Genomic DNA, 72,089 nt, shown 5'->3' with positions numbered 1-72,089 from the left:
GTTGTCCGAGCTAATCGCGTCTTTCGGTTATCATGTAGCTCCTCCGCAATCGTTCACCACGATCGTTGCAAAAAAAAAATCGAAAGGGTAAAAAATATAAAAGACAGAGTTAACAAAATCCCCCCCCCCCCTCTTTTTTTTAGATGCAAAAGGAGTAAAAGGATATAGAAATGATAATGGATATAAAGAGGTAGAATTGAGTTCACGAACTGAAGATTTCAAAGGATACTTCAAAAAAGATTGCGTCCCTGATGAATTTGAATTGCATGATTGCGCAGGGACTGCCCACTTCTTCTTTAGTCGGAATTCCTTAGGTACACGGAGGTGTTCTCATGATGCAAGTCTTCTCCGTGATATATTTTGACTCTTTGCCTGTTGACTTTGAATGTTGGTCCTGTCCTCATTGGATAACTCAACTGCTCCATGCGGGGATACCTCTTTGAATATAAAAGACCAGACCATCGTGATTTTAACTTGCCGAAAAAAAGTCGTAGCCGAGAATTGTACAACAAGACCTTCTGTCCGACTTGAAGATTCTTCTCGCATAGTTGTTTGTCATGCCAACGTTTTGCACGCTTCTTGTAGATTTTGGCGTTCTCATATGCGTGAGTTCTCCATTCATCAAGCTCAACCAATCGAAGTTTCCTTGCTTCCCCTGCGGCCTTTAAGTCGAAATTGAGCTTTTTCACTACCCACATTGCCTTATGCTCTAGCTCAAGCGGTAAATGGCATGCCTTTCCAAACACCAGCGCATACGGGGACATGCCTGTAGGTGTCTTATAGGCGGTTCTGCATGCCCACAAGGCGTCGTCCAGCTTCATTGCCCAATCTTTGTGTGAAAGCTTTACCACCTTCTCTAATATCAGCTTGATTTCCCTGTTGGATGCTTCAGCTTGACCATTTGTTTATGGATGGTATGTGGTGGCTATCTTATGACGGATATTATACTTGTGCAGCAATTTGTTGATGATGTTATTAAGAAAGTGAGAGCCTTCACCACTTATTATGGCACGTGGAGTGCCAAAACGAGTGAAAATATTTTTCCTCAAGAACTTGGAGACTACCACTACATCGCTTGATACCGCTTCTGCCCATTTGGAAACGTAGTCGATGGCCAATAAAATGTATTTATGACCATTTGATAGAGGAAATGGTCCCATAAAGTCTATGCCCCAGACGTCGAATAGTTCCAATTCTAAGATGATATTCATGGGCATCGCATGCTTCCATGAAATATTTCCCGTGCGTTGGCACCGGTCGCATTTCTTTGCATAGTCTCTTGCATCCTTGAATAAAGTTGGCCAAAAATATCCACTTTGTAACACCTTTGTTGCTATGCATTGCCCCCAAAGTGTCCTCTATATGGCGCGTCATGGCATTGCGATAGTATGCGCTGGTGAGCAGCGTCTGGTACGCATAGGCGCAAAATCTGGTCTGATCCCCTCTTATAAAGGTTTGGCTCGTCCCAATAATATAATTTACATTCATGTCTGAGCCGCCTCTTTTGGTGGGCTGTGTAGTTCTCAGGAAATTGTTCACAAACCAGAAAATTGACCACGTTCGCATACAATAGTAACTCGTCAATTTTGAATAGCTGCTCACTTGGAAAAGTTGTGTTCACCTCCAACTGGTTGCGATCGACTTCTGGATATTCTAATCTTGATAAATGGTCCCCAACCTGGTTCTCCATCCCCTTGCGATCAATGATTTCCATGTTGAATTCTTGAAGGAGGAGAATCCATCGAATCAACCTCGGCTTCGCATCTTTCTTTATCATTAAATACTTGATTGCCGAGTGGTCAGTATGAACGATCACTTTGGATCCCAGTAGGTAAGCTCTGAATTTCTCCAATGTAAAGATCACCGCAAGCAGTTCTTTTTCTGTGGTAGTGTAATTTGTTTGGGCAGGGTTCAAGGTTCTACTCGCATATGTGATGGGGTGTAGCATTGTTTTCTTCTTTTGCGCCAGCACCGCCCCCATCGCATAACCGCTTGCATCGCACATTAGTTCAAAGGGTTGTGTCCAGTCCGGTGCGATCAACATAGATGCAGTTATTAATGCGTTCTTCAGTATCTTGAATGCGTTGAGGCATTGTTCATCAAAGTCAAACGTTCTTTCTGCCTCCAGCAATGCACTCAATGGTCGTGCAATCTTTGAAAAATCCTTCACAAAATGTCGATAAAAACATGCATGTCCTAAGAAACTCCTGACAGCCTTCACATTTGCTAGAGGTGGGAGCTTTTCAATCGCCTCAATCTTCGTTTTATCCACCTCCAGCCCGTCCTTGGAGACTTTGTGCCCGAGCACAATTCCTTCACCTTAAAGTGGCATTTCTTCCAGTTCAGCACAAGGTTCGTCTCTTCACATCTCCTCGGTATCTTCTCTAGTTTATTGAGATAGACTTCGTATGTTTTCCCGTACACCAAGAAGTCGTCCATGAAAATTTCTACAGAATCTTCAACATACTCAGAAAAGATGGCCATCATACACCTCTGGAATGTGCTCGGCACATTGCATAAGCCGAACGGCATGCGTCGAAACGTAAATGTTCCATAGGGGCAGATGAATGTGGTTTTCTCTTGATCTTCAGAAGCAATCATGAGTTGCTTGTAGCCTGCATATCCATCCAAAAAGCAAAGTAATCATTTCTTACTAGGCGGTCTATCATCTGGTCAATAAAAGGCAAGGGGAAATGATCTTTCTTCGTCGCCGCATTCAGTTTGCGGTAGTCCATGCAGAACCGCCAGCCAGTGACGGTCCTCGTCAATATTAGTTCATTATTTGCATTTGGGACTACCGTCATCCCTTCTTTCTTTGGCACACATTGCACGGGGCTGACCCACGTGCTGTCGGCGATTGGATACATAATCTCTGCGTCCAACCATTTGATTATCTCCTTCTTAACGACCTCTTTCATCGCAGGGTTTAGTCTGCTTTGATGTTTGATCGATCCTTTTTTATTCTCCTCGAGACGTATCCTGTGCATGCAATATGCGAGGATGATTCCTCTAATGTCTGCTAGCGACCAGCCAATTACTTTTATGTACTTTTTTAGATGGTCAGCAGAGCATGCTCTTGATCTTCTTGAAGTGCAGAGGAAATTATTACTAGTAGCGTTTCATCTTGCCCCAAAAAAGCATACTTCAGATGGTTTGGCAAGGTTTTCAACTCTACTATCGGTGGTTGTTCCAATGATGGTTTTGGTGTTTTTCTCTCATCATTCATCGTCAGCTTTTCTTCTTTGGTTGTTGTTTCTCCGATCGAATTGCAGGTTACAATGGATGCGGTCGCATCCTCTCTTTCTTCTTCATCTTCAGACTTTTCTTCTTCATACAAACTGGGTTCAACATCGGAATCTGTGAGGTCTTCTTCTTCCGGATATTTCATAGCTCTGATAATATCAAACCTGATCTTCTGTCCGTTCACGTCAGTATGATCTCTCCTTTGTAAACATCAATCTGAGCGCGACCAGTGGATAAAAATGGTCGTCTCAGAATGATGGGTACATCCTTGTCCGCTTCAACATCAAAGGGATGAAGTCTGCTGGTAAGATAAATTTGTCAATCGTGACTAGGACATCCTTCACCTTCCCTTCTGGATGAACAAGGGATCTGTCAGCTAGCTGGAGAGTCACCGTCGTGGGCACCAGCTGCCCTACATGTAGCTGCTTAAAAATTGAAAGGGGAATTAAGTTGATACTGGCCCCGATATCGCAAAGCGCGTGACCAATATATAACCCTCCAATTGAGTAGGGTATTGTGAAGCTTCCAGGGTCACGCATTTTCGATGGAATTATGGTTTTTGAACTTTGGTCAATGCCACCGTTGCGAACTTACCTGTGCTTCTTGTCTTCGTCACCAAGTCCTTCAGAAACTTCACATACTTTGGCATTTGTTCGATCGCTTTAGTGAAAGGGATGTTGATATGTAATTGTTTCAGCATATCCATGAAGCGATGATATTGCATTTCATCATTTTTCTTCTTCTTAAGTCTTTGGGGAAATGGTGGCAGCTGTATTTTCACGGTTTCCTACTCTATCAGCTTAGAAGTGGACGCAATTTTCGGTTCCATCATCTTCTGTTCTTCTGGCTCCTCTTGAGTCAACAGGGTCTGTGGTTCCATCGCAACTGGAGCAATCCGGCGTAGCTCCTTCTTCTCCTCCGTCACTGTCTTTCCACTTCGCAACGTCACAACTTGACATTGCTCCTTTCTCGTACTCTCTGGGTTGCGCGGGAGCTCTGTTGAACTCGACAGTGCCCCTTACGGTCTACTTTTAAGTTCGCCCGTAATCTGTCCTATCTGAATTATAAGATTGCGGATAGACGTCGTTTGATTCTAGAGAACTATTTCATTCTTCTCAATATACTGCTTCAGTAAGCTCTCCAGAGATGAAGATTGCGACGCCTGCGAACTACTAGCTTGATTTTGTGGTTGACCGTTTGTTCACGGAAAAAATCCTTGCGGCCCGCCTTTTTGCGCCATCGGTTGAAAAATTTTGTTGTTGGTTTTCCATGCAAAGTTAGGGTGGTTTCTCCATCCAAGGATGTAAGTATTAGAAAAAGAATTATTCTTCACGAAATAAACAAACTGTGGGTTCCTCTGACATTCCTCCATTGGATGGCCTTCTCCGTAAGTGGCACAACTTGTGCTCGTTTGATCGATTGTGTTGACCTACCCCCTATGCGTTCCTGGGCTGCTGATTGTGATTCCTTGTATTAAATTCATCATCGCATTCATTTGGTTTTGTAGGGATGCGGTGGTCCCATTGCTTGCGTCACTGTCTTTAATTCTCAATCGTTGATCACTTTCTCTCCAGTCTTCTTGATTTTTCGAAATGCGATCAAGTATATTCTTAGCCTCGTCGTATGTTTTGTCGAGCAGACCTCCAACTGCTGCCGCATTGGCAGCCGTCTGCGATGTACGATTCAAACCGTGGTAGAAAGTTTCCATTTGGAGACAATCGGGTAAGCCATTGTGTGGACAATCTCGCACCAGTCTTTTAAACCACTCCCAGGCGCCACTGAGCGATTCATCAATATCTTGTTCAAAATTAGTGATCAGCTTCCTCTGTCTTGCGTTTTCTGTCGGGGGGAAGTACTTCTTCATGAACTTTTCAACTACCTGTTCCCACAATGTGATCTCCCCTGGTTCGAATGAATAAACTCATTTCCGTGCTTAGTCACACAACAAAAATGGGAACAGCGTTAGTCGAACCTCCTCAGCGGAGATGTTTGGAAACACAAACGTATTACATATTTCAATAAAACTCTGGAGGTGGGCGTGCAGATCCTCCCCACACCTACCATCAAACTGTCCGACAGTTTGAATCATCTGCAGCATCACCGGCTTCATCTCAAACCTCGATCCGTCCAAAGCTGGCCTTATGATTATTAGCGAGAAATCATAAAGGTTGGGCGACGCATAGTCCCGGATGGGCCCATTGCGGTCGTTCACCAAGAGGATGGGGTTCGCCATGATATTATTTGCATTTCTTGCTCTGTTTTCCGATTGCTCCGCCATTTTGGGATTTCTCTCTTGTTGTTGATGTAGGCGGTTATCACTTCTTCTTCTTCGAAAAGTTCTCTAAATCTCTGGGTCGTAATCGGGCTCAGGAACTTGTCCTTCGCTCATACAATGCCCTTCCCTTACCAAAGGAGAGGCAGTGCACAGAGATGGAAAGCAACAAAGAAAATAAAAAAGTTACCGTTAGCACAATGTGTATTGTCGTAGTCCCCGACAACAGCACCAAAAACTTGATAAGTTGTGAATATGATGAAATAATGGTGTATATTGTGATGTTGGTGTATGCGTTGTACATGCAAGTTTTCCTAGCAAAATTCAAGTATAAATCCTACTAGGTTGACTGTTAAGCCCAGGGTCGAACACAAGGACTATGGAGACAGTATGCGACGGTGATTTCTGATTCCTTTGCAGTGGCAAATAAAACAATGAGTTGGTCGGTATGTTTGTTTAAGGTATAGATTCTATGCGGCGGAATTGAGAAAATAATTAATAACAACCAAAGTTACAATGAATATGCGCGGAACGGGTTGAGAAGGGATTTAGCTAACACTTCCAAAGATTGCGTTCAAGTTATGCGATCATGCTACACACATACAACAGCAGGTCATCTCTCAATGCTAATGCTATAGCTCCTAGTTTTAAGACGCATGCGATGTATACGATGATGTCTATAGGACTTACGTCTAAGCCTCTATTCTTATCTATGCAATGATGAATGACACACACATACACAAAGCGACCGCATGCTACCATAACCTATTTCTAGGGTGCATGCGATGCATGTTAACAAACATAATTTATCTCTAAGTTTCAATTACTTGCTTATGCGGTTCTTATCTAACTTTCTCAAGCCTAGATTCTAACCTAGCTCTCTCAAGTCTAGGTTCTTTCTTTAGACTCTCTCTCGAATAGCTTTAAAGTGGTAATGGACGCGTATATAAGACAAGATGATCGGGTAAAATGAAGATCTTAGGTCATGCTAGCTAAGTGCTTCTCAACCCATTCAGAAGTTTAGTTACTCATGTGTAATGCAAAGAGAGTGAACAGATGTAGAGATGTAAATTCCATTTTATAAATGAAATCATAATACAGAATGACAATGGAAAGTAGGGATAGTGAGCCTGGTAGCAATGTCTTGCTTCCCAAGGCTTTTACACTGTGTCTTTCTCTACTCTGCCCAAAAGAATATTCTTGCTTTCGCAAGAGTCGACCCTCTCTCTGTTCTCAATGCTTCCCGGCACTCTCTCGATCTAACCAGGAACGATCTTCCGACGTCGTCTCTCTTCCCTCTCCTCCGCCTTCTAAGTATATAGAAATTACAGACTACGGCTATCTATGTATATAGTGGACAAGAACTCTAAAATTCTAAAACTGCTAAACTCGAACAGAACTCCTTTAACGAAGATGGTCTTTGGTATTTATAGAGCTTTAGTATGCCGATTAATTGTCACCGAAAAGTTGAGTGTACTTGCTACAGTATGTTGTTAACGGCTTGTCAACTAAATTCAGATACGAGCGTCATCAGCTTCTATCCCATCATGATTTATTAAGCTTTCACCTTGATGCGCCATCTCTATGCGGCCACCTTCTTTAGCAAATCTTCGCGAACGCATACGATCGCATAACTTTACGGTCACAATCTTCTAATGCACTCAAACCTTGAATTCCTTGGATCGCAATTCTGCCTTTTGCCAACGCATTTTCCTGAACAAAATACGTAAATTAGCTACTTTAATGCGATGGGTGCATGCGATCGCAAAGTTCTCAACTTAATGCTTTTGGACACGCTTTTACATATTTTTACCGTCGTAATCCTACATTCTTTTATATCTTTGCATTGTAATAACATGCATTTCTGCCCGTTATCAATAGTCAACAAGTCTGTAGCATTCTTAGTTTTTATGTTGATGATATCTTGCTCATTGGAATTGAGACAAGTTTCCTTGCTGACATAAAGAGATGGTTAGCAACACAATTTCAAATGAAAGATTTGGATGATGCTCAATACGTTCTAGTAATATAGATCTTTCAGAATTGAAAGAATAGAACTCTAGCACTATCTCAGACATCTTATATTGACAAGATGTTGTCAAAATATAATATGCAAAATTCCAAAAAAGGTATGTTACCTTTTAGACATGGAATTCATTTATCAAAAGAACGTTGTCCTAAGACACCTCAAGATGTTGAGGAAATGACAAGAATTCCATACGCATCTGCATTTGGGAATTTGACGTACGCAATGTTATGTACACGTCCTGACATATGCTTTTCAGTTGGAATTGTCAGCAAATTCCATTCCAATCCGGCGCCATAAACTTGTTTGTTTGAAAACGCTAATGTGTATGATTGATGATGTTCTATGCGATACTACTGCTAGATATGCGTTAATTATGGATGTTCACGTAGTATGCCATGCATTGTCATAAGTTTTCTTACGATGGAACCAAGTGTAATTCCACCGCAAGTTTCTCGGTGTAATCCGAGGTCGAACACAGGGACTATTTTAGGTTATTGTGGTATATTCGTGATATATGCGACCAATTTTTCAATCTTTAAAAAGGATGTTTTGTGTACAAGTATATAAAATTGTGGTAAAGTAAATGAAAGCAGTAAAAATGCGATAGTAAAATGAAATACAATAAACCTAAGCTAGATGATACAAGATACAGGCTCATGATACATGATGCTAGGGTCGAGGTTGGCTATGAAGGTTATGCACAGAACATGGGATGCGGCGGGAAGTCTTATGAACAAAATAGAAAGATAAAGATAAATAATATAAACAACGCAAGTCCTCAATTGCACAGAAACTATAAATACGATTCTGCTCTTCCCTTGGCGTACACCTTTTAGTGATTGGTCGTGCTCCCATATATCTATGGTGAGACAGAGACTAGCGTAATGAACTCAAGGTTGCTTCCATATCTGGAAGTAATACTCGCTTTAGTTAACACATTCTTCTAATCTTCTCTCGATAGATCAGAATGGCATCTTCACTTATGCTCTCGCAAGTGAGGATGTCGTCTAGCATGCCTTAGCTAAACGCATTTTATACCTTTAACACAGACTAATTACTTGTTTGATTCATATTAACTATCAGAGGATTAAAAAGATATCATGGAGAAAGTGATTAATGGAGGAATGGAAATAGATAGAGAATGGTATATGAAAGCTATCGAAACATTTAATATGTCTATTAAGCGTTTGATACATGGTGTGTGAATGAAGAGATAAAGAGAAAGTGAAATACAACGATGAAAGAAATAGAACAGATACAAACAAGCACCAACGTCTTGGCACCGATTCGATGGAGATCTGCTTGTCAGATTTGATGGATATGATGATAGGAAGAGCTTCCCTCTCAGGCTTGCTCAATCGGTAGCAGGGATCTTTACATAGAGCTTCAAATCGGGTATTTAACAGAATAGATCTGAGACTCACCTCTCGGCCTTGTCTCGTTTTCTCCCCAGATTTCTTCAATTAAGCATTCAGCTCAGCCTTTTCTCTCAATACTTTAGTAGCAATTCACCCCGTATCAAGTAGCATAAGTTTTCTCTGAAATCTATGGGGTATTTATAGGTGCAGGTCTTTGACTCCAGCCTTGTGGTCCCCACTGATTGTTATGCTAATTCCGAAGATGAAGGGATATTATTCCTTCTGTTATGCAATCAAACCGTCAATTCTACACAACCATAGTTGTACACGTGTCTCAATCCTCCACTTTTGTGTTGCTCAGTTGCATCTTTCGATCATGAGTTCGCATGCAATGTTGTTTTTATTACCGCATGCGGTTGAAAGTCAGCTCTAGATCGACTGTCGCATTGCACCATAATTGCGATAATCGTCTCTTCATTGTTGATTAACGGGCGCAATGTGACAGAGATGCGTTGATCAGATTCTCGTGAGTCTTGAGTGCAAGCGGTGACTTGGTTTCCTGCAAAATAGAGTAAAACTCAGCTTGTCTTCCATCTTTATGGTGTTAGTGGGTGTAATTGCGATTATTTATAATTATGTAATTTTAAGCTAATTTTCATACAAGCATATTCACTAATTTTTGGCCGCAATATCTAGATAAGGTGACATAAATAACTTGTATTTCTACAAGTTATCACACCCCCAAATTTAGATATATGCTTGTCCTCAAGCATATCTTCTACTAAGGCAATCATGCTCAATTCCTATCCTATATTTTTGCTACGATTGGTTGCTCTGAATGTTACATTTAGGCACATTACTTGACATCGCAATTTCCTTCTATCCTTGCTAATTCTTAGCAAGCCCTACTTTATTCTTCTACATGACAAAATTCTGCTAAAAAATGCTTTTCTAGTTTTCAAAATAGAATGAAATAGAATGTTTATCTCTTCTTTGTCAAAACAACTTGATGTATTTATATGCGGTGAGCAAAACTTTGCGTCATTTATTTATTTAGAGACTGTTGGTCATGGTTACACTCTTCGTTTTGGCATATCCCCACGGGTGTCATGCGGACATCCAACTACGGTTGTGTGCCAATTTCAACTTTAACTCATGACATTCAGAGGAGTTGTCTCTTGCATTCTATTATTTTTTTTCTTTCCGTACTGCATTGTTCTTGGAAACACACCTTCGTTTTGGCTTGCTCCTACGGGTGTCATACGAACATCCAACTACGAGTAGGCTCCTTTCACAACTAAACTCTTATCAGGTTGGGACAGTTTTGAGGTTTTCCCTTGCGCTGACATTGGAGTTTTGCAATTTTTTTTTTAAATGAAAAATGGACGCATTTTCTTTAATACTGCATAATCTTGATCTCATCTGCTCAGACTTTACCCACCCTCAAATTTAAAGATGAGCAAGGTCCTCATTGCGTTGTTTGGATAGATTAGACAAACACTTAGAAGAAAATTTCAAAAAGAAGGTTTGAGCAGAACTTTGAAAGATAAAAAGTAAAGTACTGCTAGACGAAGAATTAACTAAGTGTTAGTCAGAATTTGCTAAGTATGGGAAATGTTTCTAAGTATAAACATACAATACATCATAGCAACGCAATGAAGATCGTAATAATAAAAGATTAAGAACATCACAAAAATTAACAAAGGAAGATAAAGAAAAAGGCATAGGCAAAAAGTAGAGCGAATCATGTATTCCAATTGTATTGAATATTAACAAAGTGTACAAATAAGTATAATTGAACGCAATATAAAATTTTCTGTTGCCTATACAAGAGTCAAAGAATTTGATTAACTTACAAATTTGATTCAGAAGGATGCACGATTAAGATTCGCACCCTGCTTCTAATAAACGCAGATACATTTTTGCCAAGGACGGGCAACACGCATACATCCCCGCAACACACCCCTTAACTAAACATATTTCTGGAGGGTAACTCGACATAGTGCATTTAACTAAGTATGGGCAAAGGACATATACGCGCGCAACACACCCCCCACCGCAATGCATTTGGGTGTATTGGACGCACAGTGTTTCTTGGTACCTCTTGCTACACCCATCTTCTCATTACATACCAGTTTACTTTCCTTTCTCTCTACTTCATCAAAAACGCAAGTCAAAAAGACTTTATGGTGATTCATCCCACATAAATTATACTACCGACACTACTAAATTTAAGGTATGAAAATACATGATAGAAATACATGCGAAATTAAATTGGAAGGAAATAAAAAAAGTATTGAAGACTAATCCTACTAGACAGTAATTAACGTAATTTAGAAAACGGTAAAAGAAAACTGTAAGAAAGCAAGTAAACATAAATAGGGAAGCTGATTGAAAGAAGTTCTTAGAATTACCACAATCACTCCCCCTGTAAGCTGTTTAATCCTGCTTGCCCAAGTCAATGGTGTCCATGCGTCGATCGAAGTTGCCCCCATAGTAGGGCTTAATCCGCTGACCATTGACTTTGAATGCATTGTTCCCCTCTAAAGTTGTTAGTTCCACTGTGCTGTGAGGAAAGATTGTCTTGATTCGGAATGGCCCAAACCAGTGAGACTTCAACTTTCCTGGGAACAATCTCAAATGTGCGTTGAATAGTAATACCTATTGTTTGAAATTCAAAACATCCCTCCGCCTCTTTGCGTTGACAGATGGAGGAAAGAATCTATTCATGAACCTATCAACCAACTACTCCCATCCATTAATTTCGTCTGGCTCTAATGCTTGAGCCCACCTCTTTACTTCATCCCGCAATGTGTACGGGAATAGATATAGTTTAAGACCTTCTTGAGTTACACCAGACGTGGAGAATGTGTTGCACATGTCTACAAAATTCGTCAAATGAACATATGGGTCTTCTCCCTGTAATCCTCTAAATTGTCCCACATTCTGAATCATTTGCAGCATAATAGGTTTTATTTCAAAGCTTGCATTCCCCTCAACAATGGGTCTTGAAATTCCTGGTGAGAAATTATAAAAATAAGGCGCCGCATATTCCCTCATAGGGATATTATGGTCAGCGGCAAGAAAAACTGGATCTTGCGCTAGTAAATTTCCCATTTGGTTTCCTGCGGGTGCCATATCTTCATTAGCCATACTTCTTCACCAATTACTTTGGCCCTAATGAACTCTTGCGCGAATAGTACACTTGATCTCTGGGTCCACTTAGAATCACTAGAACACTCCAGCGCTCGCAAGCCGTCAGACTACTCTCTGCGTTGAACAGCCAGTACAAAGAGATCTGTCCTGCAAAATACCAAAAACACACTCAAACAATAAATCATTAATCAGTTCCTCGGCAACGGCGCCATAAACTTGTTTGTTTGAAAACATTGATGTGTATGATTGATGATGTTCAATGTGATACTATTCCTCGGTGTAATCCGAGGTCGACAGGGACTGTTTTAGGTTATTATGGTATGTTCGTGATATATGCGGCCAATTTTTCAATCTTTAAAAAGAATGTTTTGTGTACAAGTATATAAAATTGTGGTAAAGTAAATGAAAGTAGTAAAAATGTGATAGTAAAATGAAATAAAATAAACCTAAGTTAGATGATACAAGATATAGGCTCATGATACAAGATGCTAGGGTCAAGGCTGGCTATGAAGGTTATGCAAAGAACATGTGATGCGGTGGCAAGTCTTATGAACAGAATAGAAAGAGAAAGATAAATAATATAAACAATGCAAGTCCTCATTTACTCTGAAGCTATAAATACGGTTCCGCTCTTCCTTTGGCATACATCTTTCAATGATTGGCCGCGCTCCCACATGTCTGTGGTGAGACAGAGCTAGCGTAATGAACGCAAGGTTGCTTCCATGTCTGGAAGTACTACTCGCTTTAGTTAATGCATTCTTCTAATCTTCTCTCGATAGATCAGAATGGCATCTTCACTTATGCTCTCGCAGGTGAGGATGCCGTCTAGCATGACTTAGCTAAATGGATTTTATACCTTTAACACAGATTAAGTACTTGTTTGATTCATATTAACTATCAGGGGATTAAAAAGACATCATGGAGAAAATGATTAATGGAGGAACGGAAATAGACAGAGAATGGTATATGAAAGCTATCGAAACATTTAATATGTCTATTAAGCGTTTGATACATGGTGTGTGAATGAAGAGATAAAGAGATAGTGAAATACAATGATGAAATAAATAGAACAGATACAAGCAAGCGCCAATGTCTTGACACCGATTCGATGGAGATCTGCTTGCCGGATTGGATGGATCTGATGATAGGAAGAGCTTCCCTCTCAGGCTTGCTCAACCGGTATCAAGGGTCTTTATACAGAGCTTCAAATCGGGTATTTGGCAGAATAGATCTGAGACTCACCTCTCGGCCTTGTCTTGTCTTCTCCCTGGATTTCTTTAATTAAGAATTCAGCTCAGCCTTTTCTCTCAACACTTTAGCAGCAATTCGCCCCGTATCAAGTAGCATAAGTTTTCTCTGAAATTTATGGGGTATTTATAGGTGCAAGTCTTTGACTCCAGCCTTGTGGTCCCCACTGATTGTTATGCTAATTCCGAAGATAGAGGGATATTATTCCTTCTGTTATGCAATCAGACCGTCAATTCTGCACAACCGTTAGTTGTACACGTGTCTCAATCCTCCACTTTTGCGTTGCTCAATTGCATCTTTCGATCATGAGTTCGCATGCGATGTTGTTTTTATTACCGCATGCGGTTGAAAGTCAGCTCCGAATCGACTGTCACATTGCGCCGTCATTGCGATAATCGTTTCTTCATTGTTGATTGACGGGCGCAATGTGACAGAGATGCATTGATCAGCTTCTCGTGAGCCTTGAGCGCAAGCGGTGACTTGGTTTCCTGCAAAACAGAGTAAAACTCGACTTGTCTTCCATCTTAATGGTGTTAGTGGGTGTAATTGCGATCATTTATAATTATTGTAATTCTAAGCTAATTTTCATACAATCGGCACATATTCACTAACTTTTAGTCGCAATATCTAGATAAGGTGACATAAATAACTTGTATTTCTATAAGTTATCAGGGCCCCTTTGTTCAAGACCAGGATTTAGTGCTTAAGAGAACAACCTATCTACTAACCCTGAGTGGGATAGGAGTGAATTCTATCTTATAGAGCTATGTCCTCAGCTATCTATCCTATCTTATCCTTAAAATGGGAAGCTTATTGAGCAATGGTGATGAACTATTCTCACCTATGCAGATCAAAGGATAATTCCGAATAAATAAGAATTCATAATTAGCTGACGATTAAGATCGAGTTACCAATGGTCATTGAATTTGAAATAGTCTGTTTTAATAATAAACGGTTGTTATAAAAAAAATGACTATTTCGAGGTCTGATCTTATGCAAAATCATTGCATAGGATGTCCCCCCCCCCCAACTCACATGTCTTCACATAAATGATTTTGAGATCACATCATTTGTATCAGTATACAAAATGGGTTGCATCCAATAGTGTCACTAGGATGAGGTACCCAATCTAATCCATATACTTATGACCATTTTGATCATCTTTTATGTCGCCACATAAAGTTAAAGTATTCATATTATAGCCATGGATTCATTTATTGGATTTTTATAATAGAATGCAATATCAATAACAATTTATTGAAAAAAACTCAATAATACAATTATTGATAAATAGAATATGTTAACAATATTTACGAACTGCGAGTATAGGACATTCCCAACAATCTCCCACTTGGACTAAAACTCCAGTGAGATACAAATATACAAATATGTAATGTTTACAAAGTTGAGAAAAATAGGGAGAAAATACAATAAACTACGGCATCAGAATATCCTTGTTATTCTCCCACTTGTCCTAGATTAAGATGTTTGTAGTCCTAGTCCGACCAGGTGGCCCTCGAACACTTTAGCCAAGAAGGCCTTCGTAAAAGGATCAGCAAGGTTGTTTTCTGAGGCTATCTTCGTGACTATCATGTCTTCTCAATATAATATCTTCCTAATGAGATGGTACTTTCTTTCAATATGTTTTCCATGTTTGTGACTTCTTTTGGAATTGCCAACTGCACCACTATTGTCGCAATATAGGGTAATGGGCAGATGCATATTTGGAACTACTTCCAAATCTGTCAGGAACTTGTGCAGCCACACTGCTTCTTTAGCTGCTTTGCATCCAGCTACATATTTTGCTTCCATCATGGAATCATCTATACAACTTTGTTTGATTTTTCTCCATACTATAGCTCCTCTGTTAAGAGTGAAAATTGATCCTGAAGTAGATTTTCTAGAATCTATATCAGTCTGAAAATCAGAATCAGTGTGCTAACGATTTCAACTGCAAAGCATATGTCAGGACGTGTACACAACATAACATACATCAGACTCCCAACCGTCGATGCATATAAAATTATTTTCATTTCTTCAACTTCTTAAAGTGTCTTAGGACACTGCTCCTTCGACAAATGAATTCCACGTCTAAAACGTAACATACATTTTTTGAAATTTTGCATACTATACCTAGACAACATTTTGTCAATATAAGATGCCTGAGATAATGATAGGGTTATGTTCTTGAGATTTCAAAAAATTTGAATCCCAATAACATATTGAGCATCTCCCAAATCTTTCATTTGGAATTGTGATGCAAACCATCTTTTTACGTCAGCAAGAAAACTTGTCTCATTCCCAATGAGCAAGATATCATCAACATAAAGTACCAAAAAAGTTACAGTTTCGTTGACTATTTTCTTGTATACACAAGGTTCATTTTGTTCAAAGCCATAAAACTTGATCGCAGTGTCAAATCTTATATTCTAGGATCCAGAAGCTTGTTTTAACCCATAAATGGATCTTTTAAGTATAGACCTTTTGTTCTTGACTCTGTTCAATGAACCCTTCTGGTTGAGACGTGAAAATACTTTCGTCAAGATGGTCGTTTAAGAAAGTTGTCTTGACATCCATTTGCCATATTTCATAGTCATGATATTCAGTAATGGATAAAAGTATTCTAACTAATTTTATCATGGCAACAGGAGAGAAGGTTCATAGTCAACCCCCTTCTTTTGAGTAAAACCTTTTCCCACAAGTCTAGCTTTATGGGTTTGCACCTTCCCAGTTTGGTCTCGTTTTCTCTTGTAGATCCATTTACGACCTATAGGTTTAACCCTATGTAGTTGATCTACAAGTTCCCAGACATAATTGAAGTACATTGACTCCATTTCTATGTCCATGACTTTTATCCATTATTCCATTCAACATCTTCCATTGCCTTTTTAAAGGTAAGTGGATCCTCTAGACCATCATCAGGTATGATGTCTTGAGTTTCTGTTAAATCCATATAGCGTTCAGGCTATTGAACAACCCTCCCACTACGTTGAGGTATTCTCAACTCTTGAGAAGGATGTGATGGGGCAAGAACGGTTGTTGATGGACCAGCTTGATCAACAAATCAACAACTTTTGTTGATTTGTCTGTAATATCTTTGGTCATTTCATTCAATATCAGTTTATTGCGAGGTTCATGATTTCTAATATGATCTTCTTCCAAGAATGTAGCATTTGTCGATATAAATACTTTATCTTCTTATGGATCATAGAACAATCCACCTTTTGTTTCCTTAGGGTATCCTATAATAGACATAATTTTGAACGTAATTCCAATTTCTCAAGATTTTGCCTCAACACTATGCTAGACATCTCTAGATTCAGAAGTGACGTAAACTACTTTTACGTCCTCTCCATAACTCATGCGGTGTTTCTGAAACACTTTTTAAGGGAATCATGTTCAGAATATATCCAGCAGTTCGTACTGCATATCCCCAAAAGGATTGAGGTAACTGAGCATAAATCATCGTCGAACGGACCATGTCTAACAAGATTCAGTTTCTCCTTTCTGCAACACCATTTTGTTGTCATGTTCCAGGTGCTGTAAGTTGGGATTGAATTCCATGATCTACTAAATAGTTCTGGAATTGTAAATTCATTTACTCACCACCTCAATCTAATCGAAGTGCTTTAATTCTTTTACATAATAAGTTTTCAACTTCTGTTTTAAATTCTCTGAACTTTTCGAGAGTTTCAGACTTGTGACTCATTAAGTAAATATAGCCATATCTTGAATAGTCATCAATAAAATTGATGAAATATTCATATCCTCCTTGAGCTTTTACATTCATCGGACCACAAAGGTCTAAATGTATAAGTTATAGGGGTTCTTTTGCACGAAAACCTTTTCCAGAAAAAGATCTTTTAGTCATTTTTCCTTCAAGACACGATTCACACGGAGGTAAAAAACTATCTTCTAACTGATTTAGATGACCATTTTTAACCAATCTCTCAATCTTGTTGAGATTTATATATCCAAGTCTAAGATGCCAAAGATAGGCGTTAAGAGAACTTTTTCATCTTGTATTTTGAGTTTCTGCCATTTTAAACATCTCTATATTTAAAATGGCTTTTGCTTCAGTTGGTTTTAATATATACAAGTTATTTTCAAGTTTAGCAGAACAAATATGAACACCTCTTGAAAAAACGAACAGTTCATTAATTTCAAAAGATACATTATACATATTTTCTAATAGACAATATATGAAGATCAAGTTTCTTTTCATTTTGGGTACATAATATACATTCTTTAACAAAATAAAAGATTCTCCAAAATATAATTTGATGTCTCCCATTGCTCCAGCTGAAATGACTTCTCCTATTCCCACCCTGAAAGTTATTTCATGTTCAAAGAGTTGGGTCCAAGAACTAGTTTCCTGTAGAAAAGTGCAAACATGGTTAGCGGTGCCTGAATCTAATATCCAGGTTAAATGAGAATTTTCCACTAATCATGTTTCAACTACAAATAAATCTGATTTACCTTGTTTAGCCTTTTCAGCTCTCTTTTTCAACTAAATATTTCGGACAGTTTTGCTTCCAATGCCCGTCCTCTCCATAATGGAAACATTTTCCTTTAGGAGCTTTTGTTTTAGCAGTAGGTTTCTTCTTCCCTTTCTCCTTTTTCTTCATTTAGATACTTTTATCTTTAGAAGATGAAGGGGTAAACTTCTTTTTATTTGAAGGAACTTCTTTTTATTTGAAGGCTTCATTCTCAAAGACGAATCCTTCAGAAATTTTTTCTAATGTGAAACAACATTTGCTTCACTTTGTTTTAATTTCATCATAGATTGGTAAGTCTGTAGTTCATTTAATAAAGTAGTCTGATTGTAATCAATCTTATTCATTACGACATTAGTTAGAAAGGTCAATAAGCTTTTTGGAAGAGACTCCAAGATCATACTAACTTGACTAGTCTCGTTTATGGTAGGCTCGTGAGCTTCTATGATGTTAAAGTGAACCATCATATCTAGGACATGCTCCCTGACATTGGTTTCATCTTTCATACGTGAGTTATAAACATATGTTATAGCCTCATGTCGCATAGAAGATGGCGGTTGCCCGAAAATTTCTTGCAATGATGCCATAATCTCACGAGAAGTGGGCATGGCTTCATGTTTCTTGTTGACCACATCAGATATACTTGCCAAGATATAGGCTCTTGCCTTCTCATTAGCCCTCACCCATCTATCATAAACTTCCCAAATATTTCGGTTAGTATTTGAACTAGAAATAGGAGACATTCCTCCATTAAAACAAACCTCAGGTCGTCAACCACTAATATTGTATTTATATTCAATTTCCAATTAGAGTAGTCTTCTCCGTTGACTTTGTCAGAAGCAAGAAGTTGTATAATCGAGTTTGACATTGCTGACAAATAAACAAAATCTATTAAACTTATGCATTTAAACCCAATTTTAGCAAAAAGTAATAAAGTACCCATGTTTCTTTATTTATTAGCAACGATACTTTAATGAGTTAAAATAGATGCTACCGAGGGACAGTCAAATATTCTTTCATTGAAGCAAGACAATCTTGACCAAATACTATATCCAGAATAAGTCTTATTCCTATAGTTGTTTGGTTACCGTTTTTCGATCAAGAACGTTACTAACATTTAGTAACTCTTGTAAGTGTGACTCGTCATTTTTAGATCTTATAGAACAGTATGAACATGCCCCTAAATTTGAAAACAATGTTCAAGATGGAACTATAAGACCCTATTCATTTCTGAAGCTTGGGTTGTTCTGAATCCTATGTTACAACCCTCCGAAGGGATCGCGGCGATTAACGACTAGTTAGTGCCACCTAAAAGCGAAAGCAGCATAACATAGGAATCTCACTGTTCAAACTATGGAAGAGACCATAGGATATGTTGACATTCCTTCACCCACTTACTATGAACTACTTTCCCCATTCACCTTGTTATTAACCCATGCAAACACTTTCTGTATGGAGTAGTCGCGGTAAAAGCGACACAAAGTCAAGCATGGATCTCATGTGTGAACTCTTGAGGACGTGAGAGCTAAAAACGATATATCGAATATATTGTTAATCTCCCACTGAAGTGTTCTAAATATTTGGGTATTCTTTTACTTAGGAATATTCTGGCTAAATTTTAAACAACCTAAGTCTATATATTTTTATCCAAGTATAACGTTTATATTTGGATTTTATCCTATGATGTCTAGGTGTTAAACAATTTTAAACCTCACACCACTCACGCAAGCTCATAAAACCGGTTTAGAACGCTCAACATTTTGGTCATATTCTCCAGGTAGGAGGTGTTATGTAAACCGTCAACTTAAATACCTCAAGCCTTAGACAAGATTATAAATCGATTGAGTTTGTAACCAAATTTTATAAGATAATGACTTATTTGAACTATTTAAAACAAGTTGTTAACCTAAATGAGCATGTTGATAATCTTTGTTATAGATTTTAATGTCTAATCCAATTTTATAACAACTTATAAAACAATAGACATACTTTCAAACCACAACATATATCAAACGCATTCAAAATTAACATTACACTTATATTAATTTTAAGAAACCCTAAACATGCATACTATATATTATAACTAACTTATAACATAATATTATGCATGTTACTTGCTTTCCTATGGTGGAATTTTAAATCTAAATGGCACACTATATGCACAAACATGTTTAATGCAAATATAATATACATCACATGCATAAAATAGTTAAACAACACTAATATCGTTTAACTTTGGCATCCTAAGTAAGCAAAATGACTAAATTATTACAAAATAAGTACAAAAACAGCTTTCAATTGATGAAGGACCGCTCAAACTGACCAAACAAGACCGAACCGCCTCAACCGAACCACCACAGCTCCAATTGAGTCTGAACCGGACCATAAGTGGTTAAACCAGACCGGATGAGGATTGAACCGGTCAAATTGGTCATTTTCCCGCCCGAACCAATTCGTTGACGCGTGTCGTTCTTGACTGGGATGAACAGCATCGTGACGCTGCATCCCATCATTGCAACGTTGTTCATCAAAATACCCGTGGTGTTGCAATGCTTGATGAATAATGTCGCGACGCTTTCAGACAAAAGCTTCAACCCAGAAACCTGCTGCTCGTCCATGTTTGCTTTTCACTTCAATTACAACCTAATTTGAACTCTATTGACTCTAATAAAATTAAAGACTCTGGAGCACACATATAAGCTCATCAATCAAGAGCCAATTTTAATTTAAACTTCATAATTGAAGAGAAATCTAATGCCAAAGTAGGATTTTTACCATATCAATCACAGAAACATGCGATCTTAGAAATTCACCCACCAAACCTAAATTAACGATAATTGAGTGCTTAAATCATTCTAATTGATAGAGTAAATTAACAGGCAGCAAAAAAAAAACAGAATCAATAAGTACTCTAATTACATTTAATTTGAGTTTAAAAAATTCTTTGAAACACAATCTCAGAAGAGGGTTTTAAGAACATAATATCTTTGTAGAAAATTCTTTAATTCCAACTGAATTCCATGAAGTGATGCTTTAAACTTTCAGTAGACCACCAAGAAATGCTTCTCTACTAATCTCTAACTCAGATTATGTGGTGGAAACACTTAATTTAGAGCAATGGAACTAGGGAAGAAGAAGGTTTTTGGGAAGAAACTTGAGTTTTTTATTTCAGCTTGCATGCCTAAATTCTAAGCCCAAAACATCATTTATAAGTTCTTTCACTATGCAATCAGATTGCTTGCATGAATGTCAGCTTCTTCTTCATTAATTTGAATGGAATTTGGAGTGGAATGGTGATTTTACAAACCCTTAGTGGGTTTTTCCAACTTTTGAAATTACCTTTAATTTTCAAATTCCATTTGAAAATTGATTTCAAAATATGTTTTAATAATTAATAAATAAAAAGATATTTTATTAATTTCATAAAATTAATTTAATTAATTAATTTTTAGATAAAATTAATAAATATTAATTAATTAAACTATTTATTTAATTTAATTAATTTAATATCAAATATTAAATTAATCAAACATCAATCTCACTACAATGAATTTTAATTCATGTAATTAATATTTAAATCACATTTTAAATATTAATCGACTTTCCAATTTTGTTAATTACATCAAATATAATTGACCAAACCCTAAACTGAATTTGAACACTTCAAATTCAAAATTCAAATTTCGATTTGAATATTTCAAATCGGCTCAATTCACTAATCCAAGATTTAATTTACGAGCTAGTAGAGGGACATTATGGACCTACAGATCATGAGCTCCAATAATTTGAGATTAACCGGTTAATCTCTTTAAACCGAATTAATCACCATTCGTTAACTATCGAGACACACCACTATAGCTCGATAGTTGCATTCTCCTCACTGTAAATATATTTTTGTCCACTATAACCATAATTAGTAAGTCGGTCCTTCACAGGTCGTTCATGTTTACAGCTAGGTCAAATTTACCGTTTTACCCTTATAAATACATCTTTGCTCCTTAAGCTCCCACTGATCCTCTATTGAATAATTGGTTTATAATCCGACTCATAAACCATGACCCTCTTGATCAAGAGAGGGCAGAGCCCCTTTGTTCAAGACCTGGATTCAGCACTAAAGAGAATAACCTATCTACTAACCCTAAGTCAGGTAGGAGTGAATTTCATCTTCCAGAGCTATATCCCCAGCTATCTATTTTGTCTTATCCCCAAAATGGGAGTCTTATTGAGCAGTGATTATGGACTACTCTCACCTATGCAGATCAAAAGATAATCCCGAATAAACAGGAGTTCAGAGTTAGCTCAGAATTAAGATCGAGTTACCCTAGGTCATTGAATTTGAAATAGTCAGTTTTAACAGTAAAAGATCGTTATAAAGAAAAATGACATTTCGAGGTCTGATCTTATGCAAACTCATTGCATAGGATGTCCCCACTCACATGTCTTCACATAAATGATTTTGAAATCACATCATTTATATCAGTATACAAAATAGGTCGCATCCAATAGTGTCACAAAGATTAGGTACCCAATCTCATCCATATACTTATAGACCATTTTGGCTATATACTTACAATTTGATCCTTTTTTATGTCATCACATAAAGTTAAAGTATTCAATCATAGCCATGGATTCGTTTATTGGATGTTTATAACAGAATGTAATATCAATAACAATTTATTGAAAAAAACTCAATAATATTTTTATTGATAAATAGAATATGTTAACAATATTTACGAACTACGAGTTTAGGACATTCCCAACACTAAAGTGTTCGAGTGTCACCTAGTCGGAGTAGGACTACGAGATTCAAAAATCTAGGACAAGTGGGAGATAATTCATGGGTATCTGATGCCCTAGTTTATTGTATTAATTTTTCCCTTACTCGACATTGTATGTATATAAACCCATTGGATTTTTAGTCCAAGTGGGAGTTTATTGGGTTGTATGTTCTAAATCTCGCAGTTTGTAATCATTAAACTTATTCTATTGGCAATAAAGTTATTATTGATAATTTCAATAAAATTGCTATTGAATATGTAAATTGCACTTGTTAAAGTCTAAATCCAATAAATTAACGAACCCCTGCTATAGTATGAATATTTGAACTTTATGTTGTAATGCCCCAGGCCTAGGATTCGGACCAGGATTTGGTGTTGATATTTTTTTAAGTAAATCCATAAGAGTGTTATCAAAATCATTTAATTTAAATGTCAAATGAATTCTAGTCAAACAAGATGAGCCTTCATTGCAGTGGGAGAGTTATTGGATAATTCAACCTTTAATATGACTTAGTTGAAGTCAAGGTTGTCATATTAGTTGAAAAATTAAAAGCTTATCATCCTCATGGTGAGGGATGTTGACGAGAATTGCTTAGTCAAAGTCATGAACTTGAGATAAAGTCTATATACTTCATCCCAGTCTGGTTTTGTAGACTTTCTTGATGGGATAAAACCCATAGGATATTAATAGCAAATAGAGACATCCATGTGTAGATAATTAGATATAGATCTTAGAACTAAGGCTCATGACAGAGTGAAATCTATTGAGAGAAATTAGAATGTGGGTCAATTTTCTCACTCATTGTCATAGTAGAGTCTTTAAGCATAGTTCATTGTTGCATATGAGATATGTGAAATGAATAATTAGATTCTTTTTATGAAAAGAATTTAAAGGATGTATCTACAAAAACAAACAAAGGAGTTCAACTTTCAAATATCAAATGCAAAGAGTATGCAAAACTGTATTTGTTCATTTGTGAAATGAATTAAACAATTAGATCTTTGAATATAAGGTTTGATAAGAGTTACATAAACTATGATTTTGAACAAATATTAATGATCTTATATAGACAAGAGATCCATTAATTGACAAGTGGATATTTCTCATGTTTTATGTTAATGACGTATTACTCATTGTGAATGATGTAATATAACATAAAAATTTGACTACCTAACCAATTAGGAACATAATGTTAATTAAGTTTTTCTCAAGCATCTTACATTTACAAAATGTTTGTCAAATATTAGATGCAAAACTTCAAAAGAATGATAATGTATCATTCGAGTGTGAAGTTAAGCCTAAAGAAGAGTTTCCCAAGACACCTCAAGTGATGAGGGCAGATGATTAATCATCTTCTCTTAGTAGGAAACAATTAATGCATTAATGAGACTTAACATTTAGTTGGTTAGTTATATCGGTTATATCAATGATGTGATCATTGAGTAGTAAATTAATTTTCTCAAGGTATCTACCGATAAAAAAAAATATATGTATGTTGTTAAGATATGAACTTTCACAAGATACATTAGGTCTTACAAATATTTAGAGAAATCTATAGTAAGATAAATTTATCCTTTGTAATGGAGGTTGGTACACAAGACGATTGTTTTTACTTGTGAAGCAAAACTTTGTGTAGCCATAAAATATCCTTAAAGATCTAAAAGAGATTCGGTTCTGAGTTAGTCTATCACACTTTTATGAGATACTAATGGTGCAAAGACTAAGATTGAGGATGTTAGGAAATACTAATGTTTGAAGTAAGACATATTGAGAGAAAGTATCATGGTAGTGAACAAGATGACTTTGAATGACATATGGTTTGATTTATATAAAAGAACTCTCTAGGCTAAAGTGTTGAGAGTCACCTAGAATGTCTAAGATTACAAGACATGTCTCTTTTTTGCTAGGGCAAGTGGGAGATCATGATGGGTATAGAGTATGCCCTAAGATACATGTCTCATCGATTTTTTATCAACTTTAGAGCAAGTGGGAGATTGTTGGGATTTGTAACCTAAAGCCTCGTAATTGATTGGTTTATTAATTTAACTATTACTTATGCAATATTAATTTATCCATTAACCAGGCAAGTCCAAGGTTATCATATGTAATCTTGAATAGTATGTAGTTGACATACAAGGTGGATCATGTTCAAGAGATAATCTAAAAGGTCTAATATGAATAAGGCTAGGTGTCTTATCCTGGTGACACTATGGGTACGGCCTACTTTGCAATAGTTACAAATGGTTTGATCCAAACCGTTCATGTAGAAACATGTGAGTAAAGTATCCTATACAAAGAGTTTGTATAAGATCGGACTGCGAAATATTTAATCTCTCTTTGTAAATCCATCAAATCTCTCTTTGTAAATCCATTAATTGATGAGATTAATATTTCATAAGATGATCATGTGCGACTCGACTTAATCCTGAGTGATTTATGCACTCTTGTCTGTGAGGTTAGTTCTTTGATTTGCATGGGTGAGAGTGGCTCAAGTTGCTGACTCAATAAACCTACCATTTTGGGACTTGACTAAATAAGGATCGACTTGCTTACATTGATTATATCCATGGACACAACTTGTCCTACAGTGCATAAGAGTTCAACTATGGTCTATGGTTGTTTGCCCTGTAGTTGATGAATGAAGGTTAATTTAAATAGAGAGTTTAATTAATTAACCTTGGGTCATTGAAGCTTATAATTTGTAGGTCCATAAAGTCCCTTGCTAGCTTACCACAGACCAACAAGGATCAACTACGTTGAAAGAAAATTTGAAATATTCAAATTTATGAGGGAAAATATTGATTGTATTTGATACAATTAATTACATAATTTATTATAAAGTTTATTCGAATAAGATTCAAATTATAACTTTATAATACAAAGAATTGATTTATTTGAATATGATTCAAATAATTAATTATTTATTTGGATGAGGACCATATAAATAAATAAATTATTTAATTTGAAAACTTTTTGAATTAAAAAGATAACGGGAGAATTGATTTTTTTGAATATGATTCAAATAATTAATTATTTGGATGAGATCCATATAATTAAGTTATTTAATTTAAATAAGATTTAAATTAAATAATTGGAGAAAGAACTAATTAATTAATTTGAATTGGATTCAAATAATTAATTATTTAATTTGGATTAGATTCAAATTAAAGATTCTGTACAAGAGTATGAGATAAATATTTTAAACCATTTAATATGAGATATTATTTGGGTAGATATTTATTAATATTAGATATTATTAAATATTTAATTTAAAATCTCTACACAAGAGTTATCCCATGGATTAGGAGTAATCCATAGAATTCTATAAATAGGAACTATGGAGCCCTAACAAACTTTCTAAAACAAGAACAATCTCTACGATTACTTTGAAACTCTCTCTAGAAATTTTCCCAATTTTCTTAGAAAAGTTATAAGAAAATTCTTCTTCTTTATTCCCTCTATTCTTTTACTAAGCGGTTCCCACAAACCGGATTCATGCCAAACTCATAGTAAGGAAGATCTCGTGGAATTGAAAGAATTCAAGAAGGAGACAATCAGTTTCAATAGGAGATTTTGTTGCAATTGTGGATCGGTAAAAGTATATTGCTTAACCATTTTCTTGATTATTTGTATTTTTAATTGTTTCAAGAATCAAAGAACGCGATCACGCACTTCTGCCGGGATTCAATTCCCTTCATTTACAAAGTGAATTTACTCAATTTATTGAAAAGCATGATTAGCCTTATTTTAGGTTTCAATTCTGTAACATTTTCATCCCAATTCAAAGACAAAAAGCGATCAAATGCTTTCGCATTGCGATCCAATCCCAAGATTATTTGTATATCTACTCGATCTACTCACAACATATATGCAAAATCAGGTCTAGTATAGTTCATAAGAAACATATATAACACTTCCTATAATATTTGCATAAACCATTATCTCCTTAATATTTCTTATAACTCATGCGAGCATCGAAAGGCATTCTTACAGGAGTGTCATCAAAACTATTAAATCTCTTTAACGGTTTTTCAATGTAGTGTGATTGACATATAGAAAATTTGTTTTTAGTTTTTCCTTATCATAACACCAAGTATTACATCAGCTTCACCTAAATCTTTCATTTCAAGATGTGATGATAATAAAAAAATGATATTGTCGATTGCATCTATTTTTGTACCAAAAATAAGCATAACATCAATATACAAAGCGATGATCACACAATTAGCTCCAAACAATTTTGCGTTAACACACATATCATAGAAATTAGCTTTGAAATCATTATTTACTAAATTATTAGTAAATTTTTCATACCATTGTTTGGGAGCTTCCTTAAGACTATAAAGAGATCTTTTAAGTTTGCATACTATATTCTGTTACTGTAAAGGTTTCATGTTGTATCATATGTATTTTATCTTCTAAAGCTCTATTTAGAAAAGTTGTTTTAACATCCATTTGGTCCATTTGAAGACCATGGATGGCAGCTAGGGCAATCAAGGCTCTAATTGTAGCTATTTTAGTTTTAGGAAAATGCGTAACAAAGTAGTCAAGACCATGTTTTTTGTGTATAACCTACTACTACTAATCTAGCCATGTATCTTTCAATTGAACCATTGAATCTAATTTGCTTTTTCAAGATCCATTTACATCTAATTGGTTTACTTCCTTTAAGGAGATTTAACAATTCCCTAGTTTGATTCATAATTAAAGAGTCTAGTTCACTCTTGATATCTTCTTTCCTAAGCTAGAGTCTACAAAACTTAAGCTCACTTGGTGGGATCCTCATCTATTAAATACATGCATGCAAATTGATTGCTATAGCATCTGACCTTTCAACTAAAAAGATAGTTAAGAAATCAGGACCAAAACTTTAAGAAATCAAGACCAAAACTTTTTTCAATTCTTTATCTCTTACTTCTTCTAGGTTCAATTTCATGCATATTATTATAAGAAGAAGGTAAAGAAACGGATAGTTTATCACTATTAGATGAACTAATTGGCTCATTAGCTACCTTGATCATTCGAACATATGCTAAAAAAACAAGCATCTCGATATTCACAAATTGATTTATCATTCAAACACATAAATCTATGTGCATAACTATTATTAGCATAACCAATAAAAACGGTTTTAGATCCAATATTGGTTTTTTTAACGCGGGATATGCTACCTTAGTTATGTATCCCCCACACTCTTAGGTAGCTAGAGTTTGGTGAATAGTCTCTCCATAGTTCGTATGGTGTCCAATTTTTTTATAAGGAACCCTGTTAAAAATGAAACAGGCAGAAATCACAGCTTCCTCCCACAAAATAATCCAAAACTTAAAAGTATAACATTCATCATTTTTTTAATTGTTCTATTTTTATGTTCAGCAATACCATTTTGTTGAAAAGAATAACATGTAATCATTTCATGAATAATACTATTCAATTCATAAAATTCTATTAGAGATTTATCACTATATTCTCTCATCTATAGATCTTAACCTTAATCTTCTTATTAGTTGATTTTTTTACTTCTGCTTTATATTTCAAAAACATATTACCTGTCTCATCCTTTGTTTTTTAAAAAATAAATTTTAGTATACCTAAAAAAAATCATTAACAAATGTGATATAGTAATTCTTCCCACCTCTACTATTAGTGTTTCTAAAATCAACCAAGTCAGTATGAACTAATTCAAACAATTTTATACATCTAGCGATGAACGGTTTAAAAGGTATCTTGATAAACTTTGCTTCTACACATACAAAAAATTTACCAATTTCATGTGTTTCAAATGCATTGATAAGATTTAATTATTTAAGTTTTTTTTTATCGATGCAACGTTCACATGACCTAATCTACCATGCCATACATCAACAAATTCAACTATATAAGCAGAATTAGAAGCACTTACATTCATCAAATTTAAAAAATGAATCCTATGCAAAATAAAGAGACCATCAACTAAGTACCCTTACCAAGAAAGTCAACATTTTTTGTGAGAATAACTTTGTCATCTTCAAATACAATTCTAAGTTTAGGCCAGTTCAATAGACTTCTAAACACCAATTCCTATGTAATGAAGGTACAAACAGAACATTACTTAATGAAAGAGTTTTTCCTCTGGTAAGTTTTAGGAGAATCTTTCCTTTTTCAAGCACTCCTATAGTGACAAATTTACCCATATATATGCATTCTCCATCGGTAGAATCTTCAAACTCTGGAACAAGTCTCTTTTTTAACAGAAGTGCCTCGAGGCTTCAATGTCAAGAATTTAGTCAAACTTGTTCTCCACTAGATTTGCTTCCACAACAACAACAGCAATATTGTCATCTTGCTCGGCAAGGTTTGCTTGTGGAGCTGGTTTGTTTATCAGGTCTTCCTCTCCTTTGGTTGCATTGATATGACTTATATCCTAACTCCTAGCTTTCTGCAGACGTAACACACCAATTTGGATTTTTCAATTCTACCACCAGTCGTTTTAAACTTCCCTTCTTCTGTTGTGACATATTTTTGGTATTTTGTTTTCTTTATTTTTAAACATGTCCTTGTTGGCAACAAAAGGTTCAATCAAGTTAGTATTAAATGAATTTAAAGTTTGAGAAATCAATCTTATCTTTCTACCAATTAGCTTCTTTCGTGTGCATTAACTGATTAATTCCTACAATTCGCACTACTGTGTCCATTAGATATAACCAATCAACAGTACGATAACCTTTCATAAATTACTCGTAAGTACAATTGGACCAAATTACCGTTTTGCCCCTATAGTTACATCTAACTTCTTAAGTATCACTTATTCCTCTAATGAACAATAGATCATAGTCAGTTAAATCTTTCTTCTTAAGCTTTGGATGATTATGATAGTCGCTCCATGAGGGAGAATTTCACTTGGAGAATTTCACACATCTTCATATCTTTGGTTAACACATTTTCCACCAGATTCTCATACTTATAAACCTAATCCATAATTGGTTTATTGTCCATCATTCGAAATTGTAGACATTTTCCAAAATCATACTTCTTACGGCATGCATCGTCTCCTCCATTTCAACTCCAAAGTGTTCCATATTATCTTTACTGATTTTTGGACCACGAACAGATCAAATAAAAAATCTTTCATGTGGTTGAGTAGATGGTCACAAATCGTCTTGTTATTTTTTTTGAATTTATCAGGATCAACATTAAAGGACCGCTCTGATTGGGCAGAATCAACAGCAGCATTCTTAGACAATTCTACATTGGCAGCAAGCATCGTTTTGGTAGCATAAACCATCTTGTCGGGAAATTTTGTGGTGAGGACGTAATTGATCTCTTGCTGATCATGTGGGACAATTTGACATAAGATGCCATAAAAATTCCTAAACCCCTTGATGGCATACTCCTTTATTTTGTTTATTACACTCATACATTCCACTAGGAAAGTATATTGTAGTTTTGTTGTTTGTATGAAACAAGAGTATTTTGTCAAACTCAAGTACAATTGTTACATGTAAAACATTGTAAAAGAATTTGTGAAGGTTTCAAGTCGACATCTCAATTGAGTGTTAAAAAATTAGAAAAATATGTGTGCAGTTGAAGGGTTAAACAAAAAGTTAAGTAAACAAAAATAACCATTAAAAAATCATACTTTTTTAGATTATGAAAAACTGAACCAGATGCCTCTAACTTGATAACTCAATTATGCATCACAAACACAGACTTCCTAACTCCAAAGTAAACAACTTTGGACCTCAAATATAGATTTCCTAACTCTACAGACATATTAACTCTATAAATATACAAATTTCAAACTTCAAAATTCAATTCAACACTTCAAATAGTCTATAATATCATGTCAATCTACATTTACCACAATCAATTTTAACCATTCTCAACGTATAATCATGAGTGCATAATTGGAAAAATGCCAAAACATAAAGGAATACATTGAAAATTTTAAAACATTTAAAGACTAATTTAAAAAAAAAAAACAAATAAACAAAAAACAAAAACAAATAAACACCCAAACATAGATTTAGCCAATTTTTTTTTAATATCAATCAATAAAAAAAAATAATAAGTGATAATAGATGAGGTTGAGTATGATTAAGGACAATATTGTGCAAATTGTAGGTTAGGATTTATTACCTTGAAACAAGTATTTGAAGCAACCAAAACCAAGGTCCTTGGAATTGTGTTCCGATAATACAATAGTTTAGAATAATAAACCTACTTGATGGGTTCTATTATTTTGAAAACTTTCTCTTGATGGATCTGGTTGGAAGAGGATATGAAAAATGGAAGACTCTGTCGTTGGAATAGTTGTATACTAAGTCAGAATAGCCGTCGGAAACGGAAGGCAGATATTCAATAAAGAAGCTGAAAGAATACTGGATTTGGTGAATCCAGTGGGTCGTCGCGTGCATGAAAGAATCAAAGAGGCTTCAAACTTCTGATCCCATACTAGAAAGGTGCTTGACATAATTGTTTGGCAAAATAAGTATCAAAAATTAGATCAACGTACATGATACACTTTACACATTTGATATACTTTTGACATATACTTGATATACTACTAATATATGTCCGATACATTTGATATATTGGTGATACATACTTGAACTATTGATAGACACTTGGTTCACTTAATATACTATTGATACACGGTTGAAAATTGTTAGTTATTTAAGTGTTTTAAAAAATATCACAAAATTAAATTTTTAAAAAAACACTTTTTTTCTAGTTATTCCAAATACATTCAAATTGTCAAAATGCATTGAGTGTTAGTAAGTTTTAGGTTGAATCTCCTCAACCCATTGTATATTTATACTTAAAGAATGAAAGAAACATCATTTAAAAAGGAAAAAAACTACCAAAAAGGATGAAAAATGTAGTAAGTCAAAAATTAAAGAGTAATCTCATATTATTGCAAACAAAAATACAAAAAGTATATAAATCAATGAAAAAATACACAACTGATATACTTTAAATGTGGTATATCAGTTAACTGACATACCAAAAAACGTGAGTTCGTTAAAATGGTAAAATTAGAATACGAAATAAACGAAAATTTAAATTTAAGAATTTTGTCATATCTACAATTTTTCATGTGTTAAAAGATGCGTCCCTAATTATATATTTTGGATTTGCCATCCATTGCAAATTCTCAACAGAATAATAATAGCATAAAACACAACCACGTCTTCTCATCATTTGTATTCCGATGTGACGACATTAAACAACCTCCAATAAACATATCTACAATACCAACCAAAATTATCACATTTTCTTTCTAATGCATTTTAAAAGTATCACGATTAGCTCATGAGTTTTAACCCAAAAAGAAAGCCTTGAAATAAAAATTCCTAACAATCCAACTCATAAATAATCCCTAATTCTTATATCTCAATCATGTGGTTGTGTGCTTGTCAATGTCAAAGTTTATTTTAATTTGGGGGGTTTATTCGTTTTTGTTTCTTTTCTTTTTTTACATTAATTAATCTGAATGTGGACTTTGTGGAATGCTCAAGTCTTCACGTGTTCGCTTGTGCATTGTCGTCTCTTACACGAAGCGAAGAACCAACCAAAAAAAATGGTTTCAAAAAGTCAACAATTTATGTGTCGAGATTTGACAATAAAATCTTCTCTCTCTTCTTCCTTATGAAAAAACACACAATAATTTTATAATTTTATTTATTAGTTTTACTTTTGGTAGCACCCTCAATTTCTCCGTTGGATTTGTCAATAATCCCTAATGAAAAGCTGACGTGATGTCTGTTTTTCACTTTTAAAAAATATTCTTAATTTTTTATATTAGAAAAACATGTTGAAATGCCTTGAATCCGTTATCTAGAACTTTAAATGACTAAGCATGGAGGTCTCCCTTACTGGTCAGCAAGTCAAGATCCAGAAGCGACGTGCCCTGGTAGGGATTCGAACGAAATGCCCCTTAAAACCTAAGTTAAGTTCAAATTTATGTTATTTATATTATTTATATTGTTAGCCCTAAGATCAGAGAAGTGCGCTATATAAACTCTCTAACTTTAGAGGGGTCTCTCTAAATTTATAATCTCTTTATCGATTCTTTACTGTTTATATTTTTTTTCTACTTATCTTTATTTGACGATTTCATACCAAAATATTTCTATAATTTGTTAAAATATAAAATACTTTTTTAACCTTTTCTTTTCTTTCCCTCCCTTTCAATTCCTCATTCCTCTATCTTCTTCCTCATATAATGGTCAGCAACCGCCGACAATTTTCTCCTCAGCCTTTTTCTTCTCTCATTCCCATGTATGAATTGACCATTTTAGAACCAATTTATAATACCAAACTTATTTTATTTCCACAATTTTCAATCCATCCCTCTTTTTTACTATTTTCACGCTTCACAATCTCATTTCCGTTCCACCCTCAATTATTTACTCATTTAATGATTTTTAGTAATTCTGATTACATTATAGCCTTCCAAACAACTTATTAACCACTCCAACCTTTGTTGAACTAAAAGCTTGGTCTCAATTTGCACCCTGGAATTCTCTCCCCTTTTTTTTCCTTTTACATGGAGTGGAAACCATAAAAATATATCAGGTGTATTTATATAAATTAGAAGTTTCGCGTTAATTTTTTATATATATGACAAGCTGACTTTGGGCACCATTTGCCCAAAGTTAAATTTAAACCATTTTTTTACACTTGCCAATAAACGTTTGTTGTTTGAAAGCGTAGTATACAAATTTTAGTTTAATTGAAAGTCAGAATTCAATTTTTAGAGTTTGATGAAACCTCATACGATAAAATCTTCATATATATAATCTCTACCATAAGAAGTATTTGTGAGAATTTTATCAAACCATAGCCACTAAATTTCAACTTTCTTTGAATCATAGGACCCATTTGATAACCATTTTATTTTTTGTTATTATTTTTCAAAAATTAAATCTAGACACTATTTCCATACGTTACTTTTCACCAATGGTTTAAAAAACCAAGCCAAAATAAGACACGAAATAAACTAATATAAAAGTTAAATCCAAACTAAATTTAAACTAATCAAATACGATTGGATATCATTTAGTAAAATATTAAATTATAACCTGTAAAATATGTGTACTAAAACTTGGCAAAATACTATGCTAATTGTATAAAGCTATTTAGGAAAAAGTCAATTGGTACCTCAAACTTTGTAGGCTCAATCCATCCAAAACTCTAAATTAATAATAGAACTATCGATTAAAACCCTATAAACTTCTAAAGTTAGACTAACGTTGACCCTTGTATGGAATTTCATTTGAAAATTATTCATACATAATTTTGACATATAAGAGGAATCAACATGATATTAGAGAAATATTGAAACCAACTAAATATGCAATTTTCATAGATCAAATTCCACTATTCCAAGGGGTACAAAAACGAGTTCGATGAGCAACTTTTTCATACATTGCAAGCAAAAAAAACATTCATGAAAATGCGAACTTAAAGCATACCTCAATTGGAGAGCATGACTTCGACCAAGAAATCAAAGGTCTGAATTCCTCATCTTTAATGTTGGATTTGAACTCAAGAAAGACAAAAAAACATTTATGAAAATAACAGCTTGGAGATAAGTGAACCAGTGATCGGCATATGTCGTCAACCAAAAGAGCTTAGAGACTTGAATGCCTCCTCGAAACACACATTTATTAAAACTAAATTTGACCCTAATATATTATGTATACATAATAAGGTGAGAATTACAAGAGTCGTGTGATATTTGAACCATATTTTTTGGTTCTTACAGGGAAAATCAGGAGTCCATGAACTAGTCCTACTCATCATACTTATTAGGTCTATAAATTACAACAAAGAACCCTTTTTGTATAAGGAGAGAGGAATTGGAAAATAAAAGAAAGAAAGAAATGAATCACAGACCTTTCTGCCATAATAATGAGCAGAGCTTAGCTTAAAGCTGACCTTAATTGCCCTTCAATAAGCACTGAAAGAGCGCCCTTTTTTGTTCTAAGAATTCATTTACTTGACGCAGATATAATAATAATACTTTTTTTCTTTTCCATATTTTTCTCGTTCCTCCAAATAAATGGAAAATTTTTACCACACATCACGGAGATACCTGCCACTCATTTGAAGATTTTTAACCATACTCTCAGCCTTCGAGCTGTCGAGAGATCCCTGGAAAAAATTCACGCACATACATTTTGATTAGAAAGAGATAAAAGCACAGTTCTAAAAATAAAATCACAAAAAATTTTAATCTCGATGACATAATGGGAGGACAATTGGATTCAAGACGAGTCATCCTACTGCCTCTTTCAAAATCTTCGTGTGAAGCATATCAAGAAGGAATAACTTAAAAATAAAAAGATCTACCTTACTAGTAAAAATGGTCAAAATAAATTCCTAATGGGGCTGATCTTCCAAAATGTAATTTGGTTACATTTTGCTTAAATTAAGAATAAAATGATTTCATTGAGATCAACAAAATGTGGACCCGTCCAGGCAATAGAAATCTACAAGTTTCGACAAGGAGAACAAATAAAGATGTTTGATGCACACAAATTCTGAGGTCAAATTCATATTATTAGTTCCATTTCCAACATATGTTGAAAAAACCAGTAAATGGAGAATAAAGATGGATTGTAATGAAGAAACCTGTTCTTGCACAATGTTATGAAGAGTTCGGTGGACATCTCTGGCCATGCCCTTAGCATCACCACAAACATAAATGTAAGACCCTTGAGATAATAGCTTCCAAATATCCGATGCCTGCAGAAGAAACAAGAAGCTCTAGCATGTAGGTCGACAGTAAAATGAATAGACATCGAACTCGTACTCTTGAATACGGTAGAAACAGGTTTCGAAGTTCACCTTTTCAACCATTTTATGCTGCACATATTCCTTAGAGGGCCCCTCACGTGAGAACGCAACAATCAACTCAGAAAGTGCACCAGTTTCAACAAAGTTGTTCAGCTCATCCTCATAGATGTAATCCTAAAGAGAATAACAACACTTTGTACTCGTTACGGATTCAAAATAAAATATAGCATCCTCTACCATGCACCACTTACCATTTTCCTGTTCCTGCACCCAAAGAACAATATGGAGTGTCCTAATTCTACACCAGCTTCTTTCAGAGCCAACCTTTCCTGCAAATATAAAACCAAAATGTAAAATAATGCTCATACAAACTTAGCTAGTTTGTAGCATGAAGATGAATTCGGTATTATAAAACTAAAAACAAGTGCAATAGTAGCAACCTGCAAGAACCCCCTGAAAGGTGCCAACCCCGTTCCAGGACCAATCATGATAATGGGCAATTTAGAATCTGTGGGAAGCTTGAAGTTTGATTGCCTAACATAAATGGGTGCCCAACTGCATGCTTGGCTCTCCTCTAGTGAAATAGCATTCTGCGCAAAGGAAGTTATCAAAACTTTATCCCTTCCCCAATATATGCTACATTTATGTAGTGTTAACGGTTTGTCATCAAGTAAATTCATATTCATATTAAAGAAATGGCAAACCGTTTCTTTTAGGTGATGCATACCCAGGTTTCTTATCAACTAATTTTAAAAAGAGAGAAATGAAATAATATCAAAGTACCTTCATCCAAGTTGAGCATACACCTTTGTGAATTCGTCCAGTTGGTGTTTTGTCATAGACCAATGCACAAGTTACATGAATTCTAGATGGGGCCATCCTGTGAATATATTTCCAGAATGTTCAATAAAAATTAAATGCACGGGAAAGGAAAGGAAATACTAACATAAAATGGAAAAATCGTTCAAAACTTGGTAACTATTTATGCTGAGTAAACAAAGCTTCATAAGGTTTCTTTTTATCATGAGTAAGTTTTGCAGCAGCTTTAAGTAAAAATAATTAAATCTAATTTCTACAAATTCATCCCTGCTCTCAATTGCCTATATATATATGTTTCTTCCTTTTTATAAGAAACTGATCAGGGAATTTCATCAAGAGTCAAAACATGACAGCCCATGGCAACCTATCACAAAAGCTATTACATGAAGGTTTTCCAAATTGAAACGATCACGGAAAGAATATAGTTGCAAAATGAATCTTTGTGATTTGCACTCCACCAAGAAGCCAAATTCTGTATGCTATACACAAAAGAACACTCTTGTAGACACCTTATCCTCAAAGACTCTAAGATTTCTCTCTTTCAAAATTAACCCAAGGGTAGCTCTCACGGCAGAAAACCAAAGAATCCTAGCTTTCTGTCTTAATCCTATACCCATCAAAGGCTTCCAACACCATCCACAGAATTTAGGGGATAAAAGAGAGGCCCGGCTCTTTGGAAATGTAGGTCCAGCCCTTGTAAGCAAAAAGGCAATGTATGAACAAGTGATCAAGTTTCTCTTCCCCTTGTAAGCCTGTATATATATCCAAAATCATCGAATCTATTTTATGCATTGTACTAACTAAAGGTCTATAAGCGAAAGTTGTCAAGCAGGTATCACTGCTAATTGTAGATTGATCATATAGAGTAGTCAAGAGAGCTCTATGTAGAAAATTAACAAACCTCTTGTCCATAACTCTAGCTGTAATGCTTTTAAGGACATGTAAGGCAGCAGTTTTTTTTGGATTCCAGGAAGAAGATAAGCAATAAACACAACACTAATCTCATTTCATCTCATTCATTCAGAAAACTTAATCATATGAAATTATTCGTTTTCTTATTATGACCTTCCATCCACATCAACGTGTGTGCATATATATATATATATGTAACACAACCACCAAAATTTGTGAAGATTCCAAATTCTTCCCCCTGATGCAATCTTATAAGTTTCATACACACAATTTCAAATACCAACATGCTTATTAAGTTTTTTTTTCCCTACTTTCTTGATTTTAAATAATGACATAAGGGCCAAAGCAAGCTTCATCCAAGAATAATTTCAACAACCTAATCGCTGCTCTGGAACATGCCTAGTACTTCAAGAAAACCTATTTTACCTTTTATCCAACAACTTGGAGCTATTTTCAGCTTTGCCAATAATTTTTGCAGTGATAAAAACTGTCAGCAAAATGTGTACCTTGGAGAAGATGATATAGAGTAGTATCGAGGCTGCAAGCGTGGGGCAACTGCCGCAAAAAAGACACCAAGTGGCGGCCTTGCAGATGGAAATTCAGCCATAACTTCGAGAAGACTTCTCTGACTTGTAACTATCCATTGTGAATACTCATCCTATTAACGTTGAAAAGAAAAGGTGACAATGAATGAATAGTACTATAGAAGATCGTGACAATCAATCTACTTGTACGGTACCTTTCCAGCAGGTGATGCAAGATGCCTTAGTCGATCAGCCTCTGCTGGATCAGAAGCATGAGCAGCTAGAGCAACCAAGGCAGACTGCAAAAAGGGAAAAATGTAAGAAAAAAAAGAGAGAGAAAGTAACAATAATATATCATATAGCAAGAGAGCTCCAAATCAAACCTTCTTGGGTGAACTCAAAAGGTCTGCATATTGAGTCAATGCAGTCCTTAACGTGCAAGGTGCAAAAGGTGGTGGCAATGAACTTCCACTTAACGGTGTGCCATCTTCGTTATCGGTATGGATAGAGAAATATGTTTCAGGTGACAGACCAATTAAACGAATAGCCTCCTCTACAACTTCATCCAAATTCTCACAAAAAACACCCACATGATCTCCAGTTTCATATCTGATGAAAAAAAAACAGCATAATAAAGTCAATGTACTATCTCATGCTACTACAACTAATTTTCTTATTTTATGTTAGCTACCAATACATCAGATTATTAGCATTGGTTTTTGGCAAATAATAGAGAAAAATTTATATATCAAACAAGATAACTTACGTCAGTCCAGTGCCAGAAATATCAAACTCCAGATGGGTGCAAGACCTGTCTGATGCAGAAGTATGAAGTTCCTTTCTCACGGCCACATTAGCCCTGTAGACAGTAATACCATAAGTAAGGTGAGAGGGAGCAAGAAATTGTTGCATCCCAAGTAATCACTTCTAAGGTACCTGCATGGATGTTGAGCATCGTAAACAGCATGACCGTTTGCAAAAGCCCATCTCTTGTCCCCACCGGGTACATCTGCAGCATCATAGAATACCACCCTGTACTCCAATACAGCAGCAGTATATGGGGTTGAAACTGTTGTGGAGTCATCCTCGTCTCGAAGTAACTTATCCAGCTGAGGCCATAATGCTTCACGCCTATAACAGGAATCAGTGAACTGATCATTTTCCATACATAAAACAGAATAAAGAGAATATCCACTGCTATGAGATTATAGTCCACTATAGATGTTCCTAATACCAAGCAGAGAAATCATCCTCGATGCACTGATCATCATCTCCTAGACCCACTGGGACAAGACGCTTTCCACCTGCAAATACACAGAACATATCATGCTGCTCATGCAGAAACAGCAAAAGAGCTCCAAATTCACCATATATAATACGTCCAATGAAATTATACAGCCATCAAACTTTATGGATTTTTTTTTGGGGGGTCAACCTTCATGCGGTTTATGCTATCAGTTGGAAGAGCGGCTACCCCAAAAAGGTGAAAATCTTATCATGTGAAATTCGCCTTGAAAGCATTAAGCCTTGTGATAAATTACAAAAATGAATCCCAGCCTCACCAACCCTCCATATAGATGTTCCATCAATTAAAAAGGTGGGAATCTCAAATCCATCTCTTCATTAGTTGTGATCATCAAGCTACAAATTTTTCGTATATTTTGTTCTCTATTGGCTGGTCTGCTGTGTTTGATTTCAATGAATGTGTCTCTTGCCTATTTTCATCTAAATCGTCCGTTTAAGAAGAAAGCCAAAGTCTTCTGGCTCATTGTATTTGAAGCATCCTTTGGGGCACTTGAATTAAAAGGAATCATAGATTGTTTATTCTGGTAAAAGAGTGATTTTTCTACTTTTCGGAACAGCGTCCTCAGTAGGGTAAGTAGATCCTACTGTAACTACTCTTCTACTGACATTTTAGCTAATTGGAGGGCTTTCTTGTAACCGCCATTCTCTCTTGTACATTTTATTTATTTCACGCACAGCACATTAAATGATTAGATCTGCAGTACTCACTGAGACACAAGTTCTTTATTCTCTAATATGGTATCATTGTTCTAATGGGCGCACATTTAAGTTGACATCCCCTCCTGAAGACCAAATTTCTAAAAGCAACAGTATGATCTAGTTCTACCACACGTTCACCCTAGGAATGAAGGCTCCATTGAATGGATGTTTGCCTTTGGCATGACCTTCATCACAATCAAAGGCATTATTTGGACTTAAATAACCACCGAATGCCTAGTTTGAGTGGCTTAATCTATGTTTAGAGAGCTTCCTCTACTTCCTGCATTTAAATTCTAGTTTACTTTTACCACATTATACGGATAGGAAGCAGCACTTTATTTGCTACTTTTGATGGGAGTTCTTGCCTAAAGATACTGGTCAGCTTCATTACTACCTTGGTACTTAGATTGTTAGATGGGTTATCTGAAATGGTGGTCCGCCATTTTTTGTGTAAGGCACGTTGATGTTTTGTTGGTTAAATAAAAAGTGGTAAATTTTAAAGCTACTTTTCACTGAAGAGCTACAAAACCCTCTCAACCACATTGTAATTTGAGTAACAAAGTGTCACAAGCACAGAAGCTGAGCTCGATGCAAGTCTTTTCAATTCAAATGAAAAGTCATAACCATATTATTAAACAAGAGCTTCAGTTTCAGAAGGATTGAAAGATAGACATTGATGACAAACAATTGCATGCTTTTTATCCATTTTTATCTTTCACTACACAAGGCTAAAATCTTTCTGCCTTTTCATTCTGGCAGAAGAGTTCATACTTACTATGCAAAAGAAGTCAAACCGCCCTCCAAATACATATTTTTGGTTTAAGATAAGAAAAGCATCGTCCAAATGAAATTGTTATTGGATAATATAATAGTAACAAGGAGCGCTTTAGTACTCAACCAGAAAAAGTTAAAACGAAATGGTAATTTTACCCTGTTCAGCAAGCTGTTCATCGACCACTTTTGCAATCTATTGCAACCAAAAAAAAAAAGGAATTAAGAGTGAGCCTTTAAATTCATTTAACATGGATACCGAAACTGAACATCTTCATGTTATTGAACCTTATTGAAATGCTCATATTGCCGGTTACCAAGACCAAATACTGCATACTGAAGATTTGAAATCCATTCTCCCTTCTCTTTCCCCTAATACATAAGTAAAAAAAATCAATTATAGCTCTAGAAGACAAAACACATATAATTCAGTCAAACTTTGAAGAGTAGAATAATGCAACAACAAACAAACAAACAAAAAGTTGAGGAAAGGGAAAGAATATACCTCAGAGAACCATTTATAGAACCTTGCTGCATTATCCGTTGGCTCACCATCACCATATCTGCATGCACGGGTAATTATAAGGAAATGAATATCCAAAAGACCAACGAAAGATTCATTGAGAAGGAAAGGAAACATAAACGACAGGAAAAGTGCGTTGAAACTCACGTAGCTAAGAAGAAAATAGCTAAAGTCTCTTTTTTCAACTTTTCTTCGTACTCATCGTCATCGGCTGCATAGTCATCCTGCGGAAAAGTTCAGCTCCAAAATGAGCAACGTGTAAACTAGACCCAATCAGAATTTAGCAAATGTCAGTCAAAGACTGACGGAAAAGAAAAACAAGGTCATGCATACCAAATCAACCACTCTAAATGTCGCCTTCTCATATCGAGCTTTTGCCTCCTCGGCAAGAGCCTAATTACCAAAATCAAAAAAAAAAAAAAAAAAATCAACCATCGGCATTCAGCAGTAACCTAGCTAACAATTCAATCCAAAGCCAAAAATTGAAAAAATCCAAGTCGGTGAATGAACACGTGTTTCCTACAAGCAAACCTTTGAAAAACCTTCAGCGGTGCCGGTCTGCGTGCCAAAAAAGACAGTGACCTTCTTCTTGCCATCATCTACTTCCGGCTCGGGCTCTTTGACTATCAACTGCTTAGGAGGCTCGAACGGTTTAGCCTTCTGACCACTGGATCTCTTCCAAACAAAGACCACGACGCAGCCGATCAGAACCGCAATCGAGGTAGTCAAGATCATAACGAACTCTCTGTTGTCCAAGATTAGAGTAGCTACTTCCCGAACCGACTCAGAAGAATCCTGTGACGGATCCATCGCCTTCCTGATTATTGCAGACATAAGCTCCAACGGAGAGACCTTCATCGACCTGGATTCCGGCTGCATGAGGCCAAACCAACACCGGAACTGAACAGAAAACGAGAAGAAATAGAAACAGCCTGCGGAATCCGGTAGATGTAATGATAATAGGAAAGAGAAGAGCACCGGATTCCGGCGAGAAACGGAAAACAGGTACAGAAGTGAGGGGAAAACAGTGGCCGGAAAAACAGAGGGAAAATGATGAAACTTCTCTCTCTCGGTGGTTGGTTGTAGGTAGAGAGAGAGAGAGAAACAAAGAGAATGAGGAGAGAGGGAGATTGATGGGTTTATTGAGAGCGCATTCGTGAACCAAACTGAGGGAACGCTTACCAAACCTGAAGAGTCAAACCCACCTAACCCCATCATACTTAACCATGGTTAAATCTTGTCTATTTAAATAAATAAATAAATAGATTGTAATTACAGTTGATAACCATTTTATTTTTTGTTTTTGTTTTTTTACAATTAAGTTTATGAATACTATTTTTACCTCCAAATTTTCTCTTTTATTATCTACATTTTACCAATTATTTAAAAAGTCAAGCCAAATTTTGAGAATTAAAAAAGTAGTTTCCAAAAAGTTATTTTTATTTTTTGAATTTGACTAAGAATTCAATCATTATACTAAATATGTAAATTATAGTAAGAAATATGGATGAAATACACTTGATTTTCAAAATCAAAAACAAAAAAACCAAATGGGAGCCCACAAGTTTATTTTAATTTTTGTTAGTACAAGTGTACAACAATTTCAAGTATATGGGATCCATTGTGTTGAATCTTCGTAAGACAAGCCGATATTTCAATGATATTTTCATGTTTTCATGAGTTCAACATCGATATGAGAGGTAAAATCAATATTTTTATTATATTGTAAAAAAATCTACTAAACATAAAAAGTAGACAACAAAATGATATTAATGCAAATATAATACAAATAATTGATATGTTAACTTTTTTAAAAGTTGTAGAATGTTTATTTACTAATTTAAATTTATTTTTAAAATTTGATGTACATGTAATTTTTTAGAAATATTCATCGACATTGACATTTTTTTCGATATTTTCCAATTTCGATATTTCTATTGGCATCAACATTTTAAACTTTAATGGAATTAAACTTTTGACCAAAAGAGTCGAGATACATATCAATCTCATTTTAACAGATGAATGTTTAATTTATAATATGTTTTAGATACAAAATTCCAACTTAATTTAAGAACTTGTAATACATTGAAAGATATATTATATACTATTTTCAAAATCAAATATTTGGTAGCATATTTAGAATTTGGAAACCCAATTTAAAATTTTTAAAATATATATTTGACAATATATTTATAAAATTTTAGTCGGTAAACAAATAATAAATTGAATTTGAATTATTATTAGTCAATTTAGGAAACTTCATGTGTTCTTTTTTCCATAAGTTTTTGGAAAAATTGACAAAAATGATCTTTCTCTAGTTTTTATTTTGATTTTTGGACCTTTTTAAAAAAATAAGTTTTTTTGACCCCCCACAATTTTGAAAATTAATAAAAATTATCCTAAGATCCTTCACATTTCAAAACTCACTCAAACCCTTCAAACCCTAACTTTTCTTTTCCATTTTCACTCTTCTCCATTTCAAAAGCTCAATCTCACTCTATTTCACTCTTCTCATTCCATATTTCCTTGTCATTCTCCTTTTCATTAAAGATCATTGGAATTTTTCAACTAAGGTGTGGATTTTCATTTCGTTTCACTCAATGTGTTAGTTTATGTTAAGTGTTCTTGTGTGAATATTTGAAATCTATGTTAGATCTATGTTGAATGTTATTTTTTTCTCCTAAAAACATCATGTTCAGCATTTTCTGAATAAGTTTGAGCCTAAAATGCGTTTTCGAAAATCGGTCTTACCCGGTCGGGCTTCATAACGTTGTGACCAGGTATGTGACCGGGCGGGCAAGTTTAAGGTTGCTTGAGGATAGATTTGGGGAAGAGGGATTGTGCCCGGTGGTAGACCGATTGGGTCGTAAGTGATTTCGACCAGGTATGGACGGGAAAGACTAGGTATGGTGGGAAAGATAGGAAAGGACGAGAGGGAAGGGGGCAAAACCGGGTAGGAGTAGATGGCACCCAGTCTCGGCCCCGTCGGGTATTGGACTGGGTAGGGGGAGGGCACCGGGTAGAGAGGGAGCGCACAAAGAGGGGGCGGGTATGGGACTAAATGATTGATTAGTAGTACTAAATGATCGCTTAGCTATGATCGATGGGAATGCGAGGGCACCGGGTAGAGAGGGGTGGGTATGGGACTAAACGATCGCTTAGTAGTCCTAAACAATCACTTAATAGTACTAAACGATCGCTTAGCGATGGGAACGGGAAGACACCGGGTAGAGAGGGGGCAGATATGGGACTAAACGATCGCTTAGTACCATCACCTAGTACTAAACGATTGCTCAGCTATGATCGATGGGAACTAAACGATACGATGGCACTACACGACCGCGCTAAGCGATGCGATGAAGTGCTACGCGATAGAACTGAGCGATCGTTTAGATGTAGACCTAAGCGATCGTGGCGTGGAAACTAAATGATACGTTGGATTTTCTAAACAATGGCACTACACGATCGTTTAGCTATGACCCGCGCTAAGCGATGCGATGAAGTGCTACACGATAGAACTGAGCGATCATTTAGATGTAGACCTAAGTGATCGTGGCGTGGGAACTAAATGATACGTTGGATTTTCTAAACGATGGCACTACACGATCACTTAACTACGACCTGCGCTAAGCGATGCGATGAAGTGCTACGCATAGAACTGAGCAATCGTTTAGATGTAGACCTAAGCGATCATGACGTGGGAACTAAACGATATGTTGGATTTTCTAAACGATGGTACTGCACGATCGCTTAACTACGACCCGCGCTAAGCGATGCGATGGAAGTGCTACGCGATAGAACTGAGCGATCGTTTAGATGTAGACTAAGTAATCATGGCGTAGGAACTAAACGATACATTGGATTTTCTAAACGATGGCACTACACAATCCCTCGCCCGAGTATTGAATTGGGTAGAGGGGGCCCGACCATGGGGGGTGCTCCTGTGGACCTTTCATGTTATTCCCACATAGGAAAGGCTATCCCTAAAATTAAGAAAAACTATCTCCCACACAATTAGTCATGTTTAGACAAACATGTTTTGGTCTTCTCCTTGACACAAACATCATATTCAATGGACCACTAATTCATTATATTTTTCTTCGGGAGGTAGAGGAACCTAGGAGAGATGTGATTAGCTTTAATCTTATGGGGAATAAAGTATCCTTCAGTCAAGCAGAATTTAACCATATCACAGGACTAAAACATCAAACTAGAAATGTGAAGGGAGAAAATTCTTTTGGTAGACTTAGAGCCAAGTATCTGAACGACAATGAGGGCATGAAGGCATACGAGTTGGACTCTATTTTTCTAACTCTTGAGTTTGAAAATGATTTTGATGTCGGGCGCATGAAGGCAATTCTTGGTCGAGCGCATAAAGAATGGAAAAAATATACAAATTCCCAATCGGGTGCATGCAAGAATGAAAAAAAATATACAAATTCCTGGCCGAACGCATGCAAGTTGGCACTAATTCCTGGTCGGGCGCATGCAAGAATGGACAAAATATACAGATTACCGGTCGGGCGCATGCAAGAATGAAAAAAGAACAATAATCTCATCCAAATTCACAAAAATATCATTCAAGTTCACAAGAATCTCATCCAAATTCACAAAAATATCATTCAAGTTCACTAGAATCTCATCCAAATCTACAAAAATATCATTCAAGTTCATAAGAATATCATCCAAGTTCACAAAAAAAAATCCATACTTCACTCGGTAGTATTAAGAGTTTGATTGCATGTCGTTTTGTTGTGACCTCGTTGACCACATCTAGAAAACCTATAGACTTGACAAAATTCACCGGTAGAAGGAAATCTTGTTGTTCGTGGGCAACTTACTCTTGGAACTCTTTTTGGAGGCAATGTTTCAACATCGACGAAGTCCGATGATTGTTTCCACTCCGAAAAGTGTCCAAGTGGTTGTATGGGTTCAGCATACGCAGCCAATACTGCATCAATAAAGTATACCCGTGAACAAAGAGAGGTAGGATCAATATTCCGAACCTGCATGCAGCAATGGCGTGTGAATCAGGGATTTCATAATAATCAAACTTGCGACAAGTACATGTTCTTGCGTGAATATTTACACGGCCTCCCAATCCTCCATCTATCACCTCGAACTCATGTTGGTCAATTGGCCAAACTTCATATCTGCTCGTTTTGTCCACCGCGTCACGAATTTTGTCATCGCATAGTCCAACGGTCTTGATGTACTGTTTGATGCTTTCGTTCGACGTCTGTAATACAAATCCTGTAACCAACCTCTAATATGGTCTAGAAATGAAGTGATTGGTAACTGTCATGCATCTTTTAACACTTCATTTATGCACTTGGCGAGGTTTGTTGTCATTTGATTGTATCTTCTATTACATTGGTACACCCTAGCCCATCGTTCAAGACCGATATCCTCTAGGTATTTGTGTGCACCTGAATACCCTACAAATTGACTCCAATGGTACTTGAACACAGACTCACGACTTGCCTTCGCTGCTTTATCGAAAATATCAAAAATGTCTTTATTCTTAGAATTCACTAATAAATTAGCTTTCAAATGATGGATGCAGATACCATGAAATGCTTCTGGGAAGACCGTGATAATTGCCTTTTTTATGCTAGGGTGTCTATCTGATACTATAACCAAATCATGAACTTGCCCAATTGCACATCTTAATTACTAAAGGAACCACACCCAAGATTTATCAGTTTTTCCACCAGATATACCGAATGCGACTAGGTATCTTAGTTTTATCGCGTAGCACCTTCATCGCATCGCTTAGCACGCGTCGTAGCTAAGTGATCGTGTAATGCCATCGTTTAGAAAATCCAACGTATCGTTTAGTTCCCACGCCACGATCGCTTAGGTCTACATCTAAACGGTTGCTCAGTTCTATCGTGTAGCACTTCATCGCATCGCTTAGTGTGATCATGTAGTTCCATCATTTAGAAAATTCAAAATATCATTTAGTTCCCATCGATCATAGTTAAGCGATCGTTTAGTCCCATCTCTACCCGATGCCCTCTCTCTGCGCGCCCCATCTCTACCCGGTGCCCTCCCGTTCCCATCCATCATAGCTAAGCAATCGTTTAGTACTACTAAGCGATCGTTTAGTACTACTAAGCGATTGTTTAGTCTCATCTCTACCCGGTGCCCTCCTGTTCCTATCACTAAGCGATCGTTTAGTCTTATACCCGCCCCCTCTCTACGTGCCCCTTCTCTACCCGGTGCCCTCCCGTTCCCATCCATCATGGCTAAGCGATTGTTTAGTACTACTAAATGATCGTTTAGTCCCAATATCTGCCCCCTCTCTGCATGCCACCTCTCTACCCGGTGCCCTCCCCATACTCAATCCCAATAATCGCTCAGCTTCGGTGAATATTCCTCTAACTTTTCTCCCCATGAAAACGATCGTCTAACTAATTTTTTCATGTTTTTTATATAAAATATCATTCTGGAAATAATTTGATGTAGATAACTTTTTGTGGAATTGTAAACAAATTAAATTTGGTGGAGAAATTTTTAGTGTTAAAATATGAAAAATAATTTTTTGTCAATTATTTTTGGATAAAATAATTTTTTGTGAATAAATCTTTGAGGTGGAGAATTTTTTTGAATTAATTTGGTAGGTTGGTTGTTGAAATTGAAAGTCGGAATTTAGTAAGAGGTATAAGAGTAATTGTACAGCCAATCTTTCCCATGCTTACATCATTTTCATCATTAAGAGGGTCAAAAAAACTTGTTTTCAAAAGTAGGTCAAAAATACAAAACCATACTCCAAGTAGGTCATTTTTGTCAATTTTCCAAGTTTTTATTGTAAATTTTGTATAATTATTATTTCACAATACAATATAAATTATATTTCTTTTTTCAGGAAAACAAGAGAACAAAACTAAAAAGAATCAAAAAGTAAAAAATGACAAAACCCATGGAGGATAGTCTTTCATCCAAATTTGAGAAGATCTTTGTCTTCTAGCATAGGAAAGAAGCTCATGGACTATTGAGTTGCCCTACAAATTAACAAAGAGAAACTCAAGGACTGCACTCTTCTATGGTAATATCGCATAAAAGTCCACAAAGAACTTGAGCTCGTTGACATAATGAGATGGCTCTATCAACAAACCCCAAAGGATCTTTGGGTCAGTATGAACCCAAAAGGGATAAATACCTACCACAATTGCCTGAAAAATGGCTTCAATATAATAAAGGTCATTGCTGCCAGGATCCCCATCAATCTAAAGAACGATTAGAAGTTCTCTCATGTTCATCACTATCTCACCACTAAAATCATGAATCACAGCTCCAAAATCTGACTCACTATTGCTACTATCGCATCGAAGGATCACATAAGAGGAGGACCATCTAACAACTTTGTTGCTAGAGTTCCATGTGGAGTTGTTGTCGAGCAACGGTTTGAAACAACTCACTCAATAGAACTTGAGAAGAAATGGTCATTATAGTTAAACGACCATGAGTTTTAGTGATGCCAAATTGTGAGGCAAGTAAGAAAAAAATTTAAAGTCTAAATTGTTGATAGTCTCAACAGCCTTGCAAACAAGAGAAACGAAGTAAATATAGGGCCTATCAACAGATGGGAGGCCAAGAAGACAAGACTTTTTTACTTCCCTTGTAGGACCAAGGTGTATGAAGATTTGATTCCAGCCCATGGTGGTATTATTATGGTGACAAGCAAGAATTTCGCACGATAGAAGTGAATTAAGACATGCCCTCCATAGGAAAATTTTCAATTTGGGCAGACCACAACATTTCCCACATTTGTTTCATTCCAAGACTTGACGAGAATAAAACAATATTTGATTAAACTAGTGTGTATCCTCTTTTAATTGAATACATACTCATTTCTGCATAATGCCAAAAGAAATTAAAACATCAAAACAAGTCAAGTTTGCAAAGAGGAATTTATTTGATAATCTCAACACATCCTTTGAAATGAACAAATTCTCAACTACATGAAGCTCAAATTACTTGTCATCAATAATAAGACCATTAACTGTTGGAATAATTAGTAGTCGTGAGTAACTTAGTTGGAGTTTGAAGTTTGAGAGTCTAGATCGAAATGGCTCGAGCCACTACTTTAGTCTGAACCTCTTTGTCAGCTTTGGAAAAAAAAAGAGGTATCCCTCTCAACTCTACAAAGCTTTGAAAGAAACCCTTTTCTTTGATATAAGATGAAGAGAAAGTAGATTCTCTTTTAGGCTAAAAATTGACCTAAAATATGAGAAAATGCAATGATTGCTTTGAAGATAGAAAGGAAGAGAATAAAAGATGAAGAATAAAGGGGGAAAAAGAAAGTTCTAAAAGTATACAAGATAGAAAGGTCTCAATGTTTCAGGCTTTGGACAAGATATACAATTTTATTAGGATATACTAGCAAGCAACGGAACCAAACAAAATCAATAAACACTCTAATTACATTTAATTTGAGTTCTAAAAGTATGCTTAAATAGAAATTTAAGAAGAGGGTTTCTTAACAATATACCTTTGATGAATACTCTCAATTCCAAACTATTTTTCACGCGATTTCAGCTCCAATTCAATAGTGAACCACCAAGAGATCTTCTCTACTATTCTCAGTCTTGAATTTGAGTGATGGAACTCTAATTTGAAGTGAATTTGTGAAGGGAAAAAAGGATTTAAAAGGGATGAATAAACTTTTCTGCATAAACTAATTTTAGCAGCCAAAAACCTTACACCTTCTAACAAAATGAAGAGTTTTTATTCAACTCTTTCATGCAGCACCAACTCTTTCATGGGCTAGGTGATGCAAGGAGGAAACACCTTCTTTTTGTGAAAAGTGGAGTGTTTCCACTTTCTGAGTTTTAAATTTCAATTAATTCAAAATTAATCAAAATCAAAATCACAATATCAAATTCTGATATTTGAAATAAAATGAGAAATTAATTTAATTTTAATTAATTAAAAATATTTAATTAATTATATCATAATTTAATATCAAATATTAAATTAATCACACACATAATTTAAAACATGAATCCTATTTATGTAAATAATATTTAAATCAATATTTAAATATTATAAACTCTCCAATTTCATTTAGTTTCGATAAATTAAACATTGATTAATTATATAAGATATAATTATACAAACCTTATTTTGAATTTTTGAATTATTCAAATACAAACCCTAATTTCAATTTGAACATTTACAAACTGAAATTCAATTTGAACAATTCAAATTGATATCATTCCAAATTCACTCAATTTATTAATTCAAGGTGTTCATGTTTTATGAACTATTAGAGGGACCTTATGGACCTACAGATCATGAGCTCCAACAATTTAAGATTAATTGGCTAAACTCTTTATACCAAACTAATCAGTATTAGTTAATTATCAAGTCATACCACTATAGCTCGATAGTTGCACTCTCCTCACTGTAGATATAGTTGTGTCTACTTGATTAACCATAATTAGTAAGTTGACCATTCATAGGTTATTCGTAATAACGATTGGGTCAATATGTTATTTTACCCCCGATATTACATCTTGCTCCTTAAGTTCCACTGATCCTCTAATGAACAATTGGTTTGTGATCCAATCACAAAATCGGATCCCTTTCAGGCCAATGAGAGGGTAGGGCCCCTTGTTCAAGACCTGGATTCAGTACTTGAGAGAACAACCTTTCTTCTATCCCTAAATCGGGTAGGCATGAATTTCTTATTGCACCCTATGTCCTCAGCTATCTACCCGATCTTTCTCCTGAAATAGGAAGCTTATTGAGCCGGTGTTGTTGAGTCAACCTTCACTTATGCAAATCTAAGGATAATCCCGAATAAACAGGAGTTCATAGTTCGCTTAAGATTAAGATTGAGTTACCTAGGTCATCTAAACGGAATAATCAGTCTTAAACAGTAAACAACGCTATAAAGTAAGAGTGACTTATTTCTTGGTCCGATCTCTACGCAAATTCATTGCATAGGATGCCCCCGCTTCTTATGTCAATACATGAACGATTCGTTTGTAGCACCTTTACAACAACTTGTAACAACTATAGAGTGTGCCACATCCGATAGTGTTACCAGAATAAGGCACCCAATCTTATTCATATACTATAGATCATTTTAACTATTTACTCGAACCTAATCCACTTTTATGTTTCTACATAAAGTTCAAGTATTCACATAATAGTCATGGGTATTAGTTTATTGGATTTAGACTTTATAAGTGTAATTTATAGATTCAATAACAACTTTATTGAAGTATTGTCGAAGAGCAATAGAGTGAATACTGACCCCGAAGTTGATTTCCTTGAATCAATATCGATCTGGAAGTTAGGACCAGTGTATTCAGTAAGGATCATATCCTTAGCACCATATACGAACATATAATTCCTCATTCTCCAAAGATACTTGAGGATGTTCTTAATGGCAGTCCAATGATCATATCCTAGATTAAACTGAAATCTGCTGACTATTCCAATTGCACAGTATATGTCGGGACAAGTACACAACATAGCATACATTAAGCTCCCTACTGCTGATGCATATGGAATTCGATTCATAACCTCAACATCTTGAGGTGTCTTAGGACTTTGTTCCTTAGACAGATGAATTCCATATCTAAAAGGCAACATTCCTTTCTTGGAATTTTATATTTGATATCTAGACAACATCTTGTCTATATAAGATGCCTGAGATAATGCTAAAGTTTTGTTCTTTCGATTCCGAACTATTTGGATCCCAAGAACATACTGCGCTTCACCCAAATCTTTCATATGGAATTGCATAGTAAGTCATCTCTTGATGTCAGCCAGAAATCTATTTTATTTCCTTTGAGTAGAATATTATCAACATACAATACCAGAAAAGTGACAGTTTTGTTAATGATTTTCTTGTAAACACAAGGTTTGTCAACATTTTGTTCGAAACCATAAGATTTAATTGTAGTGTCAAATCTCATATTCTAGGATCGAGACACTTGTTTCAACCCATAAATGGATCGATTAAGCTTGCAAACTTTTTGCCCTTGATCCTGTTTTATAAATCCTTCTGGTTGAGACATATAGATACTCTTCTCAAGATAGCCATTCAAGAAAGATGTCTTGACATCCATTTGCCGGATTTCATAATCATAAAATGTAGCTATAAATAAGAGTATTCTAATTGACTTTATCATTGCAACCGGAGAGAAGGTTTCTTCATAATCCATCCACTCTCTTTGGGTAAACCCTTTTTTCCACAAGCCTAGCTTTGTAGGTTTATACCTTTCCAGCTTGGTCTCATTTTCTCTTATAGATCCACTTACAACCGATGGATTTTACCCTTTCTAGTTGATCTACAAGGTCCCAGACTGAATTAAAGTACATTTACTTCATTTCAAGATCCATGGCTTTAACCCAATTGCTTGTGTGAAAGTTAATGGATCCTCTAAGCCATTATCAGGTATGATGACTTGGGTTTCAGTTAAACCCATGTACCGGTCAGGTTGTTGCACAACCCTCCCACTACGTTGAGGCACTCTTAACTCTTGAGAAGGACGTGGAGTATCAGTTTCATCAACAACTTTTGTTGATGGACCTGTGCAATCTACAACTCTTATTGATGATGTCGTTTCCCTGGTCATTTCTTTTATTACTAACCTACTATGAGGTTGATGATTCTTTATGTAGTCCTCTTCTAGGAAAGTTGTATTTATCGAAACAAATACCTTATCTTCCTTAGGATCATAAAAAAAACCACCTTTTGTTTCTTTGGGGTAACCTATAAAAATAGGCATACTTTTGAATGATATTCCAGTTTCTTAGGATTTTGCACCAACACGTATGTTGGGCATCCCTATATTCTGAAGTGATGTAAAGTACCTTTACGTTCTCTTTAGAGCTCGTAAGGTAGGTGTTTCAGAAACACTTTTCGAGGGAAATATGTTCAAGATATATATACTATAGTCTGAACTACATAACCCCAAAAGGAACTTGGTAACTGGGCATAACTCATCATGGAACGAACCATGTCCAATAACGTTATGTTTCTTCTTTCTGCCATACCATTTTGTTGAGGTGTGCCAAGGGCTGTGAGTTGGGACTGAATTCCATGCTCTATCAAATAGTCTTGGAATTCCAAGTCCATATACTCACCATATCGATCTCATCGAAGTATTTTAAGCTTTTACCTAATTGGTTCTCAACCTCAACTCTATATTTTTTGAACTTTTCAAATGTTTCAGATTTATGATGCATTAGGTAAATATGCTCATACCTCGAATAGTCATCAACAAAGCTGATGAAATATTCATACTCTATTTTAGCCTTAACATTCATAAGACCATAAAGGTCAGAATGTACTAGCTCTAACGGCTCTTTGGCTCTAAGACCTTTCCCAAAAAAAGATCTTTTAGTCATTTTACTCTCAAGACATGATTCACACGGTGGTAATGAACTATTTTTTAACTGATTTAGATAACCACTCTTCATCAATCTCTCAATCCTATTGAGATCTATGTGACCAAGTCTCAAGTGCCAAAGATAGGCATTTGGAGAAAATTTTCTTTTCTTATTTTGAGTCTCAACTGTTTTAAACATCTCTATGTTCATAACGCTTTTACCTCAGTCGGTTTCAACATATATAAGTTATTTTCTAATTTTGCGGACAAAATATTAGTGTCTTTCGAACACTTCATTATTTTCAAAAGAAACTTTGTAATTTTGTTCTAGCAAACATGAGACGGATATTAAATTCATTTCATAGAAGGAATATAATGAACATTTTCAAGTAAAATGTGCCTATCTCCTATAAATAACTTCATATCTACTACTAATTTAGCTGAAACAACCTCCCCGATCCTTACCTTAAAGGTTGTTTTGCCTTTTGTAAGTTGTCTCCAGGAACTAGTTCCCTGAGAGCAAATGCAGATATGATTAACGGCACTTGAGTATATTATCCATGTCTTTTTATCGTTTTTCACTAAGCATATTTCGTTGACTAGTAAATCGCATTTACTATGTCGTTCAAATTTTTCATTCTCATCTATATTGTTCAAAACTTTAGATGAGTTAAGAGATAGAGGACAATCCTCTGTTAAAACTTGCTTTGAATCATCCTTTGCCAGTAATTTGCATGTTGAATTGTTATTACCGTTGATTAAAGCAGAAGCGAGTATTTTTAGAAGAATTTGACATACTGAAAATTTAAACATATTCTTATTAGTAAATTGCAACTAAATCCAAATCAAGTTTTAGCAAAAAGTAATAATGTACCCAAAATCATTATTTATTTACAATGATACTATATTGAGTCAGAATAAGTACTACCGAGGGGCAGTCAAATACTCCTTCACTAAAGCAAGACAATCTTGACTAAATACTATCTCCAGAACAACTCATATTCTGATAGTTATTAAGCTACCATTTTTTGCCAGAACTTACTAACACTTTAGTAATTCCATAAGTACAACCCTCCATTTTTAGACCTCAGAGGTCGGCTCCAACAATGCTATCAAATTGGAAAGTCAAGATTGGAAAACGACCTAAGAAATCTTATCCATTTCTGGAGTTTGAGTTGTTCCGAATCCCATGTTACAATCCTCCGATGGGATAGCCATTGTTAAACGACTAGCAAGGCCGACTTAAAGACGACAAGCAAGCACAACATAGAAATCTCGCAGTCCAAACAAATGAAAGAGACCGTAGGACATGTTGACACATATCCTTCATCCACTTACTATGAACTACTTCCCCCATTCACCTTGATCTTAACCCCATGCAAACACTTTCTGAAGGGAGCAGTCGAGGTTCATAATCGATACGAAGCGTTGCACGAATCTCACGGTGTGAACTTTCTAGGGACATGAGAGTTGAAATTTATATATCGTATATTTAGTTTTACATTGAACAACTTCCCTTCATCCACTTGATCTTGATTCATGCCAACACTCTCCAAATGGAGCAGTCGAGGTTCATAATCGACACGAAGCGAGGCTTGAATCTCGACGTGAACTCTTAGGACATGAGATTTAAAATCAAAACATCACTTTTGATTTTACTGTGAACAACTTTCCCTATTCACCTGATCTTGATTCATGCCAACACTTTCTGAATGGAGCACCCTAGGTTCATAATCGACACGAAGTGAAGCATGAATCTTGATGTGAACTCTTAGGGATGCGAGAGCTAAAAATAACATATCGTATATGTTATTAATCTCTCACTGAAGTGTTCTAATAACATTCATATATGCTAAAAACTCCCACCGAAATGTTCTATTGTTTGTTTGGGTATATTTTTACTTAGGTTTGTTTTAGCTAATTAAACAACCTAAGTCTAGGTGTTTATCTAAGTATAATATTTATATTTGGGTTTAACCTACGATGTCTAGGTGATAAATCAGTTTTAAAACCTCACACCGCTCACATTTTGCTCATAAAACTAGTTAACAACGCTAAATTATTTGGTCATAATCCCCAGGTAGGAGGTGTTCCGAAGACCATCAACTTAAGTACCTCTAGCCTTAGACAGGATTATATACCAGTTGAGTTTGTAACCACATTTTACAAGATGTCGATCTATTTTAACTATTAAAACGGGTGGTTAACCTAAGTGAGCATGGAACTTATCTTTGTTATGGATTTTAAATATCTAACCCAATTTTATAATAACTTACAAAAATTTAGACATACTAAGTATCCATAACATCCATCAAAGGCATTCAACATTTATATTAAAACATTAGAATATATATGCATACTATATATTATAATACTTTATAACATACTTTCAATGCATGTAACATGTTTTCTATGGTAGGATTTTAAATCTAAATGGCATATTTTATGCACATATAAGATTTATTTAATTATAACACACATTACATGCATAAATAATTAAACATAAACTAATATGGTTTTAATTTTGGCATTATCAAAAAACAAAAGCCTAATTATCACAAAATTAAGAAACACCAGCTCCAGAACGCTTCTGGATCGCTCGAACTATCTTAAACTGGAGTCAAACCTCTCGAACTGGACATCCAATGCTCAAAATGGGAAGAACGAGGCAAAAACCATCTAGTACCATCAAGCATCGAGTATGCCATCAAGCATCAAGTATGTCCTCAAGCATCGAGTATTTCACTAAATACCATCAAGTTGTTCATCGAGTACCATCGAGTATGGTGTCATGCATCGAGTATTTCACAAAATACCATCGAGTTGTATCGAGTACCATCGAGTATGGTATATGCATTGAGTATTTCATAAAATACCATCGAGTATGAACATCGAGTACCATTGAGTAAGGCATCGTGCATCAAGTTATTTCATGAAATATCATCGAGTAAGCCATCGAGTATTCCATCTAGCATCGAGTATATGGCAGTGGTTGCAAAATCTAGTTTCTGCTGCTCGACCTTCTTCACTTCTTTCTTCAATTACATCTTAATTTCAACTCTAATGACTCCAAACGAATTACAAATACTTAAAATAAATCGTCTGCGAGTGTAGTTGACTAGTAGTACCATTAGCCTAAACGCTCTGTATCCTTCGTGGCCGCCAATAGTTCTAATTCCTTCACTATTGAAACTATGACTCCTGTTCCATAAACTACACTCGTAGCCTCCCAGATCTCGTCTCAAGCTATAGTATAGACGGAGTTTCCTGCCTCCCATCACAAATTCAGAAAAGGGTAGCTAGTGCCCTTAATCGAATGACTTGAAACACTTCTCCGTAAGAAGCACTATTGGATTGGTTGCAACCACACCTACTCTTAGTCTAGTCTTGACTTGGGCTTTTTAGGGATTCCCTGAAATCTGAGCAAAAACTGCTTTCTAGTTGGATCCTTATGAGAGCTCCTCGACTTCCGTTTCCGCATTAAAGCCCATCAAAGAAGAGCCAATTACAAGAATTACAACAAAATTGAAGAGAAAACAATACCAAATCTCAAAAAACGATATCAATTCATCATTTTCATACAACTTATGAAACACCCACCAAAACTCAAATTAACACTAATTGAGTGCTTAAATCACACTTTGATACCAATTTTTAGGATATACTAGCAAGCAACGGAAGCAAACAAAATCAATAAGCACTCTAATTACATTTAATTTGAGTTCTAAAAACATGCTTAAACAAAAATTTAAGAAGATAGTTTCTTAACAACATACCTTTGATGAATTCTCCCAATTCCAAGCTGCTTTTCACGCGATTTCGGCTCCAATTCAATAGTTAGCCACCAAGAGATCTTCTTTACTATTCTCGGCCTTGAATTTGAGTAGTGGAACTCCAACTTGGAGTGAATTTGTGAAGGGAAAAAAGGATTTAAAGGTGATGAATAAACTTTTCTGCAGAAACTAATTTCAGCAGCAAAAAACCTTACACCTTCTAACAAAATGAAGAGTTTTTATTCAACTCTTTGATGCAGGCATTTCTCGACCATCTGAATGCCAACACCAAGATGATGAAGATAATGGGCTAGGTGGTGATTCAAGGAGGAAACACCTTCTTTTTGTGAAAAGTGAGGTGTTTCCACTTTCTCAGCTTTAAATTTCATTTAATTCAAAATTAATCAAAATCAAAATCACAATTTCAAATTCTGAAATTTGAAATAAAATGAGAAATTAATTTAATTTTAATTAATTATATATTAATTTAATATCAAATATCAAATTAATCACACACCTAATTTAAACATGAATCATGTTCATTTAATTAATATATCAATATTTAGATATTATAAACTCTCCAATTTCGTTTAATTTCGATAAATTAAACATTGATTAATTATATCAATTATAATTATGCAAACCCTAATTTGAATTTTGAATTATTCAAATTCAAACACTAATTTCATTTTGAACATTTTCACTCAATTTATTAATTCAAGGTGTTCATGTTTTACAAGCTAGTAGAGGGACCTTATGGACTTACAGATCATGAGCTCCAACGATTTAAGATTAATTGGCTAAAACTCTTTAGATCAAACTAATAAGTATTCGTTAACTATCAAGTCACACCACTATAGCTCAATAGTTGCACTCTTCTCACTATGGATATATTTCTATCCACTTGATTTAACCATAATCAGTAAGTCGACTCTTCATAGGTTGTTCGTAATAACAGTTGGGTCAATATGCTGTTTTACCCTCGATATTACATCTTGCTCCTTAAGTTCCACTAATTCTCTAATGAATAATTGGTTTGTGATCCAATCACTAAACCAGATCCCTCTCAGGCCAATGAGATGGTGGGACCCCTTGTTTAAGACCTGGATTCAGTACTTAAAAGAACAACATTTCTTCTATCTCTAAATCGGGTAGGCGTAAATTCCTTATTGCACCTTATGTCCCCAACTATCTACTCGGTCTTACCCATGAAATGGGAATCTTATTGAGCCGATACTGTTGAGCCAACTCTCACCTATGCAAATCTAAGAATAATCCCGAATAAATAAGAGTTCATAGTTAGCTCAGGATTAAGATCGAGTTACCTAGGTCATCTAAGTGAAATAGTCAGTCTTAAACAGTAAACAACATTATAAAGTAAGAGTGACTTATTTCTTGGTCCGATCTTTACGCAAACTCATTGCATAGGATGTCTCCACTCCTCATGTCAATACATGAACGAATCAAGATCACTTCGTTTGTAGCACCTTTACAACAACTTGTAACAACTACAGAGTGGGCCACATCCGATAGTATTACCAGAATAAGACACCCAACCTTATTGATATACTATATATCATTTTGACTATTTACTCGAACTTGATTTACTTTTATGTCTCTACATAAAGTTCAAATATTCATATAATAGCTACGGATCTTAATTTATTAGATTTAGATTGTATAAGTGCAATTTATAGATTCAATAACAACTTTATTGAAGTAATATCGAATAACATCTTTATTGATAACAAAAATATGTTTAACTTTACAAACTGCGAGTTTTAGGACATAGAACCCAACAAATTTGACATGGAGGATTTTCAAAAATAGCAAAATAAGGAAAAATACTTACATAAATAGCAAAATTTAATTATAGTTGTGATAAACATTATTATCAAGGTCCATCACAGATACACGCTGATAGTCTATCACTGATAGACGCTGATAGAAATTTATCAATGTCTTTCAATAATAGAAATTGATAAAAGCCTATCATTAGGTTGATAGAAGTCTATTAGTGTCTATCAGTGATATAAACTGATAGAAGTCTATCATTAATACTATCAATGATAGAAATTGATACAAGTCTATCATTAATAGAGATTGATAAAAGTCTATCAGTGTCTATCTGTTTTAGTTTTTTTATACTATTTCTATAAACAATTTGACATTTTTTCTTATCTATGAAAATTTCTCATTTGACATCAACAATTTCCTAGTTTCTCTTTTATATTCAATGAAGGAATTATGTGTTAGAACATAACAAACGGTAAAATATAAATACTTTTGAAACTATTTGCAAAAATATGATTGGTGTTTTCTTATTATGATTATTTTTATTGTATTGCGTCTCTTCAAGAGATCCAACAATAAAATTGCATCTCTACCATACACACAACCAAATAAGAGGCAACAAGTGCACCATAGGGTTCAAGAGGTGCGAGAGCGGATAATGGTGAGGAGGACAAAAGAGCTAGTGGAACACTTGCTAAGCAACTTATACTTTATTTATGACATGGAAAGCAAAGACAAGAAGAAAGAAGGGTGAAAAAGAAAGGGTAAATGACAAAAATTACTCTCGAAGTATTTTATATTAATTATAATTATACCCTCAAATTTTTAAATATTAAATCTTAAAATCTTTTATTTTTCAAAATTGGACCCTCAAACTTATGATAATTATTGAAATTGGACCCCTGAATGATAAAAATTGAATAGTTGTAGAGCATGTAGTTTTTAGGGATGGTTTTTGCAATTTTCTTAAAAAACACTCCACCAAAAATCAATACAAAATTTATTAAATACGCTACATCATTTAGAAATTGTCAACTCAAGTATGCCACGTCATTTTCTATTAGTGCGATCAACTTCACTTAGAGATCATTTAAAACTATTTTTCTAAGAGTGTGTTTAGTTTAACTTTTCAAATGTTTTTTTTTTTTAAAATCATTTTGAGAAAAGTTAGAGTGCTTAAAAAAATGAGTGTATGAAATAAGTTAGTTTAAGAGACACTAGAAACCAACTTTTAGAAAAATGTTTTATTAGTATTTAATGATTAATTTCTTACTAATTTGTACAATACATAAATATATAAAATTATCAAAATACCCCCACTCTAATAATTGATTGACCAAAAATTCAAGTCAAGACCTCATACACCATCTTAAATCACTGATAAACCCAAAAATTTAAGTCGATAGGTGAATGTAAATTTAATATTATATCATCTAACACATGGTTGCTAATGGCTATCACCGCCCTTTGTTGCCCATTCTCTGACGACCAACTCCCGTGATAGCCATCATCAATGACAACTACCTCAACGACTCTAGAGACCACCTGCGACAACCTTAACTCCAGTCACCCTCTCCAACAACGATTAGCTTCGATGACCAAGTTCAGTAACTAATTTTTTCAACCAACTGCATTGATTATCTCCAACAACCAACTATAATGACTAACTCTAATAACTAATTGGATTGATCATATCCTAAACAAATAATAAAACTCAACCAATAAAAGTAGTTTTATATATAAATTTAAACTTATTAGTTCATAATGTTTAATAGTCGTTTTTATGGTAATTTAATATTATTATAAATGCTTTGAGTATATAGAAAATCACACAAACTTGTATATAAGAACACTTTTCAAAAAGTGTAATCAAAATGAATGTTTTTATTTTAATAACAATTATTATAAAAAGTTGTTTAAATGAACCTGACTTTTTTAATACATTTTTTTCGTAATGATCAATTGAAACAAGTCCTAAATTTTCACCACTAGATTGTTACTTTTTGAAACTTATGGGTTAAATAGATACTTGTCTTCGAACTCAATGACCAAAATATATTGTATTACTTCATTTTTCATAAAAATGTAATTAAATATTCATATCATTAAATGATTCTTTTTTTCAAATCAACATGGGTGGGAGAATTCAAATCTAAACACTATATAAAATATAAAATATAGAGTTTATTTACCTACGACAAAATAAATATGAAATCCATGGTAAAAGAAAAATAAATATTTCGGATACAAAAAGCTGCATATTATTTTTAACTAAAGAAATGGAATATCTACCAAATTGAACGGTTGTACCCTTTCAATTTGAATTAATAATTTTACGGACAATACAAATTGGTGTAGGGACTATTTTTAAATATAGAAAAATGAACAAAAATATTTATAAAATATAGTAAAATTTTAAAACTATCAAATGATAGATGTCGATAGATAGATTTCTATCAGTATCTATCAATGTTTATCATTGATAGTTCTAAAAGTTTTCTATATCTTGTAAATATTTTCAACAATTTTATCATTTGAAATAATTTTCCTTGTTGTTAACTATATATACATTTGATGATATGATGTAATACTATTATGTATTACAAATTAATATAAATTTGAAGGATTTTAAATGCAAGATCTAAATATATATCCTCTTAGTAGAACTAGTGGTCTTGGAGCGTTGGTGCTCTATAAAATCGAGACCCATCGTTTATTCCCAAATGTGTTGATACTTTATTTTTTAATTTCATTATAGTTACTCGGAAAGGGATGAAGAAGATTAAAGGGAAAAAAAATCAATTATGGTAGTTGTTTTTAATTCACTCATATGAAGAAGGTCTTTCTCCCTCACTTTTTAACGTAAGTTTTTGTTCTTAGATTTTCGATTTTGAGCATATAAGGTCAATTAGTGGGAAACATCTTTTACATAAATAATACTTTTAAAGGTATCTCGATCTAGAAATTACAAGTTTTCTATTTACCTAAGTATACGGAAAATTTACACACATAGAATTTAATTCATCGCACAAAAATCACAGAAAATAAAAACAGCTCATCGTATATGTCAGAATAGCTTGTGCCACCACCTTGATAAGCACCTCTTTCCCAGGCGAAAAGAACTTCTTCTTCCATCCTTGCAAGAGGAGACCAAAATATGATCTCAAAGCTTCCATCCGAGCCACCCCCAGCTCCCGATGAATAAACTTGTGCATTCCCCTACTTGTGTTCCTACAAGTCATAAACACAAACTTACCATATTTCACGATTTAACTAGATGCCAACTCATTAATGAATATAATTTTCTTAACAATGGTGCACTCAAGTTCTATGCCGTTAAAGAAAACAAGATTGTCATTTGCATAAAATAAATGAAAAATCATAGGACAATATTTTGTAATTTTTAATCCATGCAAAGATCACGACTAATCTCCCTATGGAGCAAAGATATCCTGTGCACATAAAATAAAGAAATAAGAAGAAAGAGGATCTCCCTATTGCAACTTCTATCCTGCGTGTAAACCACTACGAAGGTGTGTCGTTTAACAGAACCAGCAGAGCAAACTGTTTGAACACAACTCATTACAAGTCGAACTCACCTCTCACAAAAATCCATCTTTAGCATTATCCGTTGGAAATACAATTATTTTGTACGATCATGGACTTTACTCATATCTAGGGATGACAATGATAGGGAGGGAATGCAGTCCCCATTCCCAAGGACATTTTTCATTGTCATCTCTGCTCCATTCTCCAATTTGGAGAGTTGGGATCGGAGAATCTCTATTCGGAGATAGGGTCCAAATATCGTTTTATTTAAAATTAACTGAAATTTGATAATTATATTTAAATAGATAACAAGTTAGTATTATTATTAATATTTTATTTATCTAAATAAATAAATATATTTCAACATTTTTATTGTCATTTTATTAAAAAAATTAAATTATGATATTATAAAATCACATTTTTTTTTTAAAAAAAAATTAAGCTATTGTTTTATATTATGAAATGAAAATTTAAAAAACTTAAAAAACTTAACCAAAAAACAGTAGCTAAAGCTGTTGTTATATTAAAACAGATTAAAAAAAATATTTTGGAGTAGGAAATTGGCTCACATTTTGTGTCTTCGATTTGACCTAATCCTCAGTTATATATATCTATTTTGTGTCTCTAGTTTGATCCTAACTCCAATCAAATTAAAAACTTTCCATTTCGATCAAATAGAGATCCATAGAAACTCGATCAAAAAAAAACTTTTGCCAACCCTACTTATATCCGGCTTCATGACCACATTCCCAACCCTTCCCTCATTATTGTAACTAATGTATTCATGTTTATTATTTCAAAATTTTCTTTTCTCCCAAATTCATTTTCAACATTGGCCACATTCCTAACGAACCGCTCAAATTTTCAATGGTTGAAATTAATTAGTTTCGTTGACTTTTTAAAAATGAATTGAAAAGACTTGTTCGAAATCATTTGATACCTTTATTAAATAATTATTATCAGGCTCAACAATTAAAATATATCATGATTTTCAGCCATTAAAATATCGATTTACAAATATTTTTATTCTAAAAAAATCCAAAATATTTTTACCCATGAAAAATAAATCAAATATATATATTCTACATTAATGGTTGGCAATACAACTATGTTGGGTTAGGAAAAAAAAAAAAACGAAGATCTAGACACAATACTTCTACTAATATAAAGCCTTTTCTTTCTTAAACACAAAAGTGACCATATGATATCATTTGTGAAAATATTAATAGCAACAAATTTAGAAAATATATAATCTAATTCTTTCTTTCAACAAACTAAAAATTGAATTATATAAAAATTTGTGCCAACATATATGTAACTTAATCGAATAAACCTTGTATTATTGAAAATAAAATTCAATTATCTAAGCCCACATATTGTCAATATGTGTGTGTAAGAGTCAATCTTAATAATAATAGTTGTAATGCTTAAGAACTCATACATTTATAGTATGGAAGTGATAGTTAGAATAATGATTTTAGAAAAAAAGATTTAGATACAATTGATTTTTAAACAATCAAATTTATATTTAGTTTCAAACTTTTTTAAGTGATTTCAAATATTTAAAAGTGATTTTGACTTATTATGTTTGGTTCTAAAAATGAATTTAGAGTTACCTAATTACTCAAAATCTTATTTTATATTTGATGAATTATTATTTAACTAAATAATTATGGTAAATATCTTTTCTATTTATTTTATTGTTAAATTATCTATTTCTATTTATTTGATTGTTACAAATTCTTATATGCATGGTTGATATTTTGAGTAAGGTGAATGTTTATAATGAATATTGAAAGAAAATTCAAAATATATATAATTGATTGTTTTATTAACAATTTAATGACAGACATTGTCTGTCATCTTTTGTTCCATTATTTAAAATCTAAATTAATGATTTCACAAATAACTAACAAACATTTTTTTAACAGAATTAGATAACCATTTTGCGACTGATTCCAGTAAATCACTTAAGAAAAATCATCTATCAACTAATTCCTCCAAAATCAATTTAAAATTATTTTAGATTTTTTTACAATCAAATTTTTAACTTATGGCAATTAAGGATAAGTAATTTTCACGAGAGAAAAAGTGATTTTGACCATCTCAAAATCACTCATAAACATATCTTTAATTCATTTGTCAACCCATATTCTAGTACGAAATTTGATAAGATTTTAAGGAGAACTACAGTAAGTTGTTGTTATTGTTGTTGTTTTGGGTTTGAATTATGGAATATTTATTTAATAACTAATATTGTACCTTGATTTTAGTTTTATTTAAACACTTAGGACATGTTTAGGGCAAAGAGTTGGTTATTATACTTATAGGTTATTATGGTTGGATTTTAATAGTTTGTGTTTGGAGTGTAGATTATTTTAGTTTGAATTATAATAATATGTGTTTGAGGTGTAAACTATTTCAGTTTGAGAGGGAAATAGTAAACATTATAGCAAAGAATAAAAAAATGGTGAACGTAAAATAGTAAAGACTGTAGCAAATGGGAGTTTTGAAATAGTGTTTACGGTAGCTAATTAGGGGTTTTGAAATAGTATTTACTGAATTAAATGTATGGTACAAATTGTAACACTTTATTTTTTTTTTTAATATTGGGTGTAAGTTAATGAAACCAAGAGCATGTCCTAAGAGAAATGTAAATCAATGATAATTTAAAAAGTGGGTTCCATTTGATTATGTTAGTTATTGTATATATGTATTTCATAATTGGGACACTAGCCAATATCGTTCATTACAGTTATGATTATCGTTATTGTTACTATTACAATATGAGAACGATAAATTTATTACATTTACTGTTACCATTATTATATATGTGACAATTTCATAATTCTAAATAAATGTGATCAAAATCAATCCAATTATGTTTGTGATTGTGACCTATTATGATTGATCTATCAATAGAATCTCATTATGATTACACCAATTTTCTTTATGAATTGGTAAACGTGATCTAAAAGTGTAAAATGAATTTTGAAATATCTTACTAAGACCAAGCTACTTCACTGTAAACATAGTCCTTCAAAACCTAAAAAGTGGGTCTCAATTTATTACGTTTGTTCTTGTTTACCTACGTTATGCAATTGTAATGAAATATGGGTCATTACAAAATTCATAATCAACAAAAACATTTTGATTGTGGAGTTAAGAGTGATCAATCTGATTATGTTTAAAAATTACATTGGACCCACTAATTTTTTACATAGTTTTGAACGATTGTCTAATTTAATTTGCCCACACACGCCATCATTTATCATTCCAATCCAATGGATTGAGCAGTAATGATCAGTCAATAAAACTTATTTTATCGTTTTTTCTTTTTATATGGTTATTGATCATAACGGTACGTATGGTCGATAACTGTAAAGTTAAACCCTTTTTCATTATTAAATAATGCTACGTTTTGAAATTGTTCACTTAAGAAATTAATGGATTATGTTGCCATTTTGACCCTTAATCTCAAATTAATTAATTTTAGTTAATTAATTAATATTTTGATGATAACAAATATGCTTTTATTTATCGATAATCGAGTATTTTGAAGTGTTTATTGTATAGGGCTCGGAACAATGATTCCAACGCAATTTGAATCATCCAAATCAGAGCTCAAACAAAGAAGTTATAGACGAAACAAACTTAACGGAAAAATCCCGAACTGATAACATGACATATTTTTTCCATCAAAGTGAATCAATTGAAAGGTGCCACTTAGACCATGGGAGGAATGATAGGTGGACTTTTGATTTTTGAATTGGTTTAAAATGAAAATGAATTTAAAAAGAAAAAGAATTTAATATTATTTTATGTGTGTATCTAACGACTAGTTGGACACAGAACTTTTTACTTTTTGTTAGGTTTAAAAAAAAATAATTAATATATATTATATTATATTATATTATGTTTGTGTCTAACTGCTAGTTGGGTTTAAATCTACACGATTCAATTTTTTTTCCAAGATTCAATGGTCCAAATTAAATGTGGTTTCCAACCAATTTTCCTCTTTATTTAAACTCATATTCTTATCTAAATATTTAGAACAATTTTCATAATTTTCAATCCTCTCTAAAAATATAAAGCTTCCGTTATTGCTCTCTCCAAGCTTCAATTTTCTTCTTTTTTTCTTCTTCTTGAGAGAGATATTTTAAGTTGTGAGGATTGATTCATTGAGAGCTTTAATTTGTAAATCTACTCTTTGAGAGAATTTTCCTCATATTATGCTTCATTTCAAATCCATTGTTAGGGCTGCTCTTGATCAATGGAAAAAGAGTTGTAACGGTTTGATCCCCAACCGTGGAAAGGATTGAGTTTGTTCTTGCACCCGAAAAAAGAATGTTGTAACTATTCGATTCTAAGTCGTGGAAAGAGTCAAGTTTGAGTGACAAACCCAAGAGCAGCTCGAGAAGTGGCTGTAGGCCGGTTGTGCAAACCACTATAAAATTCTCGATGTCAATTTCTCTATCCCTCAACTATTTAATTTTGCAATTAATTTGTTCTTAAATTTTATTGTTTGAAATTATTTGCAATTTTTGTTCTTAAATTTAATTACTCGTATATGTTTATTTTGATTGGTAGTTTTTAAATTTATATATCCTTTACCAATCCTTTTATTAGATTTAAAAATTGTACTTTAAAATGTGATGGTTAATTTTTTGTTTAATTCAAAGTGAAATTATTTGTATAAATTTATTGATTAAATTACATAAAAAATCTGTTAATTTGTTTAATTTGGCTAACATTAGTAAAAAGTTTTAATTAGTTTGATTAAATCCTATTCATCTCCTAGGGTTGTCATAAATCATTGTTAAAATCTTGTTTTGATACTTAAAGTAACTTATTTTGAAAAATTATTTGAAAACTAAATTACTGAAGTTAGGGCAACTTTAGATGATAGACCCATACTTTCGTGAAAATAGAAATTATGATGTATCAAAAAAAAAAAAAACATTTATTGCTTGTTACGAATTTTAACATTTTGTATGTTTGTGAGCATGATTTGTTTAAATTGCAATTGAATAATGAGCTGCTTACTTTTAATGCTAAAGCTATTAATATCATATATATTGTGCATTGGATAGAAATATGCGATACAGTTTGTATTTTGATTATGCATATGACATTTGAAACTTCCTTGATATTGATAATTTGTGTAGTATACAAAATTCTCCTTGTACTACTAGTGATTTATTTAATGTGAAGGAGAATTAAAATTCCCAAAAATAAAAAATCCGTGAAGTGAAAAAGGAAAAATGTGATGGAGCTCTCTTGTACTTAATGGCTCATTCTAATGGTGAAAGTGACAAAGATGAGGTAATTCATGAATCTCTTTTTTATGACGAATTATATGATGTATTTGAAAATATGCAACGTGATTTAGAAAAGCTTAGCTCTAAATATGTTAAATTATCAAAGAAGTTTAAGGCATTGTCTATTGAAAATAAATCTTTGATAGATGAAAAGGATTGTTTGAAAAAAAAAACTATTAATGTGTTGTTGCATAATTAAGTTGATGATTGTTGTAATGAGAAAAATGCATTGAATGACAAAATTACTTTTCTTGAAAATGAGAATAATGAGCTCAAATCTTTATCATGTGGTTTGAAAATTGAAATGTATGATATGAAAGATGAAAATGAGAAAATTAGATCTTGTTCGATAGAGTTGAAAGATGAAATTGCTAGCTTAAAAGATAAGATTTCTTATTTTAGAAAATAGCAATACATCTTTAAAAAAAGATAGATTTTCTCTTATTGATAAAATTAAGTTTCTGGAATGTGACAATCATAAGAAAAATGATCTTTTGCATGTGCTTAAAGAAAAAGAATTGCTTGCTACTAAAAATCTTATACTTGCAAAAGAGTCTCTTAAGAAATTAACTATTGGTGCACAAAAATTAAATAAAGGTAAATCTTCTAATTATGAAAAGGGATTAGATTATATAACAAAAAATTGTTCATCTACTTCTTAAAGCACTATTTTTATTAAAGGCACCCCTTATATGTCTCAATATGCTTTGCTTAATGTATCTAATTTTGTGCCAAAGTATGAAAAAGTTAAACATATTCATGAAAATTCAAAATTTGTGTGTAAACTATTCCATATTAGAACAAAAATGTGCTCATAATGTGAACTTTGTGAATAAGCACGAAAAATCAAAGTTTGTACCTAAAGAAGTTAATGAACAATCTAAATGCATGCATAGAATTAAATTTGTGTCTAGACATGAAAATACTAGAAATATGCATGCATTTAGATTGTTCATCGACCTCTTTAGGCACCAACTTTGATTTTTCGTGCTTATTCACAAGGTTCGTATTATGAGTACATTTTTGTTCTAATATGGAATAGTTTACACACAAATTTTGAATTTTCATGAATATGTTTGACTTTTTCATGCCTTGGCAGACATGAAAATACTAGAAATATGCATGGAAAATCAAATTTTGTACCTACTTGTCATTTTTGTGGAGTTAAAGGTCATATAAGATCAAATTGCTTTAAATTGAAAAATGCTCCAAGAAGGAATCTATTTGAGAAAAAGATTGTGAAAAATTCACTTGTTAAAAGTAAATTCTTGCCCAATGTTGTATGTTATTCTTGTGGCAAAATTGGTCACAAATATCATGTTTGTTATTTGCAAAAAAATGAATGCTAGTAATTTTGGAACTAATTTGAAATGGGTTCCAAAGTCTCTTGAACACTAAGAATGAAGGACCCAAGAAATGGGTATCAAAATCTTTTGGTTGAACATTCTTTGTAGGTATGATTCAAGAAGCAATTGTTACTTGGACTCCACATGAATAATTAATCCAAATTGGAGCAACTAGTATGACTTGCTTGAATCTAAGAAAGGAAAACGATTTATTATTTGGTAGCTTTTATTTTTTTTGAATTATATATTGAGATATTTATTCTTTTGGTATCTTTATGAAAATTAAATTTCTTATATGATTTTGAAGAAGTATGATTTTGATTTTTTGGCTTGTTATTTGACTTAATGCCAAGAGAAACCTTTGTATATCTATTTATGATTTGGCTTTTTGGTAAATTAGATGTTTGCTCTATTCTTGTATTTTTTATGATTTTTTTAATATCGAATCTTGCAAAAGATTGTCATTATTTTGATGATTGATATATCTTGTCTATGCTCTTTTGATTGAAATAGATCAACTTCTTATTAAATGTTTTTTGACATGAGTTATGCATATTTTATGGCTCATAGTGTGTTGAATGAAAATTGTTTGGAGTGTGATGTTTGTCCTATGTTGAGAAGAATTGATCATTGAACATGTTATTTTGAAAGAGTTGTTAAATTCTTTTTCATAGGGGAAGTATTATGAAATTGGTACTTTCTTGAATCCCCAGTAGCATTTTGTTCAAAATTGGTATCAATTTATTTTTGTTGATACCATGCTTATATTGATTAACTAATGTTGTTTTGCTTTTATTTGGTACCATTACTTGTTTTCAACAATTGGTGTTTATGTTATAATATTTGATATTTTAGTATCTCAATTGTTTGAATTTTACATGATTGATTTCATCTCCTTGATTTTTATGGACATATTTCTATTCGAAGGAGATTACTTGATTTTAGGGGGAGTTTACACTTTTATATATGAATTTCATGTTGGAATAAAAATAATTCTCATATTAGTTTATTGATGTATGTCTCTCTTATTCTTATTGTTTATTCTTTTAGGGGAAGTTATTGTATTTTCAGTAAAATTATGTTCCAAAAATTTATTTGATCTTTCCACCTTCAAATTGAATTATGTGCTAATGTCTTTTTGTCTCTTATTAAGGAGAGTGTTCAATTAATTTCAAAAGGGGGAGAAATTTGTGAAATTAGTCTTCGATAAAATTAGCCTAAACTTGGTTGATTCTTTATGATGCCTCTAGAATTTACAATGTTGTTGCTTGTTATATTTCTTTTAGAAGGCATGTAGATAGGAGAAGAAATGCAAATTACGTGTTCATGTTTTACAGAGAACTTTCATGTTATTGTTTATTTTTCTTAATTATTCTTTTTTGATTGATTCCAACCGGGAGAGAGGTAATAAGAAAAATGAAAGCATGTTGTTATTGAATATATTCTTTGTGTTCAAGTGAATTGAAATTATATGTGTGTTAATTATGCATTAAGAAATATTTCATCTAGACATCTATTTGGATTTCCTTTTTCTTGACTTGTTTGTCATCATAGAAAAATGAGATTGTTGGCTTTTTTGTTCTTAACATCAAATTAATTAATTTTAATTAATTAATTAATTAATTAATATTTTGATAATAATAAACATGTTTTTATTTATTGACAATTTGAGTGCTTTGAAGTATTTATTGCGTAGAGATTAGAACAATGATTCCAACGTAATTTGAATTGCCCAAATCGGAGCTCAAACAAGGAAGATATAGGTGAAAAAAGCTTAATGGAAAAATCTCGAAGATGTGACATATTTTTTTCATCAAAGTAGATAAATTGAAAGGTGCCACTTGGAGTATGGGAGGAATGACACATGAACTTTTGATTTTTGGATTGGTTTAAAATGAAAATGAATTTAATATTATTTTATGTTTGTATCTAATAGCCAGTTGAATATATGATGAACTTTGACTTTTTGTTGGGTTTTAAAAGAAAATAATTATATATTATTATTATTATTATTACTATACTATGTTTATGTCTAATGGCTAGTTGAATTTAAATATCCATCATTCATTTTTTCCCAAGATCTAATGGTCCAAATTAAATATGGTTTCCAACAAATTTTCCTCTTTATTAAACTCATATTCTTCTCTAAATGTTTAAAACAATTTTCATAATTTTCAATCATCTCCAGAAATACAAAGTTTCCATTGTTGCTCTCTCCAAGCTTCAATTTTCTTCTTTTCATCTTCTTCTTGAGAGAGATTTTAAGTTATGAGGATTGGTTCATTGAGAGCTTTAATCTATAAATCTACTCTTTGGGAGAATTTTCTTCATATTGTGCTTCATTTCAAATCCATTGTAAGGATTGCTCTTGATCCTAGAAAAAAAGTTGTAACGATTTGATCCTCAACCATGGAAAAAAGAATATTGTAACAGTTTCAACTCTAAGTTATGGAAAGAGTCAAGTTTGAGTGCAACCCCAAGAGCAGTTTGAGAAGTGAATGTAGGCTGGTTGTGCCGAACCACTATATCAATTTCTCTATCCCTCAACTATTTAATTTTGCAATTAATTTGTTCTTAAATTTTATTGCTTGAAATTATTTACAATTTTTGTTCTTAAATTTAATTGCTCACATATGTTTTTTTACCAATCATTTTATTATATTAAAAAATTGTGCTTTAAAAGTGTAATTATTAATTTCTTGTTTAATTCAAAGTGAAATTATTTATATAAATTTATTATTTAAATTATTTTTTAACAAAAAAATTTACCAATTTATTTAATTTGACTCACATTAATAAAAAGTTTTAATTAATTAGAAACATTATTCACCCACTTTAGATTGCCATATCGATCTTATAGATTAATGAAGAGAGTTATTGGACGTTGCATTTGTGATGATTAGAACAGCACCACGTAGTCGATCTGCTGCCAATACTTTAATCAAACGTGCTTAGTTCGTTATGTCCAAAACCAGTTATGGCAGTCGTTGATAATATTGATCGCTAAAAAATCTGGGTGTTTAGAAATTTCAT

The 72,089-nt window shown here is 33.9% G+C and overlaps 1 protein-coding gene and 1 non-coding gene across 2 annotated transcripts; one reads left to right on the top strand and one right to left on the bottom strand.

The window, feature by feature from the left end:
• Positions 1-4,967: 4,967 nt before the first annotated feature.
• On the top strand, positions 4,968-5,074 carry LOC120080657 (small nucleolar RNA R71). The gene has a single exon (XR_005482608.1). It is a non-coding gene; the product is annotated as a small nucleolar RNA R71 (small nucleolar RNA).
• Positions 5,075-34,228: 29,154 nt separating this feature from the next.
• LOC120079425 (NADPH--cytochrome P450 reductase 1-like) lies at positions 34,229-42,100 on the bottom strand. The gene is made up of 18 exons (XM_039033597.2): positions 41,449-42,100; positions 41,251-41,310; positions 41,065-41,141; positions 40,900-40,957; positions 40,683-40,766; positions 40,554-40,590; positions 38,854-38,923; positions 38,556-38,750; positions 38,386-38,478; positions 38,003-38,228; positions 37,835-37,918; positions 37,602-37,753; positions 36,148-36,244; positions 35,805-35,954; positions 35,616-35,693; positions 35,416-35,538; positions 35,200-35,313; positions 34,229-34,719 (listed from the first exon to the last, which is right to left on the bottom strand). The coding sequence occupies exons 1-18, from the start codon at positions 41,794-41,796 to the stop codon at positions 34,639-34,641; spliced, it is 2,127 nt and encodes a 708-aa protein (XP_038889525.1). The 5' UTR covers positions 41,797-42,100; the 3' UTR covers positions 34,229-34,638.
• Positions 42,101-72,089: the final 29,989 nt, after the last annotated feature.

Source organism: Benincasa hispida, chromosome 6 (genome assembly GCF_027475165.1).
Source record: "Benincasa hispida cultivar pf3 chromosome 6, pf3_genome.v1.1, whole genome shotgun sequence".
In the NCBI taxonomy this organism is placed as follows: domain Eukaryota; kingdom Viridiplantae; phylum Streptophyta; class Magnoliopsida; order Cucurbitales; family Cucurbitaceae; genus Benincasa; species Benincasa hispida.
This window is presented reverse-complemented; position numbering and strand designations above follow the sequence as displayed.

What these genes read in the sequence shown, in the direction of transcription:
- LOC120079425 (XM_039033597.2), bottom strand. Translation starts at nt 41,796, where the DNA reads ATGCAGCCGGAATCCAGGTCGATGAAGGTCTCTCCGTTGGAGCTTATG. An exon ending in AATATGAGCATTTCAATAAG is followed by an intron (nt 40,591 to 40,682) that starts GTTCAATAACAT and finishes TGGTTGCAATAG; the next exon opens with ATTGCAAAAGTGGTCGATGA. An exon ending in GAGGATGATTTCTCTGCTTG is followed by an intron (nt 38,751 to 38,853) that starts GTATTAGGAACA and finishes TTCCTGTTATAG; the next exon opens with GCGTGAAGCATTATGGCCTC.